Source organism: Crinia signifera, chromosome 8 (genome assembly GCF_055691185.1).
Source record: "Crinia signifera chromosome 8, ASM5569118v1, whole genome shotgun sequence".
NCBI classification, from domain to species: domain Eukaryota; kingdom Metazoa; phylum Chordata; class Amphibia; order Anura; family Myobatrachidae; genus Crinia; species Crinia signifera.
The window spans coordinates 115,014,570-115,086,658 of NC_139224.1; the positions used below are offsets into that span (position 1 = coordinate 115,014,570).

Here is a 72,089-nt window from a genome sequence, read left to right on the forward strand (position 1 = left end):
TGGCTGGCTGATGTAAACGCACCATTTCACAGAACCTGTGTAATTCATGTGGTCTTTGTTAATGGAATGTTTTTCCACATGCCTGCATGCTTTGACACTCAGACTCTGAGTGAAAAGGAGTCCAAAAAATTGCAACCTGTCTGACAAACACCCCCCCCCCAACCTACCTCCTCTTCACCCTGTAAACATTAAATATAAGCAGCCCAATGTCAATTACACTGATTAAAATTGCCAATTGCAGAGAATCTGACTGTAGTCGCACCCACGTCTGGAAGAAGTCAGTCAATGCACGTGGTGCATGGGACAACCGGTCACGGCCCGTATGGCAAACTCCACATGTTGGTTTTTTTTTTTTTTTGTGTGTGCCAATCCAGTAGAAAATAACCAAGGTTTAGCTGTAGACCAATTGCATCTCTGGATTAAACAAAATATATATGATACAAAAATACAAAGGGAAAAGAAATAAAAAATATTATGATCCCTTCCTAAATATGCAAGCTATTGAAGAACCTTTTAAGCATTTACTTTAGACTAATAAAATATTTAAAATGATGATAAAATGTTATGCAAATAATATCTGTATAACTAAGTTCTGATGTCATTTCTTATAACTGGGGGAGCTCTGATGTCATCATGTCTTTAAATATCTTTATAATCTATAATGTGGGGTGCATTGTCCCCTTTATGTCATACTGAATTGCATGCGAGATTACACTATGGAACTCACTTTGACATAAAATAATATCAACCAATTCTTAAGCTGAAGTGAAGCAATGTATGCTCTGCACCAGCTCACCAAGCGACATTTCCCTGTCCCTTCACATGTAACGGAACCAAAAAATGTCTCCTCTCTGGGCGATCTCATGGCCATTATACTGTGGGAGAGCGCACAGTGTATGTTTCCGATATCTGCAGGGTCTGAGGGCGCTTAGGTGAAATGCCTGCCGCTGTCTGTCTGATGTATATGCCCTGTATACTGTTAGCATGCTTTCCATCTATCTCTCTCCTTTGCAAACCGGAAAAGCCTGTCCTTAACAATGAGGACCTGTCACAGATGTACAGTATGTAAACAAATGACAAGTTAAACATTTGAGTACATCTTGTGATTGACGATGATTTGCTCCCAGACAGGAACTCGGCTGCATTGAACTAACTTCATCCATGTAGTTTGATGTTCTGTTTCTGAGACCTCCTCGATAGCCCAAACATTTAAAATTGGTAACAATAAAAAAAAAATTGCAAAAATTACTATTCTGATTTTCTTGAAGACATAAACAACTGAAAATGCTAGTGAGACGTATGTATTATTTTATTAAATCTGAATAGGAAACATTTTCCCATGGTCCCACGCTGACCTCTCCTAGTACCACTCTTAAAGATTCAGATCAACAGTTTTAAAACCGCAGATTTTCTTTCCTGAGAAATGGAACAATTGTTTTCCTTAGAGATAAAGGCCCAGATGTATCAAGCTTCAAAAAGTGATAAAATGGAGATTGATAAACAGCGAACCAATCGGTTTCTAACTGCCATATTACAGGCTGAGTTTAAGAAATGACAGTAAGGAGTTGATTCACTCTTCACTTGATCACTTTTTGAAGCTTGATGCTTCTGGCCCAATGTTTATATTGCATAAAGGGGATCATAATCTTTATGTTCTACAAATACTTTGTATGTCAGATCTTTCATTACAAATATGTACTGAGCATCTTACTGAACATGTGAAAGGCAAATAAATGTGACTTATTGTAACTTTGTTTTGTCACAATCAAAAATAAATGATTTTAATGATTTTTCTTTAAAGCGCATCTCCTACATTATCTGGATCACAAACAATGTCTAGGTAGATCGTCAACTGGCAATGCACTGGGTTGACATTAATAAAAGGTCAACACAAGTAAGACGAGTTTTTTTAAGGATTTTTGCCTTTTTTTTGGGTCATGTTTCAAGATCAACGTTGACTCCGACTGGGAACGCTAAAGTGTCCCGAAGCATGGTGAGCAAAGCTAGCCATGCAAGGGTACGTGCTACAATAATTAGGGGTCTACATTTACCCCAAAAACCCTGATAAACGCATGTGAGCTTTTCATGTGTCGGTCCTTTGTCAATGTCGGCCAATTGCACATTGACTTACTGATGGTCTACCTAGACATTCTCTATGAGCTAATCCACACCCATTTACTACTGGGGTTTTTTTTCCACTTGTACACATATTTTAGGACACCAGCATAACCAGTAAAGCCTGATGCCGAGCTGAATTCCAGTCGGCCATTATTGATCCAAAATGTGTGTATTTGCATATATGCCAAGCCATACGTTATATATCCAGATCTACAGATATGGTTTCACTTGCACCAACCTTACCCACAGTGCAAAAGAGCTGTCTAACCAGGAGTAATTCTAAGTATAGTATGTTCAGTTCCTGTTGATACCCCCCCACTTGAACTTTGGCTATGTGCAAATGCCCTGTTACCAGTTACGTTCCTACTGACTGACATATTAATGCATGTCTGGGCATACAAGGCAGTGTGTGCACTGCGGGGCTGTGGTAGGAGAAAATCCAGGCAAATGTAGAAACTGGCACTTGAACTGAACAGTACTTGATGCTTTACATGTAACAAGTAGTGGCAATATTCAACTTATTTATGTTGTTCGAGTTGAAATGATAACATTTCCAGTTTAGCCAGTCTGTATAGCGTCCTTCAATCTTTGCATAGAACTAAGCAGCTTTGAGGAGTACCTTTTGAACTTCTCCCAGCTACACAATGTAGCTTCATTCCTTAAAACTGAGCAAGTTACGTATAAACTGGGTGCTCGGATTTAAATGGCATATAATTCTATCACACTGAGCAAGCAGACAGGGGTTACCCAAACAGAGCTGGTATGTTTATATTCACTGTATGAGAAAATAATCACTTATCCCAAATCCCGTTTTATCTCTCCCACTCTCCAGAATGCTTACACTGCGACAGTCATTAATGGCACTCCGTTATGCACATCTGCCAGAGAAGCCTACGGACTCATGGTGAAGAACCCACCGTGTATCACATTACTGAAATGTTCTGGAGTATTCCTGATTTTTCTAGGAAAGGTGAAGTATTTTCGCTCTCTCAATTTGCTACTCAATGTGTACATTTTTTGACAAAAGTAATATAGCAAGGTATTTAATTTCAATCCACCTGAGCTGATAACTCTAGGTGACCCTTCAAAAAATATTAGTCTGGAGACCCACATCGTACACAGAAGTCAGAGAAATTGTAGGACACAGAAATTTGTTATACCGTAGTATGGTTGTATTTTAAAGGGATTATCTCACCTTAATGCTAAGTATTGGTGGCCATACACAGATCCGACTTGTCTGATGGATGCACAAGTTGGACCTTTCCTTTACTTTGAACTCCCCCAGCAGCTCCCCTTCTGACTTGGCACCCGATGTGCCATTTTTACATGCAATTTATCGCATGTAAAAGAACACCGACAGAGCTGCCGGGGGAGTTCTAAGGAAACAAATGGCCCAATTCTGATGGTCCGATTGCAATTGATCTTGTGTGCTGCACATAAGATCTCTTGTATCCGATCCGATGTGCATTGGATCTAATCTGTTGTCAAACACTGGCGGCAGGGAGAGAGGGATGACGGGGGGAGCATTGAGCAGCATAGCTGCATTCCAACACAGTAGAAATAGGCTGTGCTGCACAGTCTATATTTGTCTTTGTCTTAATCTACTCTTGGACTTCCCTGTTCATTTATGATTGTCCGCACCTATGGTGAAACACCTTTCTTATAAAGTAACTGGTTCAACACAGGTGATTAAAATGATAAATTAAGGGAAGTCCAGGAACAGAGCATACTGTTCCTCCTGGAATGGGTCATGTTAGGAGGTATGTGATAGATTTTTATCATATCTATATATATGTCTAGTGTCCGTCAGTCTCTGAAACACTGCCATATGCTGGCAGAGAGTGAAACTACATCTCTTTCTCGCACATGTACAAACACAGAAGGTAGCAGACTAGCTTTCAAAGCTTTTGGTTAGAGCGGGCTTACTAGTTACCTTATGTCTTTCAAGAAAATCTGTGAAATTTACTAATTATATTTTCCCATTATAGTGTCAAGAATGTTTTCAAACTCCAGCCCTTGCGTAGAATACCTTGTAAAAAGTTGTTTTTTTTCTTCTATACGCTCTAGGTTTTTGTTGTATGTTTTACAGTATTTGGAGGACTTATGGCTTTCAACTATCATCGGGAATTACACGTGTGGGCCATACCATTGCTCTTGGTGGCTTTCTTTGCTTTTTTGGTTGCCCACAGCTTCTTGTCCTTGTTTGAAAGCGTTGTGCACAGCCTGCTCTTGTGTTACACAGTAGACATCGAGACAAATGATGGCTCTTCTGAGAAACCATATTTCATGGACCAAGATCTCATGGTGAGTAATGATTAGTGCAGAGGTTCTCAAACATGGTCCTCAAGGCACCCTAACAGTCCCGGGTTAAAGTATATCCAAACTTGGCCACAGGTGAATTAAATAGTGCCTCAGTCAGTTTGATCTAACCATCTGTGCTTAGCCATGGATACTTTTAAAACCTGGACTGCTGGTGTGCTTTGAGAACCGCACCTCTGGATCAGTGCATTTTATTTTGTATTTATGGAAACTAGCCTTTGCATCAGCAAACTTTTTTTTTTTGTGTGTGTTTCATCTAAATATGTAATTACATTAATTTAATGCAAGTAATTGTTGAATATATATATATATATATATATATATATATATATATATATATAATTTTTTTTTTTTTTTTATTATGAAAAAGTTCTAACAGTCTTTAAACAGCAGGTAGTGCTTTTTATTTTTGGTGGATGCCTCCCCTACTTTCTGTTTTGTAGTTAATGGAAAAAAAATATATAAATTTGAGGAGAATCAGACCAGATAAAATACCAGCTGTAGGACTTCATTTACAATATATATATATATATATATATTCTGAAGTAGTTCTCATGCTTCACATAAATAAGTTCTCAGGAAAATGTTTATTAAGAAAACAGTTCTACACAACTAAGAATATGAATGTTTCCTGCAGGCATTAATACATCAAAACAGCAATGATCCCGATCGGTTAAAGAATGGGGCAGTTCCAAATGGGGAAGAAGGGACCGAACTTCGCCCGATAGCGAGGGCAGACTAAACCTATACCATGGCATCACCTGTCAGTAACTAAAGCACGAAATCATGAATAGGAGCATTGGAAACGTGACAGTGTGTGAGCAGCGGACCTGCTCAACAACGGTGCAGTGCATTGAAGAAGCTACTGCTCTCATGGGCGTGGGTCATTGGATCCGTGGGTCATTGGATCCGTGGATGGATATTTACATGATACAGAGTCTCAGATTGAAAGACTTCATTCAGGGTGCACTTCGGAGCACTTCCTAAAGCACGTCAGACAGTACCCACCAGGATTTATATTACAGAGTGAGCTTTTTACAGAGATATTTTATTTTTATTTACAGCAATATTTTATTATACAAGAGCTTTAAGCCTCCTATACACTAGGTAACGTCTAATGCAGTTCATTCTCGGAGTGTCTAATCGTGCAAACTACATAGTCTGAAATGGAATTGTTTCTCCTAGGGAATATGATGTTTTATTATCAATTTATGTACACACCAGGCAACATTGCCATTTGCATTTTATACAAAATAGTAAAGAATTCAGCTTCGAAGGCTTAACAAAAAAAAGAAAGTGTTCTGTGATGTTTTTTTCTTTTTAAAGTATAGTATTAATGCTTTACAGTAATATTGTTTGAGTTCTACAGAGAGATTGTGAATCCTCAACAGCCCTGGTCACTGGGTAAGACTGACTATGCACCCAAAGATTTATTGTCCAATATGGCTGTGGTGATACATTATCAATGACGATTGATAATTTGCTCCCAACCACCAAAAACAAAACAAAACAAAACAAAAATGGTCACTTAAACAAATTGGTTACAGCCACTTGATTTTTAAAGAAAACCATAAAAGAGAATGATAGATGTAGAAGTAGATTGGACCTCGAATTTTCTCTTTCCCAATTTTTCCCCCCCATGATGTTTATTTCCATGTAGTGTTCTAGATTAACACACAGATCTTTATATGTGCATTTCCAAAAACAGAGAAGCTGGCATATAAAAGGAAAATAATGCACACAACTAGATGCATGCAGAAAAAGGGACCATAGCACACAATCTATATATAATTATACTACACACCCTGTAAATGACATACATTGTTATCCTGCTTGGATGCAGGAAGGGAGCCCCATAAAATCACAAATGGTGGTATGCACGATTGTCAATGTCACTAATGGGGGTGGAGCTCTCAGGAACAATGGTGGCCATCAATGTCACTAACCTGCGGCTTTGCTGGGCTTCCCCCAAACTCTCCATTTAATGTGAATAGAGGACGCGTGCATAAAGCCACAGCACTCAAAGGCTGTTTTAGTACAGCGTGAAGACATGCACCTAGTTATTGGAATAATGCAGCTGGAGCATTATTCATCAGGGTTCAGAGACCCTTTTTACTGAAGCATGTAGATAAGCAAACCACCTCACAGCAGCTCATACATCTTCCATTAGTACAGGCTTGCCAGGCTCCTGCAAAACCCTTACAGACCAACATATATCAAAGAGTATTGTTGTCAATTCTGAGGTAGATTCATCTGTATATAAACCTGCTGTATTTACAAGAGAACATTCCTGACATGCCAGGAATTCATTAACTTACGATGACATTGGATAAGCCTGAACTCCATGTTATAGGTTATTCAACAGCCTCCACCTGCAACACAAATCTTATGGTTGTGTACGTGTGGAGTTTCTTTTCTATATTGTAGCTGGAAAGAGCATTGTGCCCATTCTCCTGCAGAGGCTGTGCTGGTGTCATTCAGTCAGTACTTTTACTTCTCAAATACCTTTGGCACAAGTGATAAGGAGAAACCGCCTCTTCCAACAGACCATAAAAGCTTTCTCCTGGGCTGAAATCTTCAACTCCCACCTACAGAGAAGCCTCCAAAAGGTTTAGTGGTGGTGAGAAGCATATGGCCACACCATTGTCCCCTAGATGTGCAGCACACAGACCTACAGGGGGAAGGCAGCAGCTAAGTGCTCTATTAAACCAATGGGCAGAAGTCAGTTATATATTTAATGGTTTTGACACTCAGGGGTAGATTTATTAAGCTCGGTGAAGTGATAGTCTGGTTTTTATCACCGGCCAATCAGCTCCTATCTGTCATTTTTCAAACCAAGCCTGTAACTTCAGTTAGGAGCTGATTGGCCGGTGATAAAAACCAGACACTTTGGGCCTTATTCTGCTTGGTGCGGTAATTTCCAAATTCTTTCGGAGGGCACTTTTTAGCCGTCTGCGTAGGCAACGCTATGCGCATGTGCCACGCATGGTCTCCGTACTCGTTCTAACTAATACCGTACAGAAATGTCCACCGAATTGACTCTGGAAATATGGGCATTTTTGGGCGTCATTCGGACTTACACAAGGGCGTGGTTTCAAAGTGGGAAAAACTGGGCGTAAATATGGGCGTACACGAGGGAGTGCACGAACTCTGGTAGGCGTGCATTTGGACAGCACACCGACTGCAAACGAAACCAACACGCAAGAAATATGCGGTCTTCATAAGCAAGTTTCACTTTGCGGAGAACACTTGTTCTTGTGCTAGGCATTCAGTTCGCCCAATTAGTACGCCCGCACCTGAAGCACTGTCAGCTTAACACAATACAATCCACTCCTCTACTCATTAATTACACTCTTTTCATTGCTTCAATTGGAAGCATTGCTGCCTAAAGGGACCATTACTTAAAGGGGTAACAATGATTGAATAGCACTTCACATGATGTAAGGGTTAATGCAAAGTGGTAGTAATGTGTTTAAGTATCAAATAGGATTTAATTGATTACAATCCCTCTTTTATGAGGTAGCCTAATTGCCTAAGTGTGTCATGTGACAGATTTATGAGTTCAGATAATAGTCGTGAGTTTTGTGGAAATACACCACATTGGTGCGTACGGCCAGGTTCCCGTCCGTTCTGAAGCTGTAAGACCGTGCAGAATCTTTGTGTGGCCACCGCACACGCACGGTTTGGATGTTGTCCAAAAACATACCCTCTTCTTAGAGAGCGAGTCCGTCCGAATGCGGAGGACCTGTGGGCGTTTGTTCTTACAATGTCCGCACAGCGTGGCGTGCGGTCCGCTCCAAAAGAATTCGGAAAGTTACGCACCAACCAGAATAACCTCCTTTATCACTTCACCGAGCTTAATAAATCTGCCCCTCAGACTTCTATTTTAACTTTGCAACAGGTGAGTGAGGAGGTGGCGTGGAGGGGAAGGAGAGGTAAGTGCTGCTTTGGCTGTCAAGAGCCACAAAATGAAGGCAACTGAGACATGAGTTGTGTCTGACCCCCTAACTTCACTCCTGTGCATCATTCAATGTGTTGTGAATGTTTCTTCTTCACCGTTTAGGAAACATGGACACTAGAGAACATTACACCTTACATTTCCAGGTTCAAGTGCTGAAATCTGCAGGCCTCTCCTAAAAGATTGATTACATGTTTCTCCAAGAGCCAGAATGCAGATTATCTCCATAACCCACCCATTAATTTCTACCCCATGACATACCAGTAAGGGTGGTTAAATACCCAGCAGTCCACTGACAGACGACTGCACTCCCAGCATAGGAGAACCCTTCACTTCTAATACAGTTTGCATTGATTTACAATTAATATAATTAAACTGGAGAATCAGAATAAAGCTACAAGGACATTAAAGTTACTGTTAACGGCACAGGGTAAATGTGTTCATTATACAGTCTCTTTAGAGGCATTGTACATTCCAAACCTCAATTCATTTATGCAATCATGTAATTAGTCTTTTCAGAAGCCTTCAAATTCAATTAGAAATGGGAGCTGTTGCTCAAACTACAAGATCTTGTAACAAAAGGACAAACTGCAAATACTATTCTAAATATAATAAATCTACATCTTTGCAGGTGCTGGCAATTCCATCGCCAGCGGCCGGATACTGGCAGGAGCACTTGCACATCTCCTGGCTACAGAGCCTGCCGAGGGTCCCCGCGCTCATCCTTATTGCCGGCGCTCGCCAGTGAAAGTGATATGGCGGGCGCTGGGCAAAGATGTAGCCTGCTACATCTTTATAGGTGTTTAAAACTCAGGCACCAAAGGTCCCAACCCAGTCCACAGCGGTGTGCTTTGCCGATGTTATTTCTGGTGCCATCCCCCAAAAGCAGTTTTTAGTTTCTGCACTTTGTAGCAGCCACAAGCTCCGATCTCTAGAGCTAGAATATGCATTACCATATCTGTAAGCCAATCAGAATTGAGTAGCAGCTCTACAGACTAAAAGGCCAGATGTACTAAGCTTCAAAAGTGATAAAATGGAGAATGATAAACAACCATCCAATCAGCTCCTTCCTGCCATTTTTCAAACAGTTAGTGACATGGCAGGTAGGAGCTGATTGGCTGGCTGTTTATCACTCTCCATTTTATCACTTTTGAAGCTTACTACATCTGGCCCCACAACAGAGTTGGGGACTGCTACTGCATTCTGTTTGGCCTACAGAGATGGTAGCAGAGCAGTAAGATCTATAGACTAATCCGAGCTGGTGGCTAATAGCAGCACTGCCATCTGAATACACCAAACACATTAGAAGCCACCAACTCTAGTTGGCCTATAGCACTAGCAGCAGCATTGCCACCATCTCCACAGCCTAATCAGAACGCAATAACAATTTCATTTGCTTGATAAAGCCATTTAGGTTTATCTACATCATGTTACTGTATTTCTCCTGTAAGAAAAAGGATTGGTTAGTAATGCAGTCTAAAAAACAACGTAAACCAAAACAAAAAAGGACACTGAAACGAGTTGAGTCGGGAAAAAAATAAAATAAAAAAAAATTATTTATAAAAAAAAAAATACACTGGGATCAGTTTATGCTGAGAAATGTGGCAATAAATACACAAACAAAAAAGAAACCAAGCACATCTACATGGGTAGAATATGGCACAAAAATTGTTAATGTACTGTCATTTTAAGGTTTTGATGCCCTAAAGATGCCCTCAGCACAATCTGCTGTAGAACCTTGGGGCAGTGAAAACATTATGTCCAGATCTTTGGACTGACTCCCTTTTTGAAGGCAAGTTAAGCATTATAGAGCAGCTTTAAACGTGCAGGGCTTTCCTGGCAGCTGCCAGACCATGAACACAGGGAACATGTGTTCTGCACGCTCCGCATCACTGATTATGTGGTCCCGCAATGGTCAGCCACACCCTGCCAGGTTAGAACATGAATTACCATTTACATTCTGGAATGCTGTGTGCACATTAAGATCAGTAGGGATAGGTGCAGAGTAAACTAAAACACTATTTAACCTTGGAAGAGTTCCTGCTGAAATACAAAAGTATGTAAATCGCATCCTATGCCCAGGTCACAATGACGGTAATGATTTTCTTGGCGAATATCAATCATCAGTATGCTGCCTCTCAATGCACTCTGAGCCAGAGACCTAACTGCAGTGAGTCAGTCAGAGTGGCGACATTAGTCCCCGGGAAAACAGCTGCTAGGGTATAGGCCGTAAACTGGTACCCAGCATGGACTGCAATCATCTCTTCCAGAACAACTAAATCCTTCACATACAGAAATCCCCTCATTTGCCAACATCCTGCTTCTAACTGGGGAAATTCCCACACAGCCCACTGGTCTGCCACTGAAACAGCAGGAACAGCACTGTCCTTTCAGTCACAAAGGGGTGTATTTAACAAAGTGTGGTTTTAAAAAGTGAAGCTGTTGCCCACAGAGTCTAGCTATTATCTTCTAGAAGACGCTAGATAAATAATTATCCGATTAGTTGCTATTGGCAACTCCTCCACATTTGAAAATCACTTGAATAAATATACCCAAAAGCTATTAAAATGCAAAGAAATGTTGTAATTGCCATTAAGAAGAACGTTGCATCCAGCAGAAAGCACTAGTTCCAGGTCTCTATAGGAAGCCCGGACACAAACGTACAACATTGGCTGGTAAACTACTTGGGTGGTATGAAGCGAGTGTATAAATGCTTACATCTCTATGCTATAGCCATGGTCACTATACAAGCTTGGACATTCCATGTTCATGTTTAGGAGTTAAGACTGCTGTTGTATAGGTATATACACAACACTGTACAATTAGATGGGGAGTCTGGATTATATGGGATATGACTGCTAAAGTATGGAGAAAGAGTGTCGTTAAAAAAAAAACAACCACTGGAAAATAGATAGTCTGCCATTAAAAAATACAATTTTATATTTCTAAAGCTGTAGCAACGTCACGGTGTTTATCTGCACTTGTCACATAGCAAGGTGCAGTATCTTCAAATGGTGTCCTACCATTAATCCCATGATGCAACGTTGTTCACAAGTGGTCCCAAGGGAAAGGGTCAAGGCCAGGATTAGAACACTTACAGCTATCAAAGCAATTACTTGCTAAAAGTGGGCCCATCAGCCACACAGACGAGGGAGCTACACTGTAGGCTGAACCGATATTCAGCTTATGACTACATTCCATCACAAGGCACTACAGGCCTAAAACCTCACTGACCATAGCGCTCAGTGACCGGATAGGCGGACCTCACATGATACTGGTTCTGCATGCTGTACATTTCAGGGATAAACCGATATAGTGTAGACAAAATAGTAGAAAAGAAATGTAAAACTCATGTTAAAAAAAAAAAAAAAAGTTACCTCATCCATTATTATATTGGTCTCGTGTATCAATGGCATGTAGTAAGATACAAAGCACTGTAGAGTTTTATGATCCTAGCATGCACCATGATATGTGTAGCAAAAAATGCATCGTCCCAATAGGGCATGACTGACTGTACAAAATCTCCCTTCATTATTCACAGTATTCCTTTTACTTCATATGCAATGTCTTGGTAACGCTGCAGTACAACCTCCATCTCAGCACTACAAGGCAACTAGGGGCAGAAAATCAAATAAAAAAGGAATGTACATAAGGCAAATTTTCTTTCCATATTAAAGCATAGTAATGTTTAAGGAAGACAGATAAAAGGACACAAGGCTAGCTTGGTGTTCATAGAATAAAATAAGGAACTAATACTGATTAGACTAGAAACCTAATAATCTATGCCCTGATCACTGTACTGCCCATGGTAATCTCTAGGGTAATCGTCGGGGTACTCTCCAGGGTAGTCTTCGGGGTACTCTGCCTGGTAATCACTGTCGCTGATTTCTGAGCCGTTTGTTCCAGTTCCTTGGCTGCCATTGTGTATGATGGGTTCAGTTGGGGCAGCACAGTACTTGGGGTCATACACTTGTCGCCCAAGGCCATACACGCTCATTCCTTTCTGGGATGCCACTTTGTTAGTGCCCATTTGTAAGGAAATTGTGGAGTTATCCAATGGCTGCAGAATTCCTTTCTGATCATAAATATCCCGTCTTGTCCCCGGTGCAGGCATGCCCGCCTAATAGGGAGGTTACAATAGAAAAGGATTGGTTATTAAAAATTGTTAATGCGTTACTGTAATCCTGTCAACCAATATTGGGACCAAATTCGTAAGGAGCAAAACCACACCAGTGACGACTATATAGTACCTGAGCTGCCATAACATAACAATGTGGCCATAACAAACAGATACAGAAGCGATGTTCTCCACACAGGATTGGCCCCCAGAAAGGACCAGGCACAACTTTCCCCTCACTATAGGGCCAGATGTACTAAGCTTCAAAAGTGATAAAATGGAAAGTGATAAACAGCCAGCCAATCAGCTCCTTTCTGACATTTTTCAAACACAGTCTGTGACATATCAGGTAGGAGCTGATTGGATAGCTGTTTATCACTCTCCATTTTATCACTTTTGAAGCTTAGTACATCTGGCCGTAAGGGCCAGATGCACTAAGCTCCTAAAGTAATAAAATGGAGAGTGATAAACAACCAACCAATCAGCTCCTGTCTGACATTTTTCAAACTGTGACAGGTCAGGTAGGAGCTGATTTGCTGGATGTTTATCACTCTCCATTTTATAATTTTTGAAGCTTAGGGCAATTAATGATGGACGGCTTTTAGTAGACAAAGATCATCTGATTTAGAAATCAAATTTACCTGGCTGGCACCTTTGTTTGTCCCCATCTGTAAGCTTATTGTGGTCTGATCAAATGGCTTATCAGTTTGCATCTTTGGATCATACAGATGCCTTCTGGTACCGTAGGCAGTCATACCAGCTTGACTTGCACATTTGTTGGTTCCCATCTATAGGAGAAGTGGAAAAGTAGAGACATAAGCAGTCACATTCAGGGCTTTAAACGCAAACATATTCATTTGTTTTGATGTATTGCCTGGAAAGTTACAGTGATAGGAGTCTATCTATCTATAGTAAGTATGTGCGGGCGTCATTCCCAGCACAGATGGTTATATAGCTTAAGTACTAATTAAGTCACCTGTGCTGAAATGGTTTACTCACTCTTAAGAGGCAATTTGTACTAATATATTCTGTGTGTACTTTATAGACAAATAGTCTGCATATAGCAGGGAATTCTTATGAATTAATTGTGCCAGTGTCTATATCAAATACTAACACCATCTGACAAATACCAGTGAATACATGCACTAAGAATACACTGTTTTCTTGAGATATGTTCAATTGTGCATAACTGAAAAATATTTTGCAATGTGTTGCCTGAGATATCATAGGATATCCATCAATCAGTGCCTCTTTACCCTTTCAGATGAATACTCATGTTTGAGTGCGCATACTGAATGGTTATGTACAACATAGAGTACAACATAGAAATCACCACGCATTTTAAGGGCTTTGCCAATATTCTCTAGGAATGAAGGTCACCACACATCCAGGACAGTGCCACCAATCTTCATGGTTTATCGGATTATGGGCAAATTATGGACTGACTATAAAATGACCGGACTCTTGTATAAACCGTTTTCAGACGAGACGAGCTCAGCAGCAGTGAGGGGCTAGGTATATAAATCTTCCAGAGTAAAGAGGCTGCTGCATTCAGCATCGGAACGTTCCTACTCCAGATGTTACCTGTAAGCCAATGACGCTCTGTCCAGCTTTTAGTTTCTCATCATCAAATTGCCGTCTGTGCTTTTCTGCATACTTGACCCCAATGTCCACTGTCGTGTGAAAACCTTTTGTTTTTGCCTAGAATGAGAGCGCATTTGTGCATTAAAACTGGGATTTTTGGCAAACTTACAGTTAAATTCTAAGACAACAAGAATGTAATGTCAGTACGCAATGTGAATCCATGCGTTATATGCTGAACCTGACAGGTTTTGACTGAATGCGCCTACAGTAATCAGTATACATGCTTTAATGAAAGCCTACCTAGGAATATACAGTCAAGATCTTACTGAAGTAAGAGAAAGCAGATTACCTTCACAGAACAAGTATTTTCCAACCCCTATAATAATGTGAGGCTCCATGCAGAGAACAGTAGCTTGAAGCCAAGGAGTCTCCATGGCTCTATGTATACTTAAGTTAATCACATTTAAATGATGAAAATAAAACGTCATTGCTGTGGCTCCAGGTCTACTAAGAATGGAGATGTCCATTCCCCTCCGGACAGGAGATGGTGAGGAGTTTCAGAGAGACAAAGTAAGATTTGTATTTGGAAGCTGCATTAGAAGAGTCTCTACAAGCAAATTTGGTAAATTGGGACCTTAGATTATGTCCCTCAACACCCACACTGTAACGAGACTAGACTGAGATACTGGTACGTCGTGTTCCTGGTTGTAGTCCAAGATTTATCATAGCCAAATGTCTAGCAGAGTCCAGCACGCTTACCAGACCAGTCAGAGCTGCCAGGGAGATCTGTACTTGGGTCATGTTTCCATTCTCAAAAAGATCATTAGCTTCGAAAATGTCATGCGGCTTCATCCCATAATCCTGTATGGCTTTAATGAAGTTCCCGATGTTCTCCAGCTGTAGAACAATGACCAGGTTACACAATGTGCATTCAACCTTCATATATATCTGTATAGTAATCAATGATTTGGGAGAGGTATTTACACACACATAATACAACTAGTAAGCCTGCTCAAAGCAAATGCTTTGAAAGCTAGTCCGCTACCTTGTGATTGCCTCTGTGTTTGTGCATTTGAGAGAGAAAAATGTTGTTTCACTCGCTGCCAACAGATGACAGTGTTTCAGAGACACACAATCAGACACTAGACATACACACACACACATTATATATTAAAAAAATATGTACGTTGTGCAACCATCAACACTTATACTATATATGAAATATGTCTTAACAACGCTGTTCACATATTGTGTCCGCCATGCAGCGCATCCCGTGGCCGACATTGCAGCACATCTGGCTGTGTGCACGGGCAATCTGGTAACAGTCTGTACACTTGGTTCGGTTGTCAGTCAAATGGGTGGTGGTTAGGCTGCTGGGCTCTAACAATGGGGAAGGGGTTTGTGTTAGCTATCCATTGGGTAGGGAGGGTAAGTATACTTACTGCACTTCTGTCAGGATTCTAGGGATGCCACCTGTCTCCTGACTGCTGGCATCCCGAATGTATTCCCACTAACAACTCACTATAGGAGTAATTCCAGCTAACAACTCACTATAGGAGTAATAGTCACTTTTGAAGGGTCCAGGAAGGTCTCTCAACTTTTTCATGCACTTTTCCCATACTGCATCTTGTAGAAAAGACACCCTCTCACTAGTGTACGGTCACTAGGTCGACATAAATTGGGTTGAACACTGATGATCAACAGGCCTTAGGTCGACAGGGTCATTAGGTCAACACTGGGGGGTTTTTTTGTTTTTTTTTTAAACTGGGCGGGCGGCTGATGATTGGCTTAGCTCTCAGCCAATCATCAGCCACCCGCCCGGTCTTTTGAATGTCATTTCTGACAGCTCTCCCGCCGCATCTCCTCTGCTAGCAAGTCGACAGCATCTGCCCGCCCGGTCCGCTCTCTTGGGGACCCTGCGGCACAGTATATTAAAACAGCGGGGTACAGTGCGCGATCGGAGAGCTGTGGGGGGGGGGGGGGAACTGGAGCAGGACAGCCGCCAGTGCCAGCATGTTGACAGGAGACAATTGTCTGCATGCTGGCGGATCGAAGGGTGGGGGGGGGGGGGGAACGGAAAAACTAAACAAATGGAAGGGGGGAGAGGTGCAGGGAAGCCAGCAGCAGCAACATGCTGTGTACTGGTGCCGGCATGCTGGCGGCATGGGAGGAGATGCAGCAGCGGCGGTGGCTGGAGAGCTTCGGAAACTGATCGCAGAGAGGGGTCCCTGCGGTGATGTGGATTAACTCGGCGGGGTCCCTGTACTGCATTGGAAATAACTAGTGCTATCCCCCGGGCGGCGGCGCGGGAAGCGCAGCTGGTTTTGAAACCACTTGCCGCTGAATCTCAAGCCAACCATCGTGCAGCAAGTGGTTTCAAACCCAGCTGCGCTTCCCGCGCCACCGCCCGGGGGATAGCACTAGTTATTTCCAATGCAGTGCAGGGACCCCGCCGAGTTAATCCACATCACCGCAGGGACCCCTCTCTGATTGCGGCTTCCACATTGCCGCACGGATTCCCTGCCAGCTCCAATAGCTGGTGGAGTGATTTTTAACTAACTTTTTTTTTTTATTATTTAAAGATACCTGCCCCTATATGCCGCCTACCAGGGGGACAGGGGAAGCTGCTTCAGGGAGGAGGGGGAGATGAGGCCAGAGGCGTTATCTTGGAGACGAAAAAAAAAAAACAGACAGAAAAAAAGGTGAGTTAACGATTAGCGTTACTCACTAACTTAAAGATAATACATTAGGGTGAAAACTGTCCCTGCTCCTGAGCGTTATGCCAGGAGAAGTGGGAAACGTTAAAATACTAACGTTAAGGGAAGCTTGATACATCTGCCCCATAGCATCTAACCATTAACCCTAATATCAAACACTTTGGGTGAGATTTAATAGGATGAGAGATTCGGTTAGAAACCTGCAGTTTTTTTAAAGCGAAAATCATTTACACTGCAAAAACCAGTTTGATTTTGCAGTGTAAATGATTACCGCTTTAAAAAACTGGAGATTTCTTACCAAATCTCTCACTTTCTGAATCTCTCATCCTGTTACATTTCACCACACAACTCCTAATAACCTAAACCAAATCACTAAACCAACCCTAATAACCGATCTGTAATACTGTAATTCTGAAGGACAGACTCGATAGGCCATATGGTACTTATCTGTCGACAAACTAGGTTTCCATCAACTTGACAGAGTAAATATTTTGAAGACGCCTTGGCATACCAAAAGAAAAACAAACAAAACACACACACACACGACTAGATAGAGAACACGTCAACATAAAAAAAAAAATAGCAAATCCAGTCTTACCTTGTGCCAGTTTATCTTGGCATCATTTATTTTCCTTATTGACCCTGGATGTAGCTTGTTGATAAGACTAAAGGAAAGAAGAATAAAAGTTTAAAAAACCCAACTCCTACATTGAACTTGTAAATCTACAAATCTCATAGCGAGGTAAAGCTGACAAAAGGAAGTGCTAATTTAATACTAGATCATGCTAATTCAGGTATGAATAATCTAGGAAAAAATTCACTAAATGCGGTAAGAATTTGAACAGGTGAAGGATACTGGGACATCTTGAAGCTTACAATTTATTTTTAAAATCAAAGGAAACATTTTTATTTCATTAATGTTCTTATTACATATTTGCATTAGGAGTCTGCTGATCACAGTATAAGACAAAACATAACATTTATTATGCTTGGCATTAGTACAACAAAGTTGCTGCATCTTCAGCAGCTGAATTTTAAAGGGGCAATAATATACACAATATAAAATGGAGGCATGTTTTGTATTGGAAAAATATTCCATTTCAACTCCAGCAGACAAAAAAAACGCTAGTTATTGAGACAAAAGAGGTTTATTTCCACAAACTGGTTATACACTGTTCTACTTTGGCTTAAAGGGGAAGCTGCAAATAAAAAGTTTGATATTTGAATAATTCAAAGACAGATGAAATTTGCCAAATCATGGGTAAAATGTAATCGCCTGCAAGAACCCGGAGGTGCGGGACTTGGGAATGGGAGAATGCCCGTATTTTTAAAGCACCTATCATTTACAAAGCAAAAAACAGGTTGGTTTTACCTTGTAAATATTTGGTTATTTAAAAAAAATGGGCACTCACACAAAGGGGTGTATTCAATGCCGGGGCGAGCGGTGATAGCGAGCAGGGCTTCCTGCTTGCTGTCACCGCTTGCCCGGTCAGTATTCAACTATCAAGTATTCTTCGATCCCAGTTTAACCCCTTCACCGGCCACTCGCCCCTGCATTGAATACTGCCCAAAGTCCTACACCTATGCAGGCTGTTATTAACTTACATTTTATTATAATTCGTTTACCTTAAACACAGACTGAAACCAAAAATGAAGTACTTACTGGCAGAGTATCACGCCATCTCTCAGTCCAAGCTGAAAGTTTTCACCAATCCTCATACCAGTGACCTCCTCTATCCAAAGACGCAGATCCTCCTCTACTTGAGGGTCATATTTCAGAGCAATCTGAAATAAAAGGCATTACACTTAGTATATGGCATATACAGAAAATGTACACATATTTATGAAAGGCCAGATCAACAGATCTTCAAAACAAATGAATTAAAATTGATCCCTTATATTACTGTGATGACCACTTCAACTCAAAGGTCAATGTCTATTGAAATGTATGAAAATGCAAAAAGCCCCACCTCATCGTTTCCCTGATCAGCCGACAATATTGTTTGGCAATCCGGTGGGGAACCCACCAGTCAGAATTGGCAAAATGATGATTAATTGCATGTTACATTTCCCAGTCCGCCGAGCTAGTCATCAGGCAAAATGGATAAATTGTCCCAATACATGCAAATATATTTGTACCTTTACCTAAGGCTATCTACCAGATACACCAGCTTGCACTCACATCAAAGACTACCACTCCTGACCCTAAACCTACATTTTCCTCTTTTGACCAATCACCCTCCTTTAAATATGTAAGCTCATGAACAGGGCACTGCCACCTGTGCTCATATATAGGGGAAGATACACCGAAGCTTGGAAAAAAGATGCCGGGGTGTTGCCTCGCATGTGATAAGTCGGGACCTTAAGATTAGTTATTGTAAAACTAATCTAAAAAGAAGATATGGCTCGTACTAGATTGCTGCAGTCACACCAAACAGCCCCTCTTGGCACAGAAGGTCTTGTTAGAATCTTCTAGGGCAGTGGTAGCCAACCCTAGCCCTCGAGAGCTACCAACAGTGCACATTTTCCAGACAACCTAGCTGCTGCACAGCTGCAACCATTAATCACTGACACATTTTAAAAGATACACAGATGGAGCTAATTAGCTCACTTGTGATTCTGTGAGGAGACCTGCAAAACATGCACTGTTGGTAGCTCTCGAGGACCAGGGTTGGCTACCCCAGTTCTAGGGCTATAGATATATTTTTTGCATAAAATGCATGTTGGTTGCAACACAATGTAACTGCTGATTAATTTCCTATAAGAGACTTGTACAGACCAGAACCTGTTTAGGGAAAAAAAGTGGATATACAAGTGTCACGTCATCAGTACCGTCTGCTTGAGTTTCTTAGTCGCATTATGTTGCAACTACGATGTATTAAGTAATAATCACAAGTGTAAAAGTATGCATCGCCAGGATTGGTGCTTTAACAGAATGCTTGTATATGTCTAAAAGGTGCAAATCTGGTGACATTAAGTACAGTGTTGCAGGGGAACAAACTGGTGATTTTCTATTGATAAAAATCTAGGGTATAATACTTTATGTGCAAGGGCGGGTATGAGTTCATAGGTAGACATGAAAAATAAAAACAAGACATGATTTACATTGATACTGACAAAAGGTCGACGTGTAAATGGTCATGATGAAAAAGGTTGATGTGTTTTTTTTTTAATCCAAAAAGTCCATACATCACCATCCCAGTGGGCATAAAGGGAGGATATAATAGTGTGCCAAGCCATACAAGGGGCCGCAATACACTTATACAATGTCTGTTGCCAAAAACTTGTGTTGACCTTTTCCCAACAATTTACATATCGACATTTTGCATGTGTCCACCTATTGCCTGTCAGCCAATAGTGGTAAACCTAATGGCCCTTACCTGCGAGAGCAGGTGTGTGTGTGTGTGTGTAATCTCAACAGACTGGTTTGTATTTATTGAAAAGGGGGGGGGGGGCGGCGGGGAGATAACAGTTGTTCTAGTAAAAAGCTTTTTGTCAGGCCACTTCATATACTCAGCCATTTAACTGCGTTATTACTAAGGAAGTATCATATGACCAAGTAGTAGTAGTGCTATATGTACTTGATCGCTTCTAGAAGTACACATATAATACTGAAACAATGCAAGGCTTAGCAGTCTATATGATCCTTGGGATTACAGTAAACGCAACAGATCATTTGGCAGGTTCGTTGGAATCTCTGAATAAAGCACGTAGTCCCACTTCCTGTAGTATTTATACAGCGCTCAGGAGTAGAATGGAAAACTAATCCATACATACATTACACTGCAAACTATCACGAGTGACATGTACTTTTATTTTTAAGTGATTAGCAACTGTAAAAATATGGCCAGTTTTATGTGGTGCTCATCTGTGCTGTGCTGTGCACCTTCTCCACTTGTCATACTTTCGTTACGGGAGGTCTGCAGGCTTTACTGTAATAGGAAGCACTACAAATTCATCCAGGTTTATGCAATTTGGAAGGAATAGTAGACTCACAAATATGGCACCAACTAGTGTAGAAAATACAATTCATACCCCTCTATGTAGCTTTTTTTTTTTTTAGGTAGGTTGACCATTTAAAAATAAGATTGAACTGCAATTTTCATACTAATGGGGAAATGTATTAAAAGCTAAAAGGTTCCAATGTATAGGTCGACATAAAAAGTCAACAGGATAAGAATCGGCACAAGTTTTTTTTCCCCCAACTTTTGCTTGATCTACAATTTGGTGGTGGGTGCAGTGGTATGCGAGCGAGCCACCTTGCACGAAGTGTGGAGAGCGAAGATCACATGATTCCTCTGATTGTGCTAAAAAAATGGGGTACATTTGCCATTTTGTAGATTTATGATGACCTTTTGACATGCGAATGACTAAACCCAGTGTCTACCTTTTACCCATCGATCTAATGACCCCATATGGCAGGCATTCCCAACCACGGTCCTCAAGGCACACCAACAGTGCAGGTTTTAGTTATATCCAGGCTTGAGCAGTGGTGACTTAATTAGTACCTGAGTGATTCTGATTAAACCATCTGTGCTGAAGCCTGGATATCACAAAAACCTGCACTGTTGGTGTGCCTTGAGGACCGTGGTTGGGAATGCCTGCCATATGGGGTTTACTTAGGACTATCAAGACAGGGCAGATCTCCGATAACACACTCAACCTAAAGAGTGGAGCTTTCCACAACAACCAATCAGATGAAAAACTAGCATGCATCAAGTATGTTATATAAAAAAGGTAGAAGTGGATTGGTTGCTACGGGCAGGACCCAGGAAGAAAAGATTTACTGCATTTTTCAACAGTATTAATGTATCCAGTAGTCTTCAAAATCAGAACATGGGAGGCAAAGTGTTATTTATTAAAGTTGAGAGACTACCCAATGGGCCGTACTTCATCAGACATGAAAACCCGAAGTATAGACAAAGCTAGCAACTTTGGGAGCAGGTGAAATACTATTGAGACTTGGCGCACACTTATCATAGAAGTGCGGTTTACCACATTATGAACCAGTGAAAAGCAGAGGTCACGATATCAACCATCCCACAGGACAAGCCAGATTTTTTCCATTATGAGCCAAATACTAGAGACATTGATCCCAAAACTAAAGTGAAGTACACACTATAGAATTATTGTGCCTATTTGCTAATAATTTTACCCAAACACTGGAAAAAACAGGCAAAGATGCACCAAAACCTTCTGCTTCAATTATCCGACTGGTGAGACATTTTCAGATATTTACCTTGAGTTAATGTCAACAGGCACAAGGTCGACATGCATTACATCAACATAAACATTTCCTTTTTTTCTCCAAAACACAGGTGGTTTTTCATTCTTCACTATAGTGGGCATAGAGTAAGAATATAAGTGTGCCAAGTGCAGCAAGGCACCGTGCCCAAAAACGAGGGGTCAAGGTATATAGATACAAAAAATAAAAAAAATAAACAAGCCGACTATGTGTGTCAACTTAATGCACGTAAACCTAAAATACGTGTTGACTTTTAGTAGTAATGACCCATTTTCCTTCCTGGTTAGTACCGAAAGTCATTCCTATAACCAACAAGATGCAGAACCTCTAGCACATGAAAATTATGGGTAATCATATGCAAATGATCATTTACTGAGGGGCAAATCTGACAACTGTAAAGCGACAGAAGAGAGCTTTAGTTCCTTCTAAGCATGAGCATTTGTAGGACATTCAAATCCCTCCACCAAGCTCACTGACCAGAATGTTTCACTTATGGAAAAGTTCCTTTAACTTTCTGCGTGGAGCAACCAAAAGGAAGACGTTTCACATGACCTAATTACATAAAAATCTGTTTCAGATTTCACCGCAACTGCAGGCGGCTAGCCAAATGTTATAAACTTTTCCTGCACAATTCTTGGAGTGGGAACTTCAGAAGCTTCCCATAAAAGGCTGTGTCCAATACGTGGGTACGATCCCCTTTCAGAATGCTTCTGCTCCAATACTACATGGGTCAAATGAATAAAACATTTTGTCTACGTCAATATTCCATGAGGTCTGCCAGCCATTGCCTGTATCATTACCAAAAACCACAAGGTTTTTTTAGTTGTTTTGAAAGAACTGTCATAAAGGATTATAGCACATGGATTTAAAATGAACAAAACCAAGTACAATGAGTTTATGGAAACGCATTAATTAGAGCTTGCTTTTCCCTGCACTACTGTATTTTTGTGTTCCATGAAGTGGCATTTTGCATTTCTTGGGTGCGCACTATCGTTCGATATATGAGAGTTTCAAGAAAGAAAAATCACATCTACAGTAATTGGATTGACCCATTTTCCACAATTTATTTTGTGTAAAGCCACATTGAGTTCAAGCCTCCATCCTGCTCCAAATGCAATAAACGTAGTAGTGATAATCCAGGAAATACTCGAATGTAATTTACTTACTTAGTGTTCATTCTAGCAACCTTCAAAACCTGTGCAGTTCCTCTTTCCTGCCTGGAGTGTCACCGTCTGCTTTGGTGTTTTTAATACAGTCTAGTCTGAATGGAGATACAGGAGACTATGTGATAGACACCACAGCAGACAGTGACACCACAGGCAGGGAAGAGGAACTGCACAGGTTTTGTAAGGCGCTAGAATGAACACTATGGCACTGCTTCAAGTCCATGTTTAAATTAGATACCACTTTAATATTGGTCGCACCTAGCACAAGTGAAGGCCAAACTCTGCCTTTACAGAGCAGATTTTAAGAATAGGGGTTGATTAAACAATTATCACGTGTTACTAATCTTAAATGGTGCTCCAACAAAATATTGCTCATTATTAAATCTGCCCCTATAAGTACCTCAGCCAGTTTGATTTAACCATCTGGACTCAAGCATGGATCTCTTCAAAACCTGGACTGTAATGGCAGAGTTTGGGTAACTGGGTACATACATAACAAAATTGTAGTGGTAAAACTCAGATATGATGATTCAGAATCAGTCCATGCAAGAACGTATAATGGGCATCGGGCTATAGATTAACAGTGCATGAGCACATTTCTGAATGAAGTTTTCAATTACATTATACATGTTCTACATACGCAGTGATAATGGAATTTCACCAGAAGGCCAGATGTACTAAACTTTGATAAGTTCTAAAATGGAGATTGATAAACCCACCAACCAGTCAGATCCTACTTGTCATTTTTCAAACACAATCTGAGACATGACTGTTAGGAGCTGTTTGGCTGGTAGTTATCACTCTCAACTTTATCACTTTTCAAGCTTAGTAGATCTGGCCCTGAATCACTGCATGTAACGGCTTTCTGGGTCCACTAAGGGCCTTATTTTGAATCATTCACTCCCCTGTGCGAATGTGTGGGGGGCGAATAAATCAAAATAAGGCCCTAAGCGATATTTGCCTTTTGCATATGTGCATACGCTGGGTGAGAGTGGGCACGGCGAACTGTTAGTTCACCGTCCTGTTCGCACCTACCAGTGTGGGCGGCACTGATGGATTGCACCCAAGGGAATGTTCCCATGAAAACGCTGGGCGTTCCCATGGAAATGAGGCAGTAACGCAGCTGCCGTAGGCACGCAGCCGACCTCACCAGATGACAGCTGCCCGTCTTCTTCCCGTACAGGGAACACGCAAAGCAAAGACACGAGAGAGTTTAGTTTTGCATGTACCTTACAAATCATTTGATGGTCGGCAACCATCAAATGATTTGGCCTCTGCACCTAACGCTGCGAATGGATGTTTATGCAAAAAATCCATTCACAACCGTGCGGGGAACTCAGCAAGCTGGGGGGGGGGGGGGGGGGGGGGCTAGCTGTGCGAGCAGCATTTCATCCACACAATGCAGCAAATTTCCAACGTTGCATGTGACCAGAATAAGGTCCTAAGTCATACCTGAGATCAGCCATCCAAAGCTTTGGATTTCAGAGCGAACACACCTACCTGGGACCACTGCAAATTCCCTTGTGGTTGTCTGAACCTTTAAGAACCTACTGCTGGGCTGTTTAATCTGTTCCTGATGCATGAAGGAATTCACTGTTTTGATGATCATCGATCGGTTTTGAATTTCATATCGGATTCTTGTTTAACGAACTCCTTAGAAGGAAATGCTCCTACCCCTGTGGGTATATCCATTTTGACATCTTACTAGTATCATTCATTTTGAAACTACTATTCGCCCCTGATGAAGTCACCTAGCTGACGAAACGTGTTGGGCCAGATTCATATGTTTTGATCACATGCTGTGAATGAACCACATACAGGATTCGAACTGAATTGTATTTGTTTGTTTTTTATCTTTTGTATACAAAATATTATAAAGGTAAAACCTGTTATAAATAAATATATTTTATACGATATGCATAGTTGGAAATTTTAGGAAAATCACAAAGCGTGACTTTTGCAGAGTCCAAGGTGTGCCAAATTGTGCCATACATGGCGCAGTAAAACCAAGATGTATGTGGACACACATATACATATATACACACACACACACACGCACTTGAGTATGGTATAAGTCACCACTTTAATCCGGACTTGGTTGATGATTGCTGCAGGAGAATTTTACGCTCAGATTGAGCAGGCAGTGTCCTCACAATGATGCGGATGTGCAAGGTCCGCTGGGTACAGCTGGAGACATCAGGTGGTAACCAAATCCCAAGAAAGGGGACATTTGTGGAGTCTTTCAGTGAGGAATAAAAGTACCGGCTGAGCTGGTTCAAGCAGAAGTGCAAAGTTGCAGTCGTTCTCTAAAAACATCCAAATAATAACACCTGACCAGTTTTTATTTAAAAAATTGTCTTAGAACAACAACAGAACAAACTTTCAAAGGTTCTGGCTAGGGGGTGTTGCCAAAAGATCTATGATAATACCAACAACACAATGGTTAACTCTGACTGACTGTGATAAAATGTTGACTAGCATCGAGTCTCTAGTCTCAGAATGAAGACAGCTTTAGGGCGGGATGTATTAATATACATCGCCGCCGCGATGCCAGTGCATAAGTACTAACATATGTGGCTGGCATCGCGGTGACGGAGGCCCCCCCACAATACCTGTACTGTGGTGTGCGGGGGTCTCTATCACCTCCCAGCCGCCTACTGCTTCCCTCACGCTGGGACAGCTCAGTGTGGCTGTCCCCGGCGCCACCTCCTCCCCCTGCAGCCGGAAGGATGTCTGGCTGCCTTGCCTGGGGGGAGCAGTTTACCTTCCGCGGTCCAGGAGGACCTGCAGCAGGAAGGTAAGCCAGAGGGAGGGAGAGATGTGGGGTAGGTGAGGCGGCAAAAAGAAGCCTTTAGGCTTCCTATAGGGTATCGCCACCCAAAGTTGGCAATACCCTGCCGGGCGGTAATGGTGTGGCCGGGTATTAGTACATATGAAATGCGGTAAACCAGGGGTTTTACCACATTTTCAGCTTAATACATCCCACCCTAAGTGTCAACATTAGAGTTAGGCTATTATTATATAGAATAAGCTGCTCTGCTAAATACAGTGGTGTTTGAAAGTTTGTGAACCCTTCAAAAAGATTTATATATTTCTGCTTAAACTAACCCAGATCTTTACACAAGTCCTAAAAGTAGATAAATGAGACAAAAAAAAATATATATGTGCTCATTTTGTTTATTGCAGAGAATGATCTAATATCACTTATATTTTTCCTGCCTGGTCCATACTGTACACACCACGTAGTCACATGACTGACAAGTCATGTGCTGTAATGAGGCCAGTGCTGCAGGGATTTTGGAGCAGGAAAACAATAGGTGTGGCTCGCACCTCACAGTTAACAGGGTGAGAAGAGCTGCAACAGGTTAAAAAGTATAAAAGGTAAGCCAAGTGGGTTTTATTACAAGGGTGAAGGGTTAATGAAATATAGAGAAGTTGAATTTAATGCAAGGTTGCCTACCCTCCTGGAATGGCCAGGAGGTTCCTGAAAATTGGGTCCGCCTCCCAGCCCCCGGAAAGGTGGACAAATCCCCAACAAAAGGCGGGAGCCTCCTGCAAACACCTCCCCCCCCCCCCCCCCCCCCCCCCCCCTGCCACCAATGTGCATGAAATGCCTGCAATACCGGCAGTACATAGCGAGGTGCGTTGCAACCATGATGCAATTATAATGGCCACGCCCCCTCACATGTTTCTTCAGGTATCCCAGGCCCCACCCTGCACTTAAGAAGTAGTAGGAGTAGTTTTGATTGGACCGTGACAATCAGTTAATTACATTTGTAACCCTTATGTGGTGATTATTAGTGGGTATGAGGGAGATAACGATTGCTACAACTATGTTGAATAAGGTAATGAATTTTCAGGAGGGTTACTTAATAGTAAGGTTGTATGCCTGTCACAATAGTGTTAAATTTATTACCATTATAGTTTCTCTTTCATCCAGCAGGGGCCACTGGCGTTCACAATGGGTAATAGAGCTTGGCTTGCTGGGAGCTAGCACACTAAAAAAACTTTAGAAAAGACTGGCTCCTCCCCTCTATTACCCAGCAACCCCCAGTTAGATTTTTGTGCTCAAGGGAGCTAGTCACAGTGGAGCACTGCTCCACATAACTTGCACATTATATATATATATATATATGTATATCATACACCGGAGAAGCAAGCCAGCCTCAGCGGTAAGTAACCGCATTGCGCCCCCGTGACTGCCCCCGCTCCAGCTCCGACGCCTGTCACCGCTGATGTATGGTGTCTCTCCCTCTGCTGCGGCGCACGTGCTCCCCGGCGGGCGGAATGATCAGCGCTACTAAGCGCTTTGATGGACGCCTGCTGGAGTCGGCGTGGGGAGAGGGAGACGCTGGAATAGGCAGGTGTCTGCGCGCGGGGAAGGGAGTGGGGTTGAGCACGCGGCGGGCGCCATCTTGGAGGTGGCAGGCTAGGCGCAGCCAAGTTATATGTACTGTAAATGCACAAAACAGTACATGGTTTTTAAAACTGCTGTCTTTTCCTATACAGAGGATCACACAGCTGCAGGTCAAGACCTTGCTGCAGTGGTAACCCCTTCCTTGCTGACTGTAGTGGGGAGTTTTAGGGGTTTCCTTATTGTGGGTTTAGGCAGATTCCCTCTGGTGCCCAGCAGCCCCTGGTCTCCCTGCTTGTTCACTATACTGTGGTGTGTGTCTGAAGTGTGTCAGTAACTGATACTTCTGTGGCTGGAACGATGACGGGCAGGTCTTCTACAAAGGCAGCCCAGAAGGCATTTGCTTGTTCCTCATGTGGGGACAAGTTTACTCAGTCCTCATCAGAGACTAGAAGCACCGTATGTACAAATTGTTCCTCACATTTGTCCACAGAAGGGGATCCTAGCACAGCCCCATCGTGGGCCTCTCTTTTGACAGGCGCTATGACTAACCTGTCATCTGAGTTAGCAGAAAGCCGTCGGGCTGAGCCGGCTTGGGCGGCCTCCCTTACAAGGTCGGTTGATCATTTAATGACAACTCTCACTTCGGCCCCTAAGACTCCGGTAGTTAGGGCCAAACGGCCCCTCCCAATTATCACCTCCGACGACGAGGATTGTCATCAGGAGGAGGCTGAGGAGGAGGAAGATGAGGAGTGGGAGGAGCTACCCGAGGAAATTCCCGAAAAGCCAGAGCCAACACACTCTGGGGTAGATTCCCTTATCCTGGCAGTACGCCAGGTTTTAAATATCCCTCAGGATCCCATACAGGAACCTCAGGAGTTTGACTTGTTTGGTAAGGAACCTTCCCCTAGGGCAGTTTTTCCTTTCCCAGGACAAGATCAGTTGGCAGCTCCCTGAAAAACCCCAGACAAACGTTTCATTACCCCTAAACGTTTTTCAACAATATATCCTTTCCAGGCTTCTGCATTCACCAGATGGGAGACTCCACCTCCAGTAGATGCCTCGGTATCCCGTCTGTCAAAGAAGACCACGCTGCCGGTCCCTGGAGCTGCTTCGCTAAAGGACCCGTCAGACAGAAAGCTGGAGGCGACACTGAAGGCAGTTTACACTGCAGCAGGTACTCAATTAAGACCAGCTATTGTTTCTGCCTGGGTAAATAAAGCAGTCCTTAAATGGGCGGAACAGCTTAGAGATGGGTTAGAGGCAGGCACCTCCAGGCAGGAACTTAAACTTTTTGCCGAGCATATCCAGGAAGCTGCTTCCTTTTTGGGGGAGACCTCAAGGGATGTCACCCAGATTTCGGCCAAGATCTCAGCTAATGCAATCGCTGCCCGCAGGGCTCTATGGCTCCGCTCCTGGACTGCAGATGCAGAATCCAAGAGGGCAGTGGAAGGGTTGCCCTTTACTGGGGACATACTCTTCGGTCCAGAATTGGACAAGTGGATTTCACAGGCCACTGGGGGGAAGTCGGCATTTCTACCGTCAGCTGCGCCGCCGGCTCGTCGGCAGTACACTGGCCCGTCATTTAATTCCTTTAATTCCTTTCGGCCGCAACAGCATTCCTTTCGTGGCAGAGGCCGTGGGTTCTCGCAGTCCTTTCGGGGTGGAAGAGGCCGTGCTAGAGCACAGTCCACCGCTCGTCGACAGGAACCCAAGCCACCAGCAAAACCGGTGGCATGACGGTCTCCCGGCCTTCTTGGGAAGGTCTCAGGTGGGTGCCCGTCTAATAGACTTTCAGACTCAGTGGAACGACACCACCTCGGATACCTGGATTCGACAGCTGATAAGAGAAGGATACAAACTCGAGTTCACAGAGAGACCTCCACGACGGTTCCTAACAACTCCTCTACCGGGAGATCAGCAAAAGAGAACTGCTCTACTAGCGGCAGTACAAAGACTACTAGACGCTCAGGTGGTAGTGCCGGTGCCGTCACAACAGAGGGGTCAGGGGTTTTACTCCACCCTCTTTGTGGTGCCGAAACCGGATGGTTCCGTCAGGCCTATCCTGAACTTAAAGTCCCTGAATGTATCCATTGTGTACCATCGGTTCAAAATGGAGTCCATTCACTCGGTAATTCACTCCCTGGAACCGGGTGAGTTTATGGTGTCCTTGGACATCAAGGACGCCTACCTCCATGTACCGATATGGATCCCACATCAACAATTTCTCCGTTTTGCGGTGGGCAGGGATCACTTTCAGTTCAGGGCTCTTCCCTTTGGGTTGTCATCAGCGCCCAGGATATTTACGAAGGTCCTATCCGTGATGATCGCGGCCCTCCGAGTAGAAGGGGTCACGATCATACCGTATTTAGACGACCTCCTCATCAAGGCCCCGTCAATCCAACTGTTGTTGGAACATGCCAATCAGACTTACCAGATGCTCGTCAAGCACGGGTGGATGGTGAACTTTCAAAAGTCAAACCTAATTGATTCCCAGAGGTTACAATTTCTGGGATTAATTCTGGACACAAATTCCAAGAGGATTTTCTTACCGGACGACAAGGCATCCTCAATTCAGCGGATGGTGGCTCAGGGATTGCGACACAGGCAGGTGACTATCCACCTTTGTATCAGACTCTTAGGGAAGATGGTGGCGGCCTTTCCGGCTCTGCAATTCGGCCGATTCCACTCCAGAACCTTACAGTGGGACCTCCTGAGCCAGTGGTTGGGCTCACATCTGTTCATTCACCGGACAGTGCGGTTGTCAGCCCAGACTCGGACTTCCCTTCTGTGGTGGACCATCACGGACAACCTCAAGGCGGGACGCAGGTTCGCGGTCTGGGACTCTGTACTACTGACCACGGACGCGAGTCTCCGAGGTTGGGGGGCGGTAGTCCTCGACCTTCGATTGCAGGGTCGGTGGTCGGACTGGGAGTCCCGCCTGTCCATAAATATATTGGAGTTGCGTGCAATTCTCAATGCACTGCTGAGCGCTCAGACGATCTTGAGAGACCAGCCAATCAAGGTGAGATCGGACAATGCGACGGCCGTCGCATACATAAATCGTCAGGGCGGCACAAGAAGTCGAGGAGCAATGCGAGAGGCTTCCAAAATTCTTCGCTGGGCGGAAAAGTTCAATGTCATCCTAACGGCAGTGTTTCTACCCGGCGTGGACAACTGGGAGGCCGACTTTCTAAGTCGGCAGGATCTCCACCCGGGGGAATGGTCGTTACATCCAGAGGTCTTCCAGCAGATAACACAGCGGTGGGGGACTCCACAGGTGGACCTGATGGCCTCACGTCAAAACCATCAGCTACCGACTTATGTCTCTCGGACGAGAGATCCGGCAGCAATGGCAGTGGACGCTCTCACCATTCCATGGAGGTTCCACTTCATTTACCTGTTTCCACCGCTTCCACTTCTAGGTCCGGTACTAAAAAGGATAAAAAGAGAAAGGGTAAAAACCATTCTCATAGCACCGTACTGGCCCCGCAGAAGTTGGTTCTCCGACCTACAACAGCTGCTGATGGAAGATCCGTGGACACTTCCTCTGCGACCAGACTTACTACTCCAGGGTCCATTTCACCACCACAACGTTCTCCAGTTACGTTTAACGGCGTGGCTGTTGAAACCGAGGTATTAAGGAGCAGAGCGGTTATTCCAACCATGCTGAGGGCCCGGAAACCGGTTTCTGCGGCCCATTATCACCGTATCTGGAAGGCCTATGCGGTATGGTGTGCTAACCGAGGTTGCCCCTTCAGGACCTTTAAGTTATCCAGACTCCTGTTGTTCCTGCAATCAGGTCTGGATGCTGGTCTGCGCCTGGCTACCTTGAAGGTTCAGGTATCGGCATTATCTGTTCTCTTCCAGAGAAAATTAGCCCAGATTCCAGACTTTTCTACAAGGGGTGTTACGAGTTCAGACTCCTTTTGTTCCACCAACGGAACCTTGGGACCTCAATCTGGTCCTAGAGTTCTTGCAATCTTCTACGTTTGAACCGCTTGAGAGGGTGGAGCTTAAGTACTTGTCCTGGAAGACACTCATACTTCTGGCATTGGCCTCGGCTTATCTAATTTTTCACGACGACCGGGCAGAACTAAGAACGCATGCCGCTTTCCTACCAAAGGTAGTATCCTCCTTCCACGTCAACCAGCCTATCGTGGTTCCTGCATTTCAAGAAGGATCTGGCGGGACGGCACTGCTGGATGTCGTCCGTGCATTAAAGATCTATGTGACCAGAACGACATCCGTGCGGAAGACGGACTGCCTGTTTGTCCTTCATGACGCAGTCAAGAGAGGTTGGCCTGCATCCAAGCAGACCCTAGCCAGGTGGATCTGTTCTACAATTCGTATGGCTTATACGCAGGTAGGTAAGCAGCCACCTTCTTCTTTGTCAGCCCATTCTACTAGAGCAGTGGGCGCTTCATGGGCAGCGCACAGAGGGGCATCCATTTCGCAGCTTTGCAGGGCTGCAACTTGGTCCTCGGTAAATACCTTCATTAGGTTTTACAAATTTGACACCTTTGCCTCAGCTTCCTCTGCTGTAGGTCGTTTGGTGTTACAGGATCCATCGAGCTTTCCCTCCCAGGGGATTGACTTTGGAACCTCCCCATTGTGAACGCCAGTGGCCCCTGCTGGATGAAAGAGAAAATGGGATTTTGGTACCTACCGGTAAATCCTTTTCTCTGAATCCGCAGGGGCCACTGGCCTCCCGCCCTGCTCGGAGGATCTGTCCGTTGTAGTTCTAGTTTAGAGTTGTATCAGTTGTTTGAATGTTGTTTCATTGTTAATTTCTGTTTCTATCTCCTCTCGTTCCCAAAAATCCTAACTGGGGGTTGCTGGGTAATAGAGGGGAGGAGCCAGTCTTTTCTAAAGTTTTTTTAGTGTGCTAGCTCCCAGCAAGCCAAGCTCTATTACCCATTGTGAACGCCAGTGGCCCCTGCGGATTCAGAGAAAAGGATTTACCGGTAGGTACCAAAATCCCATTTTTAGAATGTATTTTAATAAAATAATAAACCTCACAAAGTTTGTATGCTAGTTGAGTGCAGGGACAGTATTGTGTAGCTATCCCAGGGCGCCTTGCACCAGTCGTCTACCGACTATAGATTACTCTCCACTCTGTACCGAGGTTTAGCTGGCATACCTAGACTGCAGCAAATGTCTCAGATTTGGAATTTATTGCTCCCCACCCTAGCACGCTAAGTTATCAAATATCTCCTCGTGAATTACTCCATGTGTTAGCCATTGACAAAACTATTTTAGTATTTCAAAAACACATTCCATGCTAGAAAGCAAAACCACAAAGAAACATATCATCACTCATCTATCGTACCTCCCCCACTCGCCCTGCCTGGTGCCTCCGTCCCCTTTTCCTTCGGCTGGAGCAAGCACGTTAAGGTGTTTTTCATGAGCAGCCGTGGTTCTATGGCTTTTTAAACGTCCTTAATGTTAATCCAGCCAGAAAGATAAGATGTTATTCTACTCTATTCTTATGCTATAGCAGAGGTTCTTTATCCTTTTTGAATCACAACGCCCTAGAGATTATCCAAATTTTTTTCACGGCACCCCTAGTATTAAAAGTTTCTTAATACTAGGGCTGCATGTTGGTTCCTTGTGTATGCTGTAATGGAAACTTAGGGCAGTATCCAATAAGCCACAATATGTTTTCGTGGCTATCCAATTTAATCACACCGTGAGTATGCTGCACCCAATGGCCGATGCACGTGCCTGTGGGTTGTTTACGACCCCCTCCATTGCCTGTGAATGCACAGACGATGGAGCGTATCGTTAACGAGGGACATGCAGAATGCAGCATGGTCCCCGCTTCCCCCATATCGGCAAGTGTGTATGCACTTACCAATGCCTATGCCAGCAGCCCGCGGCCGCCGATATTGGCAACTGTGGGGAACGTAGGTGTGTACGCACCTTTAGGTCAGTAGTTCCCAAAATTGAACTCTCAGCACCCTAGCGTATCAGCATTTTTTTCAAGGCACCTCTTACCCAATAATTTTATATGGATGTGGTCATACCTGTGGTTCTAGATTTCCGCATTTATCACATTGACCATAAATAATCTGTTTATGTCCTGGACAATCGGAGACACCCCTGCAAGTGTCTTGACACCCACCCTTAACGATGTATTATATAACCTACTGATACTAATGGAAGTTTAGCCCCAGAAGTATAAGATACAATGTGTGTACTTGTTTTTCAACATCACAGAATATAATTGTCTTATTATGTAAAAAAATGCCATATAAAATGATCCCTTAAGCAACATCAGCAGCCTTGAATATATGCACCACCTAATCTTATGACCGATGCCATGGGTTTACCTGCCTCCAGCAGCCTGGACTGAATGCAATCTATTCCAAAACAAAGCGTTAATTAGATACAAGAACTTTCCATATTTGCATTTTTGAATTACGTAATGTTATGTTACATAATGTTAAATGCAGAGTAAAATGATAACCTTTTGCATAGAGAGAACTCATTTTAGACCTACAAGTTTTTAGATACTTGTTTCCTAGCACAGCGCCCATCGCATCGCACACCATACATAAGGCATACGATGCGATGTTAGCCGATGTTATACAATTTTAAAATGTATACCATCGAATTGTATGCCATTGTATGGCATACGATTTAAAAATTGTATATGCACCCTAATGGGTGTTTTTAATGTTAAATGTGCCCCCTAAGATAAATAATTGTATAAGCACCGTAATAGCTGCTTACAATGTTAAAAGCACCCCCATGCCACCCATACTATCAACGCCAACCCGAAGCGTGGTGAGCGCAGGGAGCCCGCGAGGGGCGGCGCTACGCGTCCTCCGACCTTTTCATACCCCCACTATCCACGTCGAGTTGATTTTATATTGTGTGGCGAGCGCAGCGAGCCACGTGGAATACATGTAAAGTAATGCGCATCCGCTCGGCACGCTTCAGGCTCCATCAACTCCACGCCGACGTGAATAGTGGGGGTATGAAAAGGTCGGAGGACACATACTGCCGCCGCTCTTCGGATTGTCGTTGATAGTGGCGGTGCATTTACCATTGTAAGCACCTATTAAGGTGCTTATACAATTAAAAATCGTATAGGGGGACCATTTAACATTAACAAAAAACCTATTAGGGTGCTTATACAATTTAAAATCGCATTGCATTGTATGCATATACGATGGTATACAATTTTAAATTGCATACAATGCCATACGCTTGAATATCGTGGGTGCCGTGCTAGGAAACAAGTACGAGTTTTTAACAACATTATGGACTAGCCACATGCAAATAACTTTGAAGTTAAAAAAAAAAAAAAACAGCCTGGGTAAAGCATCGGACAGATAGTGAAATATGAAATAGCAAGTAAATTTCATACGAATTGACAATGTGATAAATGGACTCTTGAGGATCCGAACTGCAGATGTCACTGCTGCACCAATGATAGTGTTCATTCTAGCACCTGCCATATTTGAAAACCCATGCAGTTCCTCTTCCCTGCCTGGGGTGTAGCTGTCTGCTGTAGTGCTTCTAGCACAGTGTGGTCTGTATATCAGCACTGAAATGCAAACCAGAACTTTGCTAGAAACACCATAGCAGACAGACACCCTGGGCAGGGAAGAGGAACTGCATGGGTTTTCAAATATGGCGAGCGCTAGAATGAACACTATCAATGATACATAGTAACCCGAGGCAGTGCATGGGATCGCATGCAATACAAAGGTATACAAAATGACTGCAAATGATTCATCATATGCATTTTCCCCACCAGGGAGCCACAAGGCAAATTGCCAAGGTATCGCATGTGACGCTTAAGGCTGGGTACACACTATAGAATGTATATCACTCATACAGATATACATCGCTTGAGCATTGGCTTATATCCACAGCCAATAGGTCAGTGAATGAGGATGTTCACAAACCTATCATATCAGCACTGCAGATGTTGATGTATTTGACAGATTTAGAGCTGTAGATCTGCCTGTGTGTATGGCAACCACTCATTTGCTTTCGGCAGGTCCATCATTTGGCCAGGTCACTCAGTACTAGAAATGTGTATTTACAAATATAAATATATATATATATATATATCTCCCCGAGTAGGACACCGTATGCCCCAATAGCCTGAATTATTTGGAGTATGGATACAAGAAGATGCTGGAAACCTTCCTTAGAGAGACTGTGGTCCATGATAAAATGATAGCATCACATAGTTGCTGCTGATTGGTTGGCAGCATATCCCGTTCCATCGATTCTCAATGGCGCTTTATTGGATTGGTATCAGGTGACTGGAAACCATTGGCATAATCTGAACTCAGTCATGGGGAACTAGCTTGAGGTGCTTTGCGACAGACATTTACCTGCTGGAAGTTTTCATTAGAAGACTGGTACATATGGCCAGCAACTATTGGCTGTGGCATTTAAATAATGCTAAACTGGTATTATGGAGCCTGTGTGTGTGAAGAAGAAAAAAAAAAAAAAAAAAACAACAACGTACACCACTTCCAGCCTGAACCGTTGACAAAGAGCTGGAAAATACAGATCCTACCATTTGCAGGACACAACACACCAAAATCAACAAACTTCTATTTCATTTTCTTTAATAATGCTCTAGTTTTGGTGCGCTTAGAACGGCCTCTATACTGTTCACATCAGCACCCCCCCCGCCACACACCAAGTTCTGCTGTACTATGCTTAAAATGCCAGGATATTAGGAGATACTGAGAATCCCCTTCCCCCAACATCAATCATTCCAGTCAAAGTAACTTAGTTCACACATCTTGCACATTATGCCGCATTTTTGGGATTGGTACATCCTGCTCTTTTTCTGCACTGAACTCCTTGACAGAGTTGTATATTTTATGTATGGAGATCCTATAGTTCGCCTGATTTGATTTGCATTAACGAGATGGTGTACAAACAAAGCACCCTCTGAGATTATGAACTGTTCTTATTTGCACATACCAGATAATGTTCTAGTCTGAATAAATACCCCAGGGCGGCCTAATTGGCCTCTTAACCATCATTATTAGCACCACAAATGTGACATGCGACATGACCGATTCTGAATAACAGAATTTCCAGAGTTCCTGACTCTCCAAACACAGCTGAGCTCTTCAATGAAAATACAAACAGATTTATTACAGTGCATACTCAGCAACAATTGCAGAGACACAATGCTATATACACAGAGCCTTGGACCAATCACAGGAGATTATGCTAACCACCTGCTGGTGCAGGTCACTGAACACAACAGGACTCTGACTTTGCACTTACAGATCAGCAAGAAGCTGAGGATCTGGTAAAATGTAGGCGATATTAAAGACCGCAAGTGAGTACAGGGCAAGCACCAAGCTTTCACTGCATCCAAGCAGAAATCAGTGACTTCCAGCCCTATTATATTTAGGGCGGTATTCAATGAGCCTGATTCGCCATGTTTTTATGGCGAATTTGTGCTGTTTGGCGAATTTTTGACAAAAACGGTGAATCACCCTATTCAATGACCACATGGCGAATACATTTGAAGTTTTTTTTCGCCATGATTCACCGAGTAGCAATCGCTATCTTTTTATGGTGAAGTGGAATGTGAAGTTTTAAAATAAAGTGTTTTGTTTTTTACATTTGGTGTAAAAAAATCAGGAATTTTATTCTGAGGAGGGGCATGCTATTTTTATTAATGTGCTGTAAGCACATGAATATATATTTAATTTAAAAAAATATATATATATTTTTTTTTTTTTACACAGCAGCCAGCAGGGGGCGCCGGAGCCGAGCCGCTCACTACATATTCATATATTCACTGCACCCGATGTTACGATCGGGTATAGTGAATATACGTGGCCCCCTGCTGGCACCCCCGGGGGGGCAGCCTGTGCTGCCTGGCACCCGGGGAGCCCACCTGCCCCCCACAAACGTTCAGGGGCAGGCAGAGAGACTTCCATCTCTCTGCCTGGCACCCTCCTCAGGCTCCCTGCGGCATTCGCCGCAGGAGCTCATATTCGCCTGTCAGGGGCAGCGAGCCCCTGACACGTTGAATACCGGAGCCCGCTGGCTCCGGAACGTGGCGAATGTGCAGCGAATCCTAAAAAGGATTCGCTGCACCTCGCAGGTATTCACATTGAATACCGCCCATAGTGTGCAGTGTCTCCACTGCAAGTACTTGCAGATTGCCATTCATGATTTTCAGGAGAAAACCCCATTTCTCTCATCTGGCTTGGTGTAATAAGCATCACATGCATAGCAGAATGTATTCATGTCATATGAAAAGAACACCTCTCCCATTTAGGGCCTTATTCAGATCTGAGCTCAGTACAAATTTGTTTGGAAAATGGGCAAAACCATGTGCACTGCAGCTGCCTATTAAGGCAGAAAAGCAGAGGACCCAAGCACCACTCTAGAGCAGGGACTGGTTCAAGAGTATATAAAGCATCATTTACATGCTAAGTGCAAGTCATGAAATAAAATTAAAAAATATATATATATTTATTTTAAAGACCTCACAAAACTCTGCAGTGATGTAAGGAATATAAGAAACTCAAGTGTACAACAAAATGGAGACTAATGCTTTGTACACACGGTGAGATTCCCTTGCTATTCGAGTGCTATACAATCTTTGCTATCTCTGTACTTTTTACATACAATCAGCATTAGATTTGCACTATATAGTCATTGCTGCCCTGTCTATCTGAGTTTCGATTTGTGCTGTCACGGGAGCGCGCATTGGGATCGCAAGGTAAAAAACCTGTGCGATCTGCATGTGATTTTGACTACATAGTCAAAATCTCATGTTGGATTGTATCGTGTGTACACAGCATAAGTTACTGGAGTATCTTTTTATAGCGCCACAAGGGTTCTGCAGCACCTAACAATACATAAACAAGATAACAAGTTGGGTCAGAGGAAGCAATTATGGGAGAAAGGGAGAAATTAAAAGAACCCCACAAAACGCCATAAAATTAATAATTGAGCACAACAAAATAAAAGAGTAAAGCGGCAAACAGAGAATACAGAGGGCCTGCTGGTGAGAGCTTACAATTTAATGGCGGAAGGACAGCACTGAGTGTATATAAGGGTCAAACTACTCCGGAAAGAATGTATTTGAGAATCTCATGTTTATTGGAACACTAACCTATATTCTAACACTGATTTAAGAGACGAGCAAATTCAAAGTTCCTTGTTCTTTTTGTTTTTCTTGTATAGTGGAGGGCTTCTGACACTCGGTTATCTGCTCCCAAGCCTTGGCCCCACTGGATTAAACAGCAAGAAGTTGTCATGCCAATAACTTCAACTTACTTTATCTAGATTTAAATATGACCATTTTAATATGCAATTTAAGACTATATAATTACGTGTTCATAAAGCCATTGGCAATCACTTAGCTTTTATAGCCTATCACTGGGTATGCTCCTTTATAAAGGTTATCACTCATTTATGACCGGGCCAATTATCAAGTGTGCTTTACTGGGGGCATACGTACTAATTCTTAAAGAGTGATGAAGCAGAGGGAGATAAAAATACCAGCCAATCAGCTCCTAAATGCCATTTTACAGGATATGGGGGAGATTCTCTAAATAAGAAATGCTCCCCCGCCGGGTTAACGCGGCGGGGGGGGCATCGCCAGAAAAATCTGGCGATGCCCCATAGAAGCCAATGGGCTTCTACCGCATCCCTCCGCTGCCCTGCAACGACCCCCCGCCGCCCCCTCCCCCCTCACCTGTGTCCGGGCAGCACAGCGCAGTGCTGCCCGGACCTGTGACCTCCTCCCTGCACTGATCCTCTTCCGGGTGCAGGGAGGAGGAGAGCCCGGCGCAGCAGCAGTAGCGCCGGGTGTGTGAGGGAGGGGGGAGCCGCCGGGACCCGGCGACTCTCACCGCAAAGGACAGCTCTTAATGCAAGAGCTGTCCTTTGCTATAATTATCGCATATGTTACAGCATATGCGATAATTATAATTGCAAAGACAGGCGAAGGGGGGGGGCGGAGATTCTTAGAGAATCTCCCCCTATATTTGTAAAACAAGGGTTGGTAGTTTATCTTACAAGGCTTAAGCCGTGTACACATGAAGTGATTCGGCCAGGCGATTATGAATAGATAGTCAAAATCGGCTAAAAGATAAGCCTGAATCGCCCCGTGTGTACACTGCAGGCTATAGCGATACACGGCCCTCCGGCATTGCTAATGCCGGATCATATAGACTGCAGGCAAGTCATTTTTAACAGTGTATTTGGCTGTACACACAGGCTGCGGCTGGGGATGGCAGCCGGCTATCTCAAGTAGCGACATCTTGATTCTGACCAAGCCAAATCACTTAGTCAAACTCTCCCGGCCCGAGCCCGTGTGTACACCCCTTTAGTCTCACAAGGCATAGTACATATGCTCCCTAGTATACTTAAATGAGTTTTACACTTGCTTTAAAATTCCTTCTTTGGAGTATCCATAAAACCATTCGTAAAGGCAGAAAAGGAAAACACTTCAGCAGGGGGGAAAACGAAACAAAAATTAAAATAAAGAAGGACGGAGACATGGATCTATATTAAAATTATTTGAAAATAATTTTTGAAAAAGCTACCACTACTAACCATGTGCATTTGAAGTAAAACCGTGCGCTTGAGTCATCTGGTAATTTAGTAGATAGTACTCTTGTGAAAGAGCGATAATCTGTTCTCCAGTAAAGACCATATGGGAGCATCTGGCTGGTTTCTGCTGAGCATTGCAGTTTGCTGGGACGAGCAACAAATCACAGGAGGAAATTGAATCTGCTTTTCAGGTTGATGAGACTAGCTTTTTGTAAACGCAGCATTTAATGGCCTCCTGCATATGAGCTTGGACAAATACCAGGCAAAACCCGTTCTTTGTCCTTCTAAAAGATCCTCAGAATCATTATAAATCTTCATAATATAGGTTTTAGATGACAGTACAAAAAAATGTATACGTTCCATAACGACCACTACACAAAGGGCCTTATTCTAGTTCACTCTTTCTGTCAAAATCCTTCTTAGATGGACAAAACCATGTGCACTGCAGGGGGGTAGATGTAAATGTGCAGAGAGAATTAGATTTGGGTGAGTTATTTTGTTTCTGTGCAGGGTAAATACTGGCTGCATTATTTTTACACTGCAATATAGATCTCACTTTGAAGTAAAACCCCACCCAAATCTAATTCTCTCTGCACAAGTTACATCTACCCCACCTGCAGTGCACGTGGTTTTTTCCATCTAAGAAGGATTTTGTCAGAAAGAGTGAACTAGAATAAGGCCCAAAATGCGGACGATGTGCAGTCTCTTGCTAAGTGATTGGGGCAGCACGGATGGTGTAGTGGTTAGCATTACTGTCTCACAGTGCTAAGGTCATGGGTTCGACTCCCACCATGGCCCTAACTGTGCAGAGTTTGTAAATTCTTCCCGTGCTTGCGTGGGTTTCCTCCGGGTACTCTGCTTTCCTCCCACATTCCAAAAATATACTGGTAGGTTATTCGGCTGCTAACAAAAATGAACCCTAGAATGAATGTGCGTGTACATGTGGTAGGGAATATAAATTGTAAGCTCCACTGGGGCAGGGACTGATGTGAATGTTCAAATATTGTCTGTAAAGCGCTGCGGAATATGTGTGCGCTATATAAGAAACCTAATACACAGCGATGTGTGTTTAATTTCAAAGTGATCGAGTCCAATCGCTTAGAAAATAGCCCTTTATCGCTACGTGTGTAAGCACCATTATAGTTAATATACTCTATCACCAGGTGCAACAACATTTCTCCTATGTGATAGTACTGCATCTTAATTGGCTTCACAGACAATAAAACATTTTTTACTGTATCCTTTATTACAGCACCAAATTATTTTGCCATTTATACGTTCCATGACATAGATTTGAACGTACATTGTGACCTCATGTAAGCAGGATCCTCCATTGCATCTCTAAATAAACCTGGCTATTGTACTGTAGAAGTGTGGGTGACTGACCGATAAGAACCAGTGATTGTAAACTATTTTACTCTGGTACCCAGTCAGACAATACACATGAATATAGGACCCCGGCAAGTTACCACAGAATGATCGCCACACGTATGGCCAGCAGACGGCATATGCATGGCAGCATAATGGAGGCACAAATGGGAGGAGTCTGAAGTCACAGACAATACAACAGAGGGATATGGGTCATAAGGTCGACTCAATTAAGGTAAACATACATTGGGTTGACCACTGGGAGGTAGACAAGGCATAGGTTGACATGACTAAGGTTGACAGGGTTGGAACTCTGACATAAGCATTAGGTTGACAATGGGAAGGAAGGTCAACTCGAGTTTCACAGGTTTTGTCCCGAATGTCGACAAGTTGACAGACACCATCTAAGTGCACCGCTGCACTCTTGATACTGCGGGCACGGCACCTCGCTGCATTTGGCACACTTTTATAGCCGATTAGTTTGAACATCATTTGCAACACCCAGCCTACAGTTTTTGCCCACCACTACAGACCACACCACCAGGGACATAGACATTTCCTACTACCCACGGCAACCCCAGAGCACCCACTTTTATAGTATCCCATCACTTCGTAGTGATTAGTAGGGCATGAAATACCGCGTGTCGGCATATGTTGGTGCAATTAAAAAAAAAAAGTGGAAAACATGTTGATCTTTTAACTGTCGACCTAGTTCTTGTGTCAACCTTCCATTTGATCTAAGCCCCATCGACTTAATTTATGTCAACCTTAACTGAATCGACCTAGTGACCGAATCCCATATTAGAAAACAGAGTCTTGAGCCACTTTGGGGTCAGTAGCTATAGTATGAAAACTGCTGGATTAGAACATATACTAGATAGATGTAGAAGTATACAGGAAAGATGATCTTATAGCAAAAAATAATGACATCTGCAGCAAACATGCATGCACTGGTATTTAGGAGATAAGTGCCCACACACGTTACAATTATTTTATACAATATCGCATCTCGGATTTGCAATGAGATGAGTTCTAGTACAAAAAGTATGTGCTGCACATACTGTTTGTACTAGATCTCATCGCAAAACCGAGATGCGATATTGTATACAATAATTGTAACGTGTATGGGCAGCTTAATTTCCTAATCTCACCCCAGACTCCTGGGCTTTCCGTACATAGCCTTCTGGGACTGCTCACAAAAATCTGCGAGTGTGGATATACATAGCTGCACTCACATCCTCACGTAATTTGCGTCTGATGATGATCTACGTAATGCACATTAATGTTCAGAAATGTTACCTTGAATAGTTTTTTTCCTACAGGAATTACTGTATGTAAACATGTGAATAAGAAGGTTTGCAAGAAAAGCGCTAAGATTAAATAAAATATATCTGAAAGGTTTTTTTGAAATGAGATTAAAAATTGTGAGTGGTACCTGAAAATGAAAAAGTTGTTAGTAATAATGTTTACGCCCTTTTGGGGAATATGTAAAAGGGGATTGAGGATGGACTGTCGCTAACCCTAAGGAAGGGAACATGTGAATGTTATTAGCTCTGTGCACCCCTGTTTATACTGCAGGACCTTAAACTGGCAACAAATCAAGGGTGACGCAGAATGAATATCAGTTGTGGTCTCACAATATAGCCAGCGGTATCCAAGTTGGGCCGTTCTAAAGACAGAATTCTGTGATAGGTTTTAGTTTTATGTTGTTGCACAAAACAGAGAAGAAAAAACCCACAAGTGCGTCATTTAGTCATCACTAATGTGTAATATGAGCTTAGCGAGACCGCACTGCTTATACTATCAGACACTGACACAAATGCAGCGAGCCACAGGATTTCTGACGCAGTGCGCTCCATTCAGAAGACCCATCCATTGAATCCACACTTACCTCACCTTTTTACCATTGGCATAGTTTCAATCAATTTATATAGCACCACTATATTACACAACCGCCATCTAGATCAACTCACATAGAATCTACCAGGAAGAATAAAAAAAAAAAAAAACTCTAGATGAATTAGTAAGGAATTAAAAACTTATGACAGTGCTGTGACATAGCAATGCTAACCACTGAGCCCCAAGATGTCGGATATGCATAGAACATGGGCTTCCTAAACATGATCATCAACTGGCATAAGCTTATGTTTAACTCTTAGGCAGCACAGATGGTGTAATGGTTAGCATTACTGCTTCACAGCACGGAGGTCATGGGTTCGACTCCCACCATGGCCCTAACTGTGTGGGGTTTGTATGTTCTCCCCATGCTTGTGAGAGTTTACTCTGCTTTCCTCCCACAATCCAAAAATACACTGGCAGGTTAATTGGCTCCCAACAAAATGAACCGTTGAATAAACGTGTGCGTGTATATGTGGTAGGGAATATAGATTGTAAGCGCCACTGGGGCAGGGACTAAGGTGAATTTACAAATATTCAGTTTAAAGCGCTACAGAATATGTGTGCGCTATATAAATAATTGGTAAATAAACTCTTGAATGTACATTCATGCTGTGTACACACGGTACAATCCAGCATGATATTTTCACTATATATAGTCAAAATCGCAAGCAGATTGCACCGGTTTTTTACCTTGCGATCCCGATGCGCGCTCCCGCGACAGCACAAATCGAAACCCAAATAAGACAGGGCAGCAATCACTATATAGTGCAAATCTAATGCTGATTGTATGTAAAAAGTACAGAGATAGCAAAGATTGTATAGCACTCAAATCTCTGGTGTGTACACACTTGTACAATTTAGACTATCTGCATACAATATATAAAATTTAGACTATCTTCATACAATTTAGACTATATAGTGCAGATCTGCACTATATAGTCTATGCAGCCAAGACTTTCTGGCTGCGATACAGGAGTGCGCATCGGGATCACAAGGGTTAAAACCGGTGCGATCTGCATGAGATCCAGATGAGATTTTGACTATATAGTCAAAATCTCATGCACATTGTACAAGTGTGTACACACCATAAGTCCAATAGCAAGGGAATCTCACCGTGTGTACACAGCATTAGTGTAATCTACAACATAGAACTTGTTAATAAAAATAAACAAATCACATTTGTACATAAACAAATACCGGTACATCCCATTTACAAAAAGGTAAAAGGAATATTTAATTTAGAAGTGAAAATAAGCGCACTCAACCAAGTCATTAGCTCAGGGGTTCCCAAAGTTTTTGAATCACAGCACCCCAAAGCATCAGAAATGTTTTTCGCGGCACCCTTAGGCTAAAGGTTTCTCATTGAGAGAGAAACAAATATTAAGTTAAATAAATTTGGTTTAGGGTCAGTTATGTGGTAATGGACAGGATTCCCTTATGTTTGTCCACAATTTGACTATTATAATGGACATAAAAAAAAACTTGAATTGGAACTGGACCAACCCAGGGCATCCCTTCAAGTCCCCCAAGGCACCACGGCACACAGTTTGGGAACCATTGCATTAGCTGTTGCTATGGGATACGTTCATATTGTCGACAGCACTTAGGTCAACAGGTGGGAAGGTCGACATGGTTTTCTTTACTGTTTTTTTGAGCCGACAGGCGGTATTTCATGCCCTACCATACACTAGGGCGTGGTGGGAGAATAAAATAGTGTGTCCGAAGCATTGCGAGGGATGCAAGGAGCTGCGGTTAACTTCCAACTGTGTCCATTCGGGTCAAAAAACTATTTCAACCTTCCGATCTAACCCATGTCGACCTAACAATGTGTTGTCCTAAACCCATGTCGACCTAAGTGCTGTCGACAATACAATCCACACCCATTTCTATAGAGTGTAAGCTTGCTAGCAGGGCCCTCCTACCTCTATGTCGGTTTATCACTGTTTCCCATTGTAAAGTGCAACAGAATATGTTGCACTATATAATAAACTGTAAAATCATACCAAAGTATAAGGAACCCCACAGGAGTTTCAGTAGCCCAGGCCAGGATACAATGTCAGGCTAAAGCACGAATATGCAGATATAGTGACAGAAAATAGATGGGGTTAGAGGCATTTTGAGTGATGCCAGTGGCATTACCACTAACACACTGAATCAACACCACATTAGATCAGAAGACTAAAAGCAATTGTAATGAAATACATTTAACTCTTCAAGTTATTCGTCTCCTATAACTGACTAAACGGGATGGAAAGAAAAATATTTTACATAGGCTTTATTGTAATGGTGTGTACTTATGGCGGAATATATTTAACTGACTTAGACCACTGGTCTAATAAGCATATTCCTATTTAAAGTATACCAGTCACTTACAAGTATGGGATGAACGAATAATTGGGACAAAATGTTGTTCTCAAATGGAGAAAGGGAAATTTTATACTGACATTTTTTATTTTTAAATAAAAATGGTGTTTCCTATTAAACAGGAATGATCACACATTAAAGCAGCTTGGACAGCATACCACCTGCAATCTATACTCCTCATCGTCTTCAGCCTTTTCTACATGAACTGGCTTATACAGCTATAAGCAAGCATCCAAGATTGCCTAGATGTTATGTCTGTGGTAGACGATGCTCCCATAATAAAGAGGCACTTGTTCCTGTAAGAAGCAGCTGATAACCTATACAGAAGTATATAATCACCAAGGCCGTCTGTTACTTCAGACACACACTTCCAAACTGGCATGTACTGTACATGCAAAGCCCTTCATACGTTAGTGTAGTCTGTAATGTCTCTGCAGCCATTTGCTTGCAGATATATAGCAATGGAATTTATTGGGAAATTCCCCTAAAAAAAAAATAGTTTCTCAGGTGATATCAGCAAATAGCACAGCTAGTGTTTCCAGGACGTGCGTGTGTGTGGGCTTCACAGGAGATTTCAAAGAGAACCACTATGGTACAGTACCTCCACTTTCATTGGCTAAAGCAGCCCCCATAATTTTCAATGACGGCTGTGAATTGCAAATTTTACCAAGCACGGTATGCAGCGATAGCGAATTACAGTGCTCAGTATCAGACCCCAAATACTTGTAAATATAGTCCTAAATGGGAATATACCAGGCTAATTTATTTATATGCATAAAGTGTATAGTTATGTATTTGGGACAGTGTATATTTATGCATGGGAGGGGGGGGGGGGGGGGAGTGGGCGAGTTCCCTATTTTCTCAATAATTAACATAAAAACCAAGAGGCATGGATGCAATTCAACATGTGCCACGAGACTGTGCGAATAAGAAGTCCTATGCAAGATGGGGCACCGTTGCTGGAGTTTCAGAATGGTTTCAGCAGCAACTCGCCCCTCTTTGGGGTTAATGCAAGTAGCTGGAAAAAAGTTTAATGCATCAAAAGTGTATTCTATTAAGAGGACAATCTTGTAAAATGATGAACATGTAAAAGGCAAATGGAATGTATAAATAGCTGGAAGTCCAGCAGCTGGTTGCCCCCAGTGGAAATAAAGTTGCCCATGGAATGTTTCCAATGCTGATCAGACAGCTGAGTTTTTAGGTTTTCCATTGTGTAACTTTCCTTTGATTTAACAGATGATTGTTTTCCCATTTAAGGTAAAGCTGCACAAATAGATCACACTAATCTATATTACTATTTCTGAAATGTAGTGAGATACAGATACAGGCAAACGGAATGGAGACAGAGCAGATGGCAGACACACAACAAAGCAGAAATTATACAATGAATCTTATAGGAGGAGGAATAGAAAAGGAGCCCCTAACTCAACAAGATATAAGGCCCCGTTCTGCCGTCGCCCGTGTTGGAATACATATGTCGGTACTCTTTACCTAGCACGGCGCCCATCGCGGTCATCGTGGGCATTGAATGCACTAAAAAAAATCGGGTGCGACGCCCGCGATTTCCCATAGGGAACAATGTTAAATTTCTCAATTGACCCGATTTTACTGTTCAATGCCTCAATTGACACGATTTTTCCATAGGAAACAATGTTAAATGGCCCACAGAGGCCAAATAGCCACCCTGAAGTGTGAAATGGCCCCCACAATTGTTAAGGCCACCCCACGATCAACGTGAACCCGAAGCGTGGCGAACGCAGCGAGCCCGCGAGGGGCGGCGGTACGCGTCCTACGACCTTTTCATACCCCCACTATCCACGTCGGCGTGGAGTTGAGAATAGAATAGTGTGGCGAGCGCAGCGAGCCCCGCGAGGGGACGCGGATACCTGTGAAGCCCGCAAAGGGATGCGTTTACCTGTGAAGGTATCCGCGTCCGCTCGCCACGCTTCGGGCTCGGTGGCTCGCCACACTATTCTATTCTCAACTCCACGTGGATAGTGGGGGTATGAAAAGGTCGTAGGACGTGTACCGCCGCCCCTCGCCACGTTTCGGGTTCACGTTGATCGTGGAGTAGCGTTAACAATTGTGGGGGCCATTTCACACTTCAGGGTGGCTATTTGGCCTCTGTGGGCCATTTAACATTGTTTCCTATGGAAAAATCGTGTCAATTGAGGCATTGAACAGTAAAATCGGGTCAATTGAGAAATTTAACATTGTTCCCTATGGGAAATCGCGGGCATTGCGTCGGTCGCGTCGCACCGGATTTTTAGTGCATTCAATGCCCGCGATTTTTTTACCTGCGATGCCCACGATCAAAATCGTGGGCGCCGTGCTAGGTAAAGAGTACCCATATGTCTAACCAGAGGGCGGGATGCCGGTGGGCAGAATACCTACGGCTGGCATCCCAATATAGGGGATGCCAACAGGTGCCCAGTAAGTATACTTAACCTTCCCACAGCCCTCCCAGCAGGCTGACCCCAACCAAACCCTCACAGCCTAACCTTCACACTAGTGTCTAATAGTAACCTTCCATCACCACAGCCTAATGGGGCCTACAAGCGGGCGATTTCAGGGCATTTTGTAAGCAATCTGACCAGATCGCTTAGAAAATGCCCCTACATCGCTCCTTGTGTAGGGGCCATAGCAAAAGCGATGCGCAGCCCAGTGTGTCACTATCGGCCAGCGATTAATATCCAGCATGCTGGATAAATCTACTTTTGCGCCGGTTAGGGCCAGGGCCTTGTCAGATCGCTTAGAAATGGGGCTTAATCGCCCTGTGTGTATGCCCCTTAAATGTCTCGGCATTCCGCAGACGTTATATTGCCAATGTTGACACCACTGGTGATATTGTAACTAAATTCAAACACGAGAATGTCCAACAATATATCACAATGGTTAGCATTGCCGTTTCACAGCAGCTGAGGGGTTATACTTTATGTTAGCATTGTTACCTCCATGTTTTTTGGTTTGCACGACACTTTCTAGTACAGCCACTGGCTCAGTGAAATTCCAAATTCTACCAGGGTGGATGTTCATGTAGAAGAAAATCTGGGCAATAAAGGCCACTGGGGCATAAACTGACGCAAATGATTTAATATGCGTTGGATGAGCCCAGCATAATATAATGGCATTAGATAAACGTTGATAATTATTATAGGAGGTGTAATCTCATTACTCATCCTATTTCAGTCATGTGATGATCTCCAGCTTCAGGGTCCCATCTGCAGTCACATAGCTATACTATCCACTGACATTATACTTCACAGGTTAACACTAGCATAATACACAAATGGATCTACAACTCAATCCTATTGTTTCCTACGTGGGAATACGCACTTGGGTGCACTGCATCAGTGTTGTGGTGTTCCCAATGCCTCCTGCCCTATTCAGCACATCTAATGCAAGTTACATGCACTGAGGTCAAAAAGAGTCACCTCCAATGAACTCTTAGAAGCAGGCAGAACTCAGAGAGAAATCACAGATTAAACACCTTTAAATGTAAACTTCACATGTTGAACAAAAATCTAAAACCTGCATGAAAGGGCCAAGTGTAAAATTCTCAACACTAACTACATTTTATGATACTTGTGTAGTTTCACCGCGCCAGCATGGCACCATGCTACTTCCGGTTTTTACGCTCAGCAAACTATCTAAAATAAACTAACTTAACTCCATGCCAACATGGATAGTTCATACCCCCACTATCCATGTTGGCATGGAGTTGATTTTAGATAGCGTGGCGAGCCACCGTGCCCGCAGCGTGGGCGAGCGAAGCGAGCCCCGCAAGACGCCGTGAAACTACACAAGTAGCCATTTTATTTTAATTACAATAAAAATAAGCTACAGAAGGGTGCCGCATTGGAAATAAGGGAGGAATAGCATTTAGGATACCTCTAAAGAACCCCTGTTTATAGAATGCTAGACATCAACAGGCAGCAAGTGGTGGAGGGTCTCTTTTGTGGGGTCTAACGGTGTTCAATGGAATCGTGTAAAAGCAGTTTTTTTAGGAAGTAGCGACATCACTGGGTCATGTGGCTCAAACCTCTGATGTCATGAATTGCTAGTGACTGAACGGATTGAACTCATTTTTGGCCTATTCAGGGTTACACTGGGCCACAGGGAAAACTCCTGGTTGGCCCCACCTCTGCCTCAAAATAATCAGGTTCCAGATTCACATGACTATGGTGTACTCTCAGTGCATTGATCTTATTACTCTGGTACATTATCATTCATGCGCCAGCAGTATTTACCATATATATTTATCAAGGGTCCCAGACCATACACGCTCCAATGGTTAGGCAAACCAATGTGAATGCTGCCCACACCCCCTCTGGAGACTGGTCTCACCCCTAAACATGGGCCCCTACCACTGTATTCCCCTCATGCTTCATGACACTGTACTGATTGGCTGCCTTCACTGCTCAGAGATTAATAGAGGATAGGTGCACTTTAAAAAACAACGGTATTGAGAACAAGTTATTAAAGTATTAAGCTCCCTCCTGCCACCCAAGTAAAATAGTTCAGCTGCTCAAGTGTTTACCTCTCCTGCCTGTATACAGAGAATATAAATGAAAACCACTCCGTAACAAGAGGCAGCCTGGTAACGAATCACAGCAGGGATAAGCTACACAAAAGACCACTGCTGGGGCATTTTCCGTTCAAGATCCTGTTGCAACTCTCCTCAGACATGAGAACAATCACAGTAGCAGAAATGTCATGCAATAACAGGATCGACAGCAGACATTCCCAAGAGAGATAGGATACATCCCCAAAGTGGGGGAGATGGTGGAAAGGGAATTTCAAGCCTATTTTGAGGCAGAGGGATCCAGAACTTGTTTTTGCTCACTGAAAAAAGGAACAATATAGGTTGTATCGGAGTCTTCTGGTGGTCTCTGAACCCAGAGTCTATAAACATGTCTGCATTAATACATATAGATAAGGTGTATAAAGGGATACCGATAACTTTGCTGAAGGATGGAGAAATACACAATTGCACAGTGTTCTGCTTACATTGCAGGATTCCATTTTTACAGAAAAAAAAATTCCCTTTAGTCTGGTCACATGGCAATGATATAAAACATATGCTACATGTTTATTTAGAGTAGTGACACTGCTAGAGGGGTCCACAATGACAGGAATCAGTCTCTGCTTGGATTTACACCATAAATATCCTGCACAGCAATTTAAGAACATAAACTGTTAAACTGATGAATCCAAAGGACTTCTTACATCTTGAGAACGAAAGAGGGAATAACAAGAGCTGAAGGGGTTATTGAAATGTGGAAGCCAGCAGCAAGTCTTTGTGCTCCTGCTGCTGGGCTGGAGATGCTGGAAGGGGACAATGAGCATTCTGTATGCGGAACCCACACCATTGGACACTTCCCCTGCTCAGAAGCCATGAGGTAATGCCCCTGGAATGTGGTGGGGGGGGGGGAAGGGGTGGGAGATGGGATTTTATTTTTTGTCCCCCTGAATTTTCCCAGACTATGGAGGCACGGCTAATGAACATCCACCAGACAAGCAACACCTTCAGTTTCCTTTACAAAACACTGCACAGAGGAAATGTGAAGGAAGGTGCTCATCCATCAGTCAACAGGGACTCTACTGAACAGCAGCTGCAAACTTTCAGCTTTTTAAACAACATTGTTGCAGATCTCACATGACAATTAAATGGCAGAAATGTGAAAGTAAAAAGCCTAGAAATCAGCAGGGCACCATAATACACACAGAGAGGTAAAGCCCCCAAATGTGCACAGAGCTGGTACTAGTGGGAAAGTAACATCAATTTAAAAAAAGCTTTATAAGAATGCAGCTATGTGGTTCCCAGAGAGCATAAGTAACGGAGTGGTGCCCAGCATACGGATCACAGGGTACCAAGAATCAGAGGGCTTGATCATGGTAATTCCAAACCGCACAGCTATAACATACACACGTGATACTCTTACATAGATTATGTGTGGTGTCCCAAATCTCAACAACAATAGAAGTTAAACACCACAAACAAGAAATACTGAACATAAAAACAAACTGCTAGTCCTCAGTATTACCCTAAATTCCCAGCAGAATTGCACACATTAGAATTTAGTATAAAAGCAAAATACTTCTACTTTCCCTGTACAGTTACAGTGTAACAAACCCTTATGAGGGGAGTGGCCCATATAGATCATATGGGGGAGGGGGTGTTTTAAAACATATTTTTATATATATATATATATATATATATATATATATATATATATATATATATATATATATATATATATATATATATATATAATTTTTTTTTTTTTTTTTTTTTTTAAATAGCTCGCTGGAACATCGACAGCATCAGCAGCATGGGGATCACTGGGAGGGTGGCATTGCAATTTGGCTGTATAATAATGCACACTCGCAAAGTACACAGTGTGACACCACTAGGGGGCAAGTTAGTATGAAGAGGGGGCTTTAAATTACGGGCTTGACCGAAGTACAATCATAATAAATAACAGCGATGCATTCTGTACAGGACCCTAACTCCCAGGGAGGAGGGGTACCCTGAGCTGGGTGTATATACAGATCCTACTATAAGGAGAGCATATGGACCACACGCAGGACACTAGTGACTGGCATATAGGTGAAGCGCAGACTCCTCGCCTGACCAGATCCCGTGTGCTCGGTGTCGGGGTCAATCACGGTGATCCTGCAGACACTATAACGGTCCCGCTCCATCAGATCCTTTGCAGTTACCTTGTTCTTGACCTCAGCAGAAAGTCCGTACGCCGGTCCTTTATTGAAGTTAGACATGGCCTGTTCCCCTGTGCGTGCGATGTGCTGTACCCGGGGTCAGAGCTTCTCAGTGCGGCTGTAGCGACAAGAACGATCCGGAGCGCACAGAATCTTCCAGCCTCTACTCCCAACAAGGGATCTCCAGTAGGTGTGTCTCCCCGGGGATGGGCGGTCCTAGTGGTGGTCGCGGGACGAAACCGGAAGCGACCAATGAAAAGCCGAGGGGCGTGACTGAAGTGAGAGTGCTGGAGTGTTTATTATAGGGGCTCGGGAGACGTTAACCCGTTCGCTGCGGTCGCCGGTCAGCTTAGCTATCCGTGGCTCCTGTCCTTCTTCCTTATGAGGGTGTCTGGGTCTGAGCTTCAGCTTCATGTCCGACGCATACCCTAATGCAGCAGCTGCTACTCCGCTCTATAGTCGCCTATATGGCTTATTTCATGGGATGATGACACTACTCACTAGAACCCTAGCGTCCTATATACAGAGCTAGGCTTTCCAATTGGATACATACATGTGGAGGGCACATCATGAAAAGGTTTCTAAAAAATAAAACTCAAGACCTTTTCATTTGCCAACCATTATTTATTTATTATTTATTAACAGTTTCTTATATAGCGCACACATATTCCGCAGCGCTTTACAGAGAATATTTGAACGTTCACATCAGTCTCTGCCCCAGTGGAGCTAATAATCTATATTCCCTACCACATGTACACACACACACACACACATAGGTGTGCGCACATTGGGCCTTATTCTAGTTCACTCTTTCTGACAAAAACCTTCTTAGGGTGCGTACACACGGGGCGATATATCACCCGACGATATATCGCTCAATGCCCCCTTTTCATCGGAGACCAGAGATGGTCGCTGATGAAAAGAAACCTCTGCCGGCGGTGCCGCAGAGGTAATCAGCTGGTCGCAGGAGCAAGCTCCTGCGACCAGCGATTAGAACGGGGCATCACTGGCAATATGGTCGCCAGCGGGGCACACTCCCATCACTGGCAATATGGTCGCCAGCGACCATATTCCCAGCGATATCAGCCCCTATCGCTGCCGTGTGTACATGGCTTTAGATGGACAAAACCATGTGCACTGCAGGTGGGGCAGATGTAACTTGTGCAGAGAGAATTAGATTTGGGTGGGGTTTTACTTCAAAGTGAGATTTATATTGCAGTCTAAAAATAAAGCAGCCAGTATTTACCCTGCACAGAAACAAAATAACTCACCCAAATCTAATTCTCTTTGCACATTTTACATCTGCCCCCCTGCAGTGCACATGGTTTTGTCCATCTAAGAAGTATTTAGTCAGAAAGAGTGAACTAGAATAAGGCCCATTGAGTGTTAGGGGTGCACAGGCACACCATAATGCTGTGCCCATCCTTATGAACACCTCCCTGCCTCTAGCAATACCAGCAATAACTTTTACCAAAGACTTTTTAGAACTGAATTCCATTAAAAGAAGCACCAATCAATCGTGTGTTTTTCATTGTTAATTGCATTAGACCATTGTCATATCACTACATAGCTGCGTCATCGATATATGTTTGTGACTTTATTTGCCTGTACTGTTACACAGAGTAGTTAGAAGATTAAAACTGAAATAGGCGGGAGTTTATCGTGTCGCTTAGAGAGATGTTTTATATTGTAAGTACCGGTAGATGATGGTAGACACACCTGCTTGGCGGTGTGAGCAGTGACATGCGGTGAGGCACAGGCAGCAGCGCAGCAGGTACATGCGGCAGCCTCTTCCCCCCCCCCCCCCTGACTGCCGCAGTCGGGCACAGGCAGCAGGGGGTACATGCGGCAGCCTCTTCCCCCCCACAACAAAGAAGCAAGCGGGCACAGCACAGGCCTCTTCCCCCCTCCCCTCCCGGGCGGACTCACCTGTCCTCTCCTCGGCGGTGGCGATGAACAGTCCTCTCCTCGGCTGTGGCTTTCTCCCAGCAGCGCCGGACTCCCCACTGGCCGCGCTGCTGCATCCTCTCCAGGTGGGCCCTGCATGTGTGTGATAGGACAGCGGATCCAGCACTGGATCCGCTGACCCAATCAAATCTGGGGGCGTGCATTCATACTGATGCCCCTGTCATTGCGGCATCAGTATAAGTGCCGCTTCCCCATTCATTTTCAATGGGTTTTTACAACCCATTGCTGCACCCTGCCTCCTGCCCACCCCTACCCGCCCCAAGCTGCCCGCAGTTTTAATGTCAACAGCGGGAGGCACCTCTCCCGCTCCCTCCCACCCTCAGATGCAGCAGTGTAAGAGGGTGGGAGGCAGGGTGGGAGGCAGCCGGAGAGGTAGAAATTATGAAAATAATAAAAGAAGATATAAATATATCTTCTTTTTATTATTTTCATCATTATGACAGGGGAGGCTCTGCCTCCCCTGACTGCACGTCCCTGGGTGTGAGACACACCCAATAGGCGGTGTTAGACATGCCCAATAGGTGGTGCTAGGCACACCCCTTTGATGATGCACCCCCTAATAAAATGTGCTGCGCAAGCCTATGCACACATACACAGAGCCAATTAGCCTACCAGTATATTTTTGGGAATGTAGGAAACCCAAGCAGGCATGGGGAAAATATACAAACTCCGCACAGTTAAGGCCATAGTGGGAAACTAACCCATGACCTCAGTGCTGTGAGGCAGTAATGCTAACCATTACACCGTCTGTGCAGCCCCAACCATTGTCATGTTTACTATTTTACGGGACTAAGTAAAAACCGGATCCGGACAAGACCCAGAAATGCCGGACCGGACACTACAAGCTCTGGATGGAATGCAGAGTTTGATTGGTGTCCTATCCCAGGGGTGTTTTGTCTGTCTCTTATACATGTTACACCACGCAGTAGTGCATCTTAAACACATAATGACCAAAGTATTGCCACTTACAAAGGTACTTGTGTATTATCATGGCGCCCAGTTTTGTTACGTATGGTAACATAGTGAAATTGCATCGCATTACGTTATAGTACCATGCGATGCAATGCGATTTTAACCTTCCCGCTCCATGTCATTCCCACCCCCTGTCAGATCTTGTCAGAAATCACTCTGAGGTGATATTCTGTTGTGAAAAGAAGTGTACCATTTTTTCAGGACCATCACCTGCTGCCAGTGACGGCTACATGCACCAATAGGCAACCCATGCGCTTGTCAATGAAGGAGTGTATGTGGCAGTGCCATATAAAAGCCTGCCGACAAAAGGTGAGCTTAAGAGCGGCCCACTTTTTCCCCGGGTGCCGCTTATCATTTCTGACTCTGAGCAGATTTATATATTCTTGGGCAGAGACATCTATAGAATACTGTCAGCGTGAACTGAGCATGTCAAATAACACAGAGGTCCTGTACAATGCCTGGATACGTCCGCCCCTGATAGTCGCTGAATTTACCCACAGCTCTGCGAATGGATGGGGACCCAAAATCATTCTATAGTGCTTGCATAGGTACCGATTTATGTTTTTGCTGGTGGGTGCTCAAGCCAAAAATATAGGGGAGTGGCTTCATGTGAAAGGGGCGTGGCCACAAAATAATACTGATTTATATTACGCAGCACAGTTGTCTCAAATATTCAAATTATGGCAACAGTGCCAAATACATAAATGCCCCCACAGTACCAAATACACAAATGCCCCCACAGTGCCAAATACATAAATGCCCCCACAGTGCAGGTACATAAATACCTACACAGTACCTGTGCCAGCGACAAGGGCGGGGAGTGCAGTGGGACACATGCGGGTGGGCCTCTGCTGAGCGGGTGGGTGCTCATCAATATCCGTGGGTGCTCGGGCCCTCAAGCACCCACAGAATCGTCACCTATGAGTGCTTGCTCATTTCTGTAGCACTTGCTAATCCAAGTCACTCTATGCTGACTCAGAGAACAGGGTGGGCAGCTGACATCCAGTGATGGCCACAGGGGTGGCCGCCCCTGTTCGCGTTTTCGTTGCCACCTCCTGCACGCCTATACTCCACTGTGAAGATTTGCAGCTGTAAAGTTTCCCTTACATTGTAAAACTATAATTTGTCAAGTTTTAAACAGCACAAGATCGGTCCATTTATTTGTATGCTGAAAACCACAACAATTAAAATACATCGCCGCCCCTCGATGCGCCACCACAGCGATGCTAGCATATATGTATTAACATATGCACCTTGCAGTGCGTTGACAGAGGCCCCCCACGATACCTGTGATGTGATGTGATACCTGTAATGCAACCAAAAAGACATCCGGCTGTGACATATGCTAGGGGGAGAAAGAGTTCGGTGGAGAAAAGGGAGGGGGGTAGACATCTACAGCGAGGGGAGGCGGGTAGCGATAGAAGCCCAGAGGTCAGCGCTGAGTCTCCCAACAGCTCAGTGGCACTGGGACTTCCTGCAAGTCAGTGGTGTGGGGTCACCACGCACTTCAGCACAGCAGGCCAGGACTTCCTGCAGGTCAGCGGCACTTGGATTTTCCAGAGCAGCACGGCAGCACCAGAAAAGATTAGGAGAGGTGGGATCAGCGGGTCCTCCTCTTTCCACATTATGTATTCAGCCACTTAAGGGCACGGTTCTGCTGATGTCCCTTGTACCCGCTCCTCTGATGGTTCCGCTGATGTCTTTTATTTTTTAACAATACTTAAGGGTGCAGGGGATTGCCTGCTAATCCTCGGGCCCCCCCCCAATCCCCGGGCCCCATAGCAGTTGCATCCCCTGCACCCTTCATAGTTACGCCACGTAAAATAAATTGGTATTATTTTGTGGCCACGCCCCTTCCCCATGAAGCCACTCCCCTATAGTTTTGACTTGAGCACCCACCGGCAAAACGATAAATCGGCACCTATGGCTTCTATGGGGTATTGCCACCCAAAGGTGGCGATACCCTGCCCCATGAATACTCAGCGGCCGGGTATTAGTACATTTGGAAATGCGGTAAAACGGGGGGGGGGGGTTACCGTATTTTTCCCTTAGTACATCCCGCCCTAAATAATGAGCATTTTCCTGATGATTGCGATGCTCTGCATAAACAGAAATGACAAACCTGTGCATAAGAGAAAAGGATATTCTATAAGGGCCTCATTCAGATGTGGACGGAGTTGCAATAGCTGCTGCTTACATGGAAGCAGCTGTGATATTTCTAATAGGGATACATACGGTATGATATTCCAGTGGTCACGATGCCAGTGGTCAAAAGACAGACCACAACATCACGAAATAGAGAATCACGTCAGGAACTCCCTTAGGAACTTAACCTTCTTCCCCTTAACTTCCTCATCCTAACTCTCCCTTGAAGCAGCCTAACCCTAACCATCCCCCGCTGCAGCCTGACCCTATCCCTCCCCGCTACTGCCTAACTCTAACCCTGTCCCCTGCTACCTAAACCTAACCGCCACGCCCCACAGCCTAACTTCCTTGTAAGTGCCTAAGCCTAATGCCCATATCCCTGCAGCCTAACCCTAGCTTTCCCCTCCTGGCAGCCTCGACCCAGTAGTGACTAAACCCAGGCACGAGGCTAGGGGCGGCACGTGTTAAGGGTGGCTAAATCATGGTTACCAGGCCCACACTGGTAGTCTGGCAGGCCTCAGCTGTTTGTCCATGTCACTGTCTGCCCGCCCACCCCAGCGGCGGCGCTGACTGAGCGAGTCACAGAGACAATGCTTGCGAAATAAGCATGGTGAAATAGACACGCGCTGTGTGTGCATGCAGCCACCTGGAGCTGACCGGGGACGGGTGCACTGTGCCTGTGTGCGGTGTGCCGCGTAACGTAAACTGCATCCACAGCAGGCACGGCCCTGACCGGCTCTTTTTGATGACAGCACGGGGTGCACTGGCGAACCCGGAAGTACAGTGCACTTTCCCGTGCACTGGAGTACCGCTACACCACCAATGATTGGGAGACAGAGGAGTGCAAGGCACCCTACATCCACTGCACCACCAATGGAAGATGCACACACGGAAACGGTAAGCTGGTGCACAGCAGGATGCCGCGTATCACACTTAGCTATTACCAATACATACACAATAGGAGGGGGGCAGCCAAAAATGTTGTGCCTAGGGGCAGCCTGACCCATAAATCCGCTCCAGACTAAACCTAACCCTCCTTCCCCGACTGCATGCTATTCCACCTTGCATACTCACCAAACGGGATGCTGGCTGGCAGTGTATCCACACACATTTCGGATTGCTTTTTATATGATTTTTAAAAAAATTCACTGTGAATGTTTGCATGGTGTGTTCAATAAAAACATGAGAACATCAGTGGCGTAACTATAGCTCCGCAGCCCCCGCGGTGGCGGGGAGGCGCAGAGAAAGTTTGGGCGCCGGGGGTCTGCGGGGCTATAGTTACCCGCCGCTGTCTGCTGGTACCTGACTGCGTGCCGGCACAGTCCCGTCTCTCCCAGCGCTGGCTCCTGCTTCTATAATGAAAACGGACACTTAGAAAATGGCTGCCCCCATACTGCAGACAGTTTTCTGCAGAACATGCAGAAATTTTTTGTGCGGTATTATTTTAAGCAGATTGTGTTTGTTTATTGTTGTGACTTGCATGAGATCCAGATGAGATTTTGACTATGTATACAATTTAGACTATGTATACAATTTAGACTATCTGCATACATTATAGTGCAGATCTGCACTATATAGTCTCTGCAGCCAAGACTTTCTGCATGAGATCCAGATGAGGGGTGACATTCTATGGGATGAGATTTGTGTTTTTTTGGCGTTAATTAGTAAACAAAATGGCGATATTGCATTTTTCCGTCAAATCGCCTATTTAATAGGATGCGCTAAGGGACTGAAATCGCATATTATGTGCGTTAAGGCATGCGGACCAAAAGTGCGAGATAAATTCGCATTTATATCGCATCCAGATGTTTTCGTACAGAAAAGTATACAAATCGCTTATTTAGTGCAATGCGTTTTCGCAAATCGCACTTTTTAGGTGTCTAATAATCGCACTTATTTCAGACCAGGTTCTGTTTGGCGATTTGGCCCAGAACTCATTTTGGTCAAGTGCACACATGGTTAATTTCAGCACAGGTGCCCTCATTTTCACTCACAAACACCCCTACATAAACCCCAACATCATTAAGGACACCTGTGAGGGTTTGAGACATGGAGATTTTGCAGAGTGGTTTGGAGTTGCTTATCTGTGATGTGGCCCATTTGGAGTAGCTGCACAGGAGGGAGGAAGCTGCGTGCCAGATCCAGGTAGCCCCCCGACTACTGCGTACCCCACGTATGTATCGTGCTCGGCTGTACCTGGACTCCCTCTCGGATCAACAGGTTGTGGGGATGTTTAGGCTGAACCGCATTAACCTGTTGGACTTATATGAGCAGGTGAGAGATGATGGGGGAGGCAACTATGCAGTGTCTGGCCTGCACAAATTAATGTGTGCCCTCTACTATTTGGCCACAGGCTCCACTCAGTCTGTGACCTCATGGTCCTTGGGGGTATCACAGGCCACTTTCTCTAAGCATTTTACTCAAGTGTTACTTGCTTTAAAGAAGTTGTGGCGGACATACATCAGATTCCCCAGTTCTGAGTTGGAGTGGCAGGACCACAAGTTGGCTTTCTATAGACTCTCAGCATTCCCTCACGTGCTGGGAGCTATAGACTGCACACACATTGGGATTAGGGCACCGCACGTGCGGGGCCACGTCTACGTCAATAGGCGTGGGCAGCACTCCCTGAACGTGCAGGTTGTATCCAATGCTCACCTCAAAATCCTGAGTGTTGTTGCAGGCTTTCCTGGGAACTGCCACGACGCCTATATTCTGAGACACTCAGCCCTCTGGAACCGATTTACCGACCACCAAATGCCAGAGGGCTGGCTACTAGGTAAGTACCTTTTTACATATTACCCTGTCTGTCCTTATTTGTACCTGCTCTAATGTGTGTGTTTCCTGTTTCACAAGCATATTGTTCTTCTTACAGTGTGTCCTGTTTCAAAGAAACACATACCTTACCATATAAGGCAATCACTTCCTATCTGTGTTTTAGGTGACTCAGGATATGGGTGTGTTTCCTGGCTCATGACACCTTTGCGCTCCCCAGAGGGCCCTGCACAGCACCGGTATAATGAAGCCCACATTGCAACCCGCAATGTGGTGGAGCGCACATTTGGCGTTTTGAAGAGTCGATTCCGGTGTTTGGACAGGTCATCGGGTACGCTGCTTTACCACCCTGCCAAAGTAGTGATGATCATCCAGGCTTGCTGCATGTTGCACAACATAGCCCTGTCCCAACCTGCCTATGTGGAGGAGGAACATGCAGCAGTCGTGCAGGAAGTCCAACCTACCACACCTCGGGTAGTGAGGGGTACGCAGAGGGGGAATCTTGTGCGCACACATATCATCAGCCGTTACTTTTCTGGTAAGCACATGTGCCCTGTACTCCAAAATGTACCTGTGCTGTAATTGTACTAATAAACAAATTATTGACCAAAGAAAAGCGGGACCAACCAAGGTTGGTATGGAGCGCTTACCAGGAGTGGTTTTGGTCAAGTAGCTGCTGCTGGAGGGAGTAGTCAGCTCCCAAATGAAAAAGGGTAAAGCAAATAAAAGGTATATAGCAGCGCTAATATTACAATGTAAAAATTTATTACACAATTAAAAACATAAGTAAATAAAATGCATTAATGAACCAATTGGTGCAAAACAATGACAACAATAAATGGTGGGACTGGACCCAATTATAATCACCAAGGCCCTTATTCTGATTCGCGCGGTACGGCCCGCGTGCGGCCGTACCGCCGATGTTTTCCGTCTGCACATGCGCAGAGGTCAATCTGCGCATGTGCAGGCGAATTCGCCGCACATAAATTTACTACGCCGCAAAGGGGGCGTATAGGGGAGTGAGGGGCTTCATGCCCTCATTTCCCTATGTATACGCCCCGCGTTTCATGGGCGTTCCCATGCAAACGCGGGGCGTACGCATGCTAATGAGGGCATGACGCAACTCATGGGGGCGGAAAGCTGACGTCGCCGGATGTCAGCTTTCAGCCCCCATACAAGCTACCACACGGACGATTGTCCGTGTGGTCTCAGCTTGCGGGAGCTGCCGCGGCGTGCGGACCTGCCTTCGATGGTCGACGACCATCGAATGCAGGGGGCAGCTCCCACCATGGTGGAGGCGTAGCCTCCACCATTTTTATGCGGATCGCCAGCCGTCCGTGTACGGACGGCCGTGGCGATCCGTAGGGTGGGCGGGGATTCGTCTGGTGCGGTCGGAGCCGCATATGCGGCTCGACCGCACCAACCAGAATAAGGGCCCAAGAGTGGAATGGTAATGAACCTGCTCTGATCCAGAGAATTGAGGGGGGGAGTCCTTTACGGCCACTTGAATGGTATCCTGAAGCGAAAATTTTGGTGGACTACAACCGATGGCAAGTGTGGAATTAGCCCAATCGGGAGTCCCGCTGAGATGGAAAAGTCAGGTGTCCAGACAAGAAATGTAGGCTTGAGACTCTCAGGAAAGTTGGTTTCCGATCAGATAATCTTAGCATGTGAGATGGTCCTCGGTGCAAATTGAGGTTTTTGAGGTGAAGTGGGTCCAGGCAGGGGGTGTCACCAACGCGTTTCGCAGTTCTCAGACTGCTTTGTCAAGGTGTCTGTTTAGGTCCATGGGAGCAATTTTTATACCTGAACACCCATGTGTTCATTTGCATACCACATTGGTTCACATTACAAAAACACAATAAAAACAATAAGTGGAGTTACTCGGAGACAAAGAGCATTTAGTATCAATATGCATTATTAGTCTAATGACTATTTTAATTGAAATGTAAGCCAAAAAACGTATTTATAAAGCAAGCACATATGGAAGCACTTCCGGGTTATTGTCAAATCATTAGCATAATGATCTTCCGGTTTTGTGCTACACATTTAGATAAACTTATTGTTAGGATCTGCGGTGGTGATATAGCGCTACTTAAAAGTATAGCTGGTGAATGGGGTAATCGCCCCGTTACTTACATATAAACTGCAGCATAAGGGCATAATTTGTGCAGATCGTAATTCATGTATCCAGGAAGTGACGTTACGCCCGACTTTAGCCGGTGCGCACGTCACTTCCAGTTCTGTAGTGTACTCAGCCGTTGTCTTGGATACCTGGCTGTATAGAGAGTGACGTTCCGCCGAGATTCGGCGCTCACGTCACATACGCATAGCTGGTTGCCATGGATACCGGGCTGAGAAGGGATTGACGGTGCGCCTAGATGCGGCGCTCACGTCACATCCGGTCAGCTGGGTTGTGGCACGTCTTTCCTGCCATCTGAAACGCAAGTTGCGTTTCATTGTCAGTCTAATCATTTGCAAATGATGCATCTCGTGCTTGTGTTGTCATAGCAACACCTGTAATTTAGTAATACGTTATATCTGGAATATCGCACTTTAAGAAACACCATAATGGTAACTCATAGAAAGGGGGTAAATCACATATAAGCTTTGATCAATGTAAACGTGACAACTAACATAAAGGTATGGGGCACGTATAGAGTTCTGTTCATACATTAGTCAATCATTATTTCGAACATATAGATGTCTGTGGATACAGTTTATTTTACATATGATAATTATTTATTAAACAGAAGAGATTTGACTACAATATTAAAAAGATAAAAATATACATAAAAAGGGAAAAACATAGAGCATAATAATACAAGGTGTATCCTTTATATGCATATACCAGCAGGGAGTTATATGCATGTATATAAGGTGTATCTGTGATTTTATCTTCGATAATTGGTGCAAATTTGAAGTTAGTATTCATATCTCGAAAAGCTTGTAATAAGTAATAAGGATCTGTGTTATACAATTCGTAATGTGGTTATGTGGATATCTTAAAATCCTAGTACCAGGATATTCTACAATATTATTACCTGGGGGTGTCGTTTTTTACCTAAGTGACAGTATATATACCGTCTTTCCCCGATAATAAGACACTGTCTTATTTTTTTTTTTTCCTCAAAAAAGACCATAGGTCTTATTTTCGGGGGAGGGCTTATTTTATTCCCCACTGCGCCTTTAAAACATTCCACACTGCGCCTTTATGAAATGCCCCCCAAATGATCCATAATTTATGGTACTGTGCCAGTATTTTACATGCCCCCACCTGTTTAACTTGATGTCCGTTGATGGTGCTGTGTGGTGAGCAGCAGCCAGCCAGTTCAGCCGCGTGATGTGCGCGGCGTGACGTCACGCCGCGCCTACCGCAATGCATCCCTGGGAACGGGAGCTGCGGTGCTGCTGGTGAGTAAGAGGAGGTGAGCGGAGGGCAGCGGGGGTCAGCGGGGGTCAGCGGGAGTCAGCGGGGGCTGAGCGGAGACTGCACATATGGTGCACATACAATAACATTGGGAAAATGGTAGGGCTTAATTTCGGGGGAGGGCTTATTTTGGACCAGCGTCCAAAATCTGGGGTAGGGCTTATTATCGGGGTAGGTCTAATTATCGGGGAAAGACGGTAGCATCTCTCTTACTAGGATTAGATAATACCTTTAATATTAGGGAGAGAGAAAGAAGATGATTGATAATCAAAATATAAGTTTTTGCTCAAAGGACAACATTAAGTTCAAGTGAATCATTTAAACCTTTCGGGTGACCAATACCATCTGTTTCCACCCACATTTAGCCTAATACACAGAGGCCAACGGATGCAGCTGGCCAGGCGCTTGTGCTGACTTACAGCGTTCACCGCCTGGGTGATGTCCTTCCACATAGCCCTTTTGCGCTGTGCAGTGGTCTTGTGGTGAGTTTTGCCAAGTAAACGGTCAAACACAGGCATGATAGCCCGGACAAGTGCAGCATTTTTTTCTCATAGGAGAATCGGACCTTTCGGCCACTTTTTGTGCGGCCAGATTCTACCTCCTCCTCCTCCTCATTTTCTACTCCAGCCATGTACCCCTCCTCCTCCATGCCAGTGTCTTCCTCCTCCTCACCTCCATCTTCCTCCACCTCTGACATGTGGCCCTCCTGCAGCTGCTGTGGGGTATGGTCAAGGTCTTGGCTATAGGATGGGGATGCCAGCGGATCCTCCACCTCCTCCTGCTGGGGCTGGACGGCCAGGGCCTGGGGCTGGCCTTGCTGTGGCCATGCTGCCTGCCACACTGCTGGCTCTCCCACTTGGATGGCTGCTGCCACTGCTCCCTCTGCCACTGCTCCCTCTGCCACTGCTCCCTCTGCCACTCCTCACTCTGCCACTGCTCCCTCTGCCACTCCTCACTCTGCCACCAACACCTCTTCCTCTACTCACACTGCCACTGCTCCTCTCCATGCTCCTTACTTCCTATCAAAGAGTGAAATGGCGCCAATGCCCCTTTATATAGGGGGTGTGATGCATAATGGAGGGGACAGAGGTGGGCCAATAGGTTGGGGGGTTCTTAGTCATGCGGAGACAGTTTTGTAAATCGCACTCCGGTTGGTCCAAAACTCGCACATGACCGGCGGAAGAAATCACACTTTTTTGTGACTTAAATTCGCACCACTTCGCCGCAAATCGCACCACTTCGCACTTTTCAGCCTCCAAAGCGCATCCCATTAAATATGCAAATTATTACAAAAAAATGCGATTTCAAAAAGGGCGAATAGCGGCGATGTGGTGCGCTAAAAAAACATGCGCATTTATCTCAAACCATAGAATGTCACCCGAGATTTTGACTATATAGTCAAAATCTCATCTGGATCTCATGCAGATTGTACAAGTGTGTACACAGCAAAGATGAAGATCAGAACACATTTTATGAAATCTGCAGAAATCCAGGTAATTCCAAAGGGTTCACATACTTTTTCTTGCAACTGTAGAAATCCATAAAAAAGTTCAATGTGCAGAGCATCCAAAAATAAGTCTAAAATTCCTAAAATCAGCACCAATATCAGACCTTCTAAGATATGCAGTGTTATGTGGGAAAGGGCATCTAAAGGTCAGTGTGGTATCTATCATCCATACAATTAGAGGTGCAATTTATTCAAACTGGCAATAATATGCACATAGATATTAAATGCAATATTAATATATCTAACTAGCATTAACGTGCATACACACTGAGCTTTTTTAGCCCGTGCAGGTTGCAGGATGCTATGGAAAGCAGTCAACCCCATTGCTCATCTGCTGGGAATACCAGGAGCCAGAGCCGGCGCTACCCACTCAGCAGCTCCTGCAAAGCAGGGAGGCGCCATGCTGAAAAGGCGCTGTCTCCCTGCTCTGCTAACGCTGCCTCAGCCCTCACTGTCAATGCCTGTATGCCGCCCGCAGCACCTGTCTAATAGTGGGCGGCAGTATGAAAAGCCCTCCCTCCCTCACCCCGAGTGCACACACACACTGTCTGTCCTCCAAAGTCCTCCTCTTGCCCCCTCTTCCTCAACGGAAGGTCGTCGGACTCTTGTGCTGTAGCAGGCAGCGCTTGATTTCCACACGGTTTGGCTTGAATGCCGGGTGTTGTGGCAGTGCTTGATTCCCCACACCCCCACCCCTGCCCAGTCTCTGTACAGCCTGAGGGATTCAGTATGAAATCCCGGCGGTCGGGATCCTGGCGTTCAAAATCCCGACGCCGGAATCCCGACCGCTAAAATCCCGACAAGCGGGGGATGTGGATCGCCCCCCTTGCGGGATCGCTGCGCTCACCACGCAGCGGGCCCGGTGCCTCGCTACGCTCGGCACGCTAATTTATTCTCCCTCCAGGGGTGTTGTGGACACCCCTGGAGGGAGAAAGTGTCGGGATTTCGGCGGTAGGGATTACAGTGTCGGGATTCTGAACGCCAGGATCCCAACCGCCGGGATATAAACTGCATCCCCAGCCTGAGCAGCTAGTGCCGCTCCTTGCGCTTGTCTAAACTTTATATTTTTTATATTTATTTTGATCATGGCCACAATATTTGACAGGCTGTGGCAGCCTGAAGAGCTGACACTGTGAATGACTGGATGTCATATCCGGGTCTGCCCCCTACCCATTGCTCCCTGCGCCTGTCAATCAAATGATGAACAGTCCACCTCCCCTTCCTTACCTCTTCTCAGTGTGCAGTGCAGCCCAGTCCTCAACACTCCGCCCCCTCTATCTCCTCCCCTCAACTTCCATCTCCTCCTTCTCTCCCCTCATTTCCCCCTCAGTCACAAGCAGAGGAAATGGCGTCCTCAGCGTCCTGCCTACGCATATAGAAGAGGAGGGACTGTACAAGATTTAAACAGCAAAGGACAGTGAGTCTTTTATTATACATGTTACTTTATAACATATTTTTTGATAATTGTATATTTTTTTAATATTAATTTAGACACTTTTTAAATAATGCCTACAACATTTTGCAGATACAGCACTGAGATGCGAGCGGTTTGCTACACAGTGAAACATTTGCACAGTATCGGCTGCATCCTGGCTGCGCAGCCTACAGTAGTTGTGAAGCCAGATGCAGGCCAGCCATGTGTTGGGTTGTGTGCGATGTCACTCAGCCGTTGAAGCCCTCCACCTGACATGCCTGCATTGTCTCGACCACTCGCATGAAATGCTAAAGCAATGCCCCCACAACAGGCCATCATCGGCAGGGAGGGTGGGTGGTGACGGAGGCTTGCATGAAATGCTGAAGTGATGCCCCCGCAACAGGCCATAGGCAGCGGGGGCATCACTTCAAACGAGCTGCAGCTTGCTGCAATGGCAATGTAAAATGGCGCAAAATGTATGGCTTGCAGGAGGGCGCCGGACACCCTAGCACCGGCCCTGCCAGCAGATGAGCTGCAGTGGGCGGCGATGATGCGGGAGCTTGCATAACCGCACACCGCTCATCAAATGGGCCGTACAAACTGGGCGGCTTTTGAGCATGAAGCAGCTCATATGTCAGTGTGTATGGGCCGTAATTTCTTCTTAACATATTACTTTTGTTGATCATGTTGTAGCCCTGGAACAATATAATTAAAATGCCTTCCAGGGACTTCGGAGCCATAACAAGTTAAATATTATTTGGCCTGTGACCCAAGAAAGAGGCTGTGTGGCTCCTGCAGTGACTGACAAAGGAATGCAATATATATGTATGTTATGCTATGCTATGCTACTATGCACAGTTCAAAAGTATTCCAGAGCTACAATGGACAACTCAAATAGTCTCTGTAGCTGTACATACATTGTTCTTTCATCACCCTTGTTTGTGACGATCAGTTGCATGGATGTTACAATCATTTTAAAACTATATTGGTTTAAAAATCTTGATGTTATTTTTGTCATTCCATATAGAAGCGTGCAAATGCTAATGGGACAAAGTTCACATACGTATCCATGGAAACATAGAGTACCAGTATGAGTGCACATAGACACCAACAAGCGCATGTCATCTGTATACTTACAGCCGAGCGTGACCCTGTCACCTGATTCAATAGTACATAGAAAACAACATACATATTTACCAGTCATTTTCTTTTTCGTACTCTACAGTAGTTATCTGTAACCTTACTATAGTAACTTTCTATCAAGGTGGGATATAGATAGACTTACAGGAAACTTTTTGTAAAATTGATTCTGCTTGAATCTATGGAAATGCTCCAGGGCTTTCATACTAAAGGCCCGTACACACTGGGCATTTTTGCACAGCGTGCATGGATAACGATTATGGGAAAATCGCTGGGCTGAAAAACGCTCCGTGCATACACACTGAACGATTTTCGGCCGTTTCAGCAATTTACTCTGGGATGGACTGCTTTCCATAGCAGGGCACTATGGAAAGCCATCCACTCGCATGCTCAACTGCTGATAATACCAGCAGATGAGCGGCTGTGGCAGCAATGATGCAGGAGTATGCATCAGCGCCCACCGCACATTGCTGCTCCGCACACACTTGCAAGCTGAAAGTCGACCAGTGTGTAGTGTTAAATTGTTGTTTGGGAGCCAGTTAGCCTACCAGTATATTTTTGGATTGTGGGAGGAAACCGGAGTTCCTCGGAGGAAACCCACAGAGGTATGGGGAGAACTTGACACAGTTTGAGCCATGGTGGGAAATGGGAATCGAACCCATGACCTCAGTGCTGTAAGGCAGTAATGTTAACCATTACACCATCTGTACTACATATGGTGAACTTCAGTTAGGGGGTGTGGTCTCTGGAGCTGAACAGTTGTAAGAGTTGCTGTGTCTTGAGAAAGGCCATTCGTGGACGAAACGTCGACCCAAAATTACTTACTGTTGTGTAAGAAGATGAACCCTTTGGAAATGGTGATGTAATGAAAAAAATATAATCTTTTGAAAATGTGGTGAGTGCCCTTAATTGGACCCAAGTGGCCCTATGGATATATATATATATACAGTATATATCCACACAAGAAGGTCTACACATATAGGGTTAAAGTAGCAATCTCATTTGTAATCTAGTGAGGTGAAAAGCATCAATAATAAATGGAATTACAGCCGTTGTACGGTACCTTACTTTTCAGCACCTGTATACTAGCCTCAGGGTGCACAGTGAGATCAGTGTTGCTTATCTACAAGTACAAGCCAGAAAATTGGATGCGCTGATGACACATGACAGATATCAAAATAAATCAACACTTGACCCAATCTTGTTGATAGCTTGTACCCTAATGAGGACATTCAGCTGACTGAGCTTCTACATCAAGCAGACCTGTAATAGCTCAGTTCTGACAGACATTTCAGCTTTACCATATTCTTAGCTAATGTCATAAATAATCAGTTTGTTGTTTTTGAAAACCACCCTAATGACTAATTAGACATTTTGAAGTTTTCGATCCGCTTAATTGGGCCCTTAATTAAATGTCATTTTTGGGGTAAATAAAAATATAAGTGGCTTTAAAGTTCCCCAAATCACTTTTTTGTTAGTTTATGCAACACGGGAGGTGTTACAAGGCTCGTTAAGCAGCAAAATTCCACTGCTTAGCGAGTCAACCAGAATCAGGCCATACATGTAATAGGATGCGATTTTGTAAGTTGTGCAATTTTTTGGGTAAAAAAACTGCAAAAAACGCATCCAGATGTTTCCCCATTGAAAATCGCACATCTAAGAAAGTGCGATTTTTTCAATTTTTTTAAATCACACACCTAACATTGTGGGGATTTTTTAGTTTCTGTGGCAAAAGCTCACAGTTACTATACAGAGGCGCAGCTGTACTCAGGGGATGCAGTCAAAATCCCGACAGGGTCATAATACCGACAAGGACAAAATCCCGACAAGGACAAAATCCCGACAAGGACAAAAGCCTGACATTTAAAATCCCGACAAGGACAAAATCCCGACATTTAAAATCCCGACAGGGTCAAAATACCGACATATAGAATGTACAGGTGACACAGTCAACATGACTTTCTGTCGACAGGTCGCAAGGTCGACATGGGTTTTTTCACTGTTTTTTGACCCGACATGTGCCGACAGGTGGTATTTCATGCCCTACCATCCACTAGGGCGAGGTGGGAGAATAAAATAGTGTGCCGAGCGCAGCGAGGCACCGTGCCCAAAGCATTGCGAGCGAAGCGAGCTATACGAGGGGCTGCAGTTCACTTCCAGCTGTGTCCATGTCGACTGTGTCGACAATCGGGTCAAAAAACAGTGAAAAAACCTATGTCGACCTCGCGACCTGTCAACGGAAAGTCATGTTGACTGTTTCACCTGTACATTCTATATGTCGGTATTTTGACCCTGTCGGGATTTTAAATGTCGGGATTTTGTCCTTGTCGGGATTTTGTCCTTGTCGGTATTATGACCCATTCGGGATTTTGACCCTGTCGGGATTTTAACTGTCGGGATTTCATACCGAATCCGTACTCAGTCACATAAATAACCAGATGGGGTTATAAACACATTATAACAATTTATTAAAAAATTTCATAAAACACCATTTAAAGTGCACCTTATACTAACACACAGACATACAAGACAAACAACAGATAACATTGAGGTCACTGGCACAAATGGCTATGAGGCTAGAGATGGCTCTGAGTCTTTGGGCATAAGTATGCAAAGTAGTGAGGCAGAACACCTATAATTACCAGTCCAGCTCTTAGTGGATGCTCCAATGGCAATGTTATATTCCTGGGATTATGATGGTAATAACCAGGTATGCAGCTCCCCTTCCTTTACCAGAGTGACTCTCCGGAAAGCTGTTTGTTGGAGATTTTTGCTGCAGCCAATCATAGTCCAGCAAGCCGCTCTTACTTTTGTATGGTCAGCAGTAGTGACTAGAGTTGGGGGAGGGTGCAGTTCAAATACGCATTTATTCGCCTATGTAGGACGCATCAGTCTCAACTGAGGAAGCTGCTGATGTGTCCTACATAGGCAGAGAAACGCTTATCGCGGGAATGTCCTGGTATTATGGGACATTCCCGCATCCCTCCCGCCGCCGGCAGTGTCCCGCGGCTTGGGGGGGGGGGCAGTTGTGAGTCCCCCCTGTCCTATTATTGCAGGCAGAGCTGCTGGGCATGCCCCCACAACGGCGAAAACGGGGCGTGGCCTCGCTGCAGCGGTGCAATAATATACCACGCCCCCTTTCCGATAGGCCACGCCCCTGAGAAATTGCTGCGCACCTCCGCCGCGCACCCTGTCCCTCCCTGGCATCTGCAAAAGTTGGGAGGTATGGATAGGTCAGGGAAGAGGGAGGGTTAGGGTTAGACACCGCACGTCACTGCCTTGTATCCACTAGGTACCTGTGGGGGAAAAAACAATACTCACCTAATACTACAAGACGTTAATGTATCTTGTCGATGTGGCTTGCCACTATAGTACATCTACGCCTATGTGCCCTCTCGCTTGAGCAGAATGTATCCCAGTACGGTTTGGGATCGTTTAGTCGACCATAACTAGGTCGACAAGCATTGGGTTGACACCACTAGGTCGACATGCAGCAAGGTCGACATGTGTTAAGGTCAACATGGGTCAAGGTCGATGTGGATCTAGGTCGACATAGGCCTAGGTCGACATGACATTTGGTCGACACTAGCGTTAGGTTGACATGGGCTAGGTCGACAGTCAAAAGTCACAGTCACTGTTTTTTACCCGAATGTCGACACAGTCAACATGGACACCGTTTGAAGTGCAACGCACACCCTAGTGGATGGTAGAACATGAAATACCGCCTGTCGGCACATGTCTGCTCAGAAAAAAGTGAAAAACCCCATGTCAACCTTTTTGACTGTCGACCAAGCCCATGTCGACCTAACGCTAGTGTCAACCTAATGTCATGTCGACCTAGATCCATGTCAACCTTGACACATGTTGACCTTAACCCATGTTGACCTTAACCCATGTCGACCTAGTAGTGGTGTCGACCCAATGAATGTCGACCTAGTTACTGTAGACCTAATGACCATATCCTCCCAGTACACTGGATAGATGGTGGAGAGGATGCAACATGGAGGGCACCGTTCTCCATAAATATTGGTCCTGTCCAAAGATAGTATTTCTATGGAAGAAAGTCCTCGATCTCATAGCATGCTTACTTAATATTTCTATTCCACATGAATCTTAGTATATGTTCCTACCTCTAGGCCTCCCTACATTTACTAGAAGCTAAAACAAATGAATGTATCATATAGTCACAGCCACAATGTGTCAGTTATCAGTGGATTGGATACAACCAAGTTATGC

General features: G+C 44.3%; 2 protein-coding genes across 2 annotated transcripts in view; one reads left to right on the plus strand and one right to left on the minus strand.

Moving 5' to 3' along the window:
* The window catches only part of SLC44A3 (solute carrier family 44 member 3), a 114,246-nt gene extending 108,515 nt beyond the window's left edge, over nucleotides 1–5,731 (plus strand). The window contains exons 14-16 of the mRNA XM_083157051.1: nucleotides 2,951–3,088; nucleotides 4,186–4,422; nucleotides 5,075–5,731. Of these exons, the coding sequence (XP_083013177.1) occupies nucleotides 2,951–3,088; nucleotides 4,186–4,422; nucleotides 5,075–5,179 (480 nt within the window). The 3' untranslated portion in view covers nucleotides 5,180–5,731. The remainder of the gene's footprint in view (nucleotides 1–2,950; nucleotides 3,089–4,185; nucleotides 4,423–5,074) is intronic.
* Nucleotides 5,732–9,918: 4,187 nt separating this feature from the next.
* On the minus strand, nucleotides 9,919–52,710 carry CNN3 (calponin 3). The gene is made up of 7 exons (XM_083157052.1): nucleotides 52,509–52,710; nucleotides 18,477–18,598; nucleotides 17,412–17,478; nucleotides 14,856–14,993; nucleotides 14,097–14,213; nucleotides 13,154–13,300; nucleotides 9,919–12,515 (listed from the first exon to the last, which is right to left on the minus strand). The coding sequence occupies exons 1-7, from the start codon at nucleotides 52,563–52,565 to the stop codon at nucleotides 12,168–12,170; spliced, it is 996 nt and encodes a 331-aa protein (XP_083013178.1). The 5' UTR covers nucleotides 52,566–52,710; the 3' UTR covers nucleotides 9,919–12,167.
* Nucleotides 52,711–72,089: the final 19,379 nt, after the last annotated feature.

What these genes read in the sequence shown, in the direction of transcription:
- CNN3 (XM_083157052.1), bottom strand. Translation starts at nt 52,565, where the DNA reads ATGTCTAACTTCAATAAAGGACCGGCGTACGGACTTTCTGCTGAGGTC. An exon ending in GATGGCGTGATACTCTGCCA is followed by an intron (nt 17,479 to 18,476) that starts GTAAGTACTTCA and finishes TCTTTCCTTTAG; the next exon opens with TCTTATCAACAAGCTACATC. An exon ending in AGAGCGTCATTGGCTTACAG is followed by an intron (nt 13,301 to 14,096) that starts GTAACATCTGGA and finishes CTTCTCCTATAG; the next exon opens with ATGGGAACCAACAAATGTGC.